We start from the raw sequence: 71,417 nt of genomic DNA, 5'->3' as shown, positions 1-71,417 counted from the left end.
CATGACATTTCAGGACACGGGGGATAAAATGAATCCTAAAACTTTCAGAGTGAGGGAAAAAAAACAGGTCATATAGAAAGGAACAATGTTTGGGGGAAGGATCTGAAACAGATAAAAAGATGGAGTGGATAATCAAAGTAGAAATGAATTGCTAACTAGCGTCACAGTTTGGAGGTTGAGTCCAGGGCTAGAAGGCCAGCTCAGGAATCCTTAACATCTAGTTTCCAATTCTGAGCTCAAGGGGGCCATTATGTCTACACCCCAGCACAGGGAAGAAGGAAAAGTGAAAGTAGGCTGATTCTTCCCAAGTCACAACCTGAAATGGAAAACACAGTTTCAACTCACACTGTACTGGCCAGAGCCTGGTCCCCTGTCCAGAACCTGGTCCCCTGTCTAGAAAGCACCATAAGGAAGGCTAGGAAGTGTAATCTCCAGTGAGGCTAAAAGTCAGACGTGTCTTTACTAAAGGAAAAAGGAGGAATGGGCAGTGGAGTACAGAAAACTCTTCACTAATCAGATTCAGAATTGAACCGTTATTTCTTCAGAACATCACTGGATACCAATCACTGATGGGGCAGTGTCTTCATAATTTGGAAAGAAAATGATCTTTATGCAAGAATGTCACACTAGTTCTATATCAAAGTTAAGGTCAGAAGAAAGGCATTAAAGAGAGAAAAAGAGGGGCGCCTGGGTGGCTCAGTCAGTTAAACGGCTACTCTTGATTTCAGCTCAGGTCATGATCTCAGTTCGTGAGATTGAGCCATACGTTGGGCTCTGTGCTGACAGCATTGGAGACTGCTTGGGATTCTCTCTCTGCTTCTCTTTCTTCCCTCCCCCCCGCCAATAAATAAATAAACATTTAAAAAAATAAAGAGAGAAAAACAATTTTCTGGGAGTTACTAACTGATATGCTCTACTTAAATAAAGAGTAATCCAAGAAATAGGAGGACTTGGAATCCAAGAACAGCCTTAAAGAGCAAATATGACCAAATGTGCCAGATGGCATAAAAGACACATGGCTTTGGAGGGGCACGTGGGTGACTCAGTCAGTTACACGTCTGACTTCGGCTCAGGTCATGATCTCGCTGCTCCTGAGTTCGAGTCCTGCATCAGGCTCTGTGCCGACAGCTCGGAGCCTGGAGCCTGCTTTGGATTCTGCCTCCTCCCCTGTCCATGCTCTGTCTCTCTCTCAAATATAAAATCAAACATTTAAAAAATTAAAAAAAAAAAAAAAGACATGGCTTTGGGAAAGAAATTGCCAGGGGAAAAAATGGAATCAATAAATTATTTATTACATTTGCTCTTTGGGAAAAACTACTGATGGGAACATACTCAATCTAATGAAGCAAATGAGAAAAACTTAAAGAATTGGTAGAAAAAAATATGTGTTAAAACAAAGAAGCAATTACTGGGGCGCCTGGGTGGCTCAGTCTAAGTGTCTGACTTCGGCTCAGGTCATGATCTCATGGTTTGTGAGTTCCAGCCCAGGGCTGGGCCCCGTGCAGAGCTCGGAGCCTGAAGCCTGCTTTAGATTCTGTGTGTGCCTCTCTCTGTCCCTCCTTCACTCAAGCTCTCTGTCTCTCTCACTCAAAAATAAATAAATATTAAAAAAAAATTTTTAAAAACAATTATTAAGTTCAGGGGTGGGGGGAAAAGAGTATATAAGAGGATATCTGATTATAATACACTTCTTGGAGGATGGCTAATTATGCTCACCTGTCATAATAACGCAACCTGATTACTGAATTGACCCCAAACCGTGATGTAACTATGGAACAGAGAGGGTGCGGGGGAGGAAGTATGTGCGTGCTCAAGAGGTGGGGGGATAGTATTGATGAAGTGAATCCTCGTTTATTATTAGAAGACGTCTGAATTCTGGGGCGCCTGAGTGGCTCAGTCGGCTGAGCGTCCAACTTCGGCTCAGGTCATGCTCTCGCGGTTTGTGAGTTCGAGCCCGGAGAAGGGGCTCTGTGCTGACGGCTCGGAGCCTGGAGCCTGCTTCGGATTCTGTGTCTCCTTCTCTCTCTGTCCCTCCCTGACTTGTGCTGTCTCTCTCTGTCTCTCAAAAATAAATAAATGCAATAAAAAATAAAAAAAAAAAAAGAAGACATCTGAATTCTAAAAAATCAAGAAGCAGCGGAAAACCTCAGTCACAGTTAGAGAAACGCAAGGCAAAAGTACAATGAGAATGTGTTCACCTGTCAGACTGGTGAATGCCCCCAAGTGTGGCTTTTGGCACACGTTGGCAAGGCTGTGGGGACGTACGTGTTGTCACACGTTGCTGGGAACAGCGTGAACTGGCCTGACCTCTCAAAACCACAAAGGTGTCCGTCCACTCTTTGAACCAGCACTGCCGCTTATAGGAAATTATCCTGGAGGTATCTTCATATGCACGCAAGACAACATGGGAATATTCACCGTAGCATTTTTGGTAAAGGAAATACTAGAAATAATGCAAATGTCCATCTGCTTTAAAAAAAAGAGCAAAGATGCTCTGGTTACGCAAGTGGCATAATTAATGAAAGATTTCTTTTTTATGTAATTTTAATGTTTATTTATTTTTGGGAGAGACAGACAGAGCACGAGCAGGGGAGGGGCAGAGAAAGAGGGAGAAGCAGGCTCCAGGTTCTGAGCTGTCAGCGCAGGGCCCAGCGCGGGGCTCGAACGCCTGATCTGTGAGATCATGACCTGAGGCCTAAGTCGGAAGATTAACCGAGTCACCCAGGAGCCCCTATTTATTTATTTTTAGTTGTATTATTGTTTTTTAGGTAGGCTCCGTGCCCAAGGTGGGGATCGAACTCACGACCTAGAGATCAAGAGCTTCACACTCTGCCAACTGAGCCAGCCAGGCACCCCTCGTTTTATAATGTAATTGCAAAACATCGGAGGTGATTTGGGCGTGAAATGAAAAGAGCAATTTGCAGAACGGTACGTAAAAAAGGTCTCCGTCAGGGCTGCTCGCCAGCGTGTCTGGAACTCTGATTCCTGGGCGGTGGTAAGTTTGCACGTTCCTGCCCCCCTTGAAACTGCCAGGTCTGTGACATGCTCTGGTCAATGAATGGGAGCGGAAATGAGAGCGGTCACCTCTGGGAGGAAGGCTGTAGGGGCCAGTGAGAAATTTGTCATCTTCCCTGCCCCTTAGCATTGCAAACATGCTGCTCCCGATGACAGAGGCTCTGTTGGGGGGCCAGTGCGGGTGGGGACACTGTGACACCACCTAGGATGGCCATGGAACATGAGAGAGAAAGAAGCCGCTTCGACGTTTGGGCTGTTTATTACTGCAACACGTCCTACTTTATCTATCACGACTGATACAAGACACTCTCCCACCTTTTGTGCGGAAAAAAAAGGCACAGCAAGTAAACATATCTTGTTATTTTCTTGTGTATAGACGTGCACAGAGAACTAATGACCGAGGTCGCCTGAGGAAAGCGAGTTAGGTAGGAGCTAGAAGGCTGGGAGGAGGGCGCAGGAGAGGTACTCGTTACTATGTATCTTTCGGTGTGTTTTATTCTAGAACCATGAGAAAGCACTACTTATTTAGACACAACACTTCCGTTAAAAAAGAAATAGTAATATAGGAACATTATTTAGAAATATGGAAATCAATGGATGAAAGTAGCAAAGTAATTGAAAGTGGTTATTTCCGGGGCATAAAATCTGGGAGAAGGGTTATCACTTTCCATTTAGGATCATTTAGTACAATATCATTTAAAAACTATGTGTATTACATTGCTTTTTTTTCTTTAATTTTTTTTAACGTTTATTTATTTTTTGAGACAGAGACAGAGCATGAACGGGGGAGGGTCAGAGAGAGAGGGAGACACAGAATCTGAAGCAGGCTCCAGGCTCTGAGCTGTCAGCCCAGAGCCCGACGCCGGGCTTGAACTCACGAACCGCAAGGCTATGACCTGAGCCGAAGTCCGACGCTTAACCGATTGAGCCACCCAGGCACCCCTACGTTGCTTTTTTAAAACATTCTCTTTGCTACAACCAGAGTGATCTTTTACAAGACAAATATGACTGGGATTCTGGGGTGGTTCAGTCGGCGAAGCATCTGATTCTTGATTTCGGCTCAGGTCATGATCTCACCGTTTGTGTGATCGAGCCCTGTATCGATCGATCGGGCTCTGTGCTGACAGCACAGAGTCTGCTTGGGATTCTCTCTCGGCCCCTCCTCCACTCGCACATGTGCTCGCTCGCTCTCTCTCTCAAAAATAAATAAATAAACATTAAAAAAATAAATAAAAAATAAAAGACATGTGACTACATCACTCAGCCGAAACACTTCAATATTCTCCCACTGCCTCCAAAATAAAACCCAAAGCCCTATAATAAAACCCTACATTACCTGGCCCCTGTCCACTGGTTGGCCTCATCTGTCTTTACCTGTTGGTCTGTCCTCTGTTTACTGAATTTTCAGGTCCTCAGAGGAACCAATGGCTATTTTTCTTTTGCCTTCAAGCTTCCGTGTATGCTATTCTCTCTACCTCAGAAACTCTTTCTCCTATTTAATTTGTACTCAACCTTCACTTCAGAAATCTTTCTTCCAGAAAATCTTACTGGTGCCCTGGGTCCAGCTTGGCATGGCTCCCATCTGTTCCCAGAGCCCCCTGTCTCTTATCAGAACAATATGGGGCTGGACTCCATAGAAGATACTTGTTTCTTTATCTAACCTTCCTTTTGGACTGTGAACTTTGTTTCGTTTAGTCAACATTGTATTGTCAGTTCTGGCACATGGCAGGAGTTCAGGAAATACCTGTAGAATCAGCCAATGAACAAGGCTCAACTCTAGAAACAAATGCTAGTTGGTATTTGATTTTCACCCAAACAGAAATGGAGTAGATATCCCTGCTTTTCTCTGGTAAGGTACAATACTAAGTCTAGAAAGTTCATCTTTAAAACTCCTACGTTCTCCAAGGGATCCAAGCTAGCCGGTTCCCCAGATATAATCAATGGTAACACCCAGCGCTTGGCCAAGAACTGGGTCCTAAGGTAAAGTAGGTTATAGCGGTGCAATGTTTAAAAGAAGGGACAGATCCTTACACTGTCCCAATCTAAGGGACTGATGAAAAGATGTAGTCGGTCAATAAAACCTGGTGCCCAGACCCCTTTGATAATTAAAAAAAAAACCTTGATGTGAGCACATTACAACTGATATGAACATGTTAATACTCAGCATTGGGGCTCTGTTTGGTTCTTGCAAGCAGCCAAGACTGCCTTTTATCCGTTATGTCTCTATTCCCCAAGTAAGTGAGATAAAAGCCCATATAAGTTTCCAGAATGAGGCATTGTTTCAGCCAAAAATCTGTAATTTCTCATTAGACTTTCAGTAGCAATCTGATAGATGGGCAATTTCATTTCAAGCCAGTTGTACCAAGAACCAATGTCACCATCGGGGATTGTACGTCGTATCATTAGAAAGCAAAGTGGTGGGGGATGTGTACTGGGAGGACGGAGTGGATGGAATGTTTCTCCAGGGCAGACCAAGTAGAAGTCCTCCCTGGAATTAGAAGAATGAATTTAACCAATACCTGTGAAAAAGTTTGCAGTGCTTTAAAGGAACGAGAAAAAACAGAGACTTCAGAGAATTTTCTAAACAGCTACATTTATGCTTTCCATTTTCAATTTCAAGTTTTCGTTACGTACAGCCAATTATTTGACATTGACTGACTTTTTAAAATGTTTATTTATTTATTTATCTTGAGAGAGAGAGAAAGCAGGAGCATATGAGTGGGAGGGGGGCAGAGACAGAGAGAGGGAGGCAGAGAGATCCCAAGATCTCAAGCAAGCTACAGGCTCAGAATAGAGCCCGATGTGGGGTTTGATGCTGTGATCATGAGATCATGACCTGAGCCAAAATCAAGAGTGAGACACTCAACCAACTGAGCCACCCAGGCACCCTGACTGATGTTTTTAATATGAAATAATGTTAAGTAGAAAGGCAAGTAACAGGACGAATGTGTAAAATATTAAGAGGAGGGAAAGAAAAATACATTTGTCTATTTGTGGAAGATTCCTGGAAGGATATGCAAGTCACTGGTAACAAGCGTTTCCTCAAGGGAAGGAACTGGGACACCTCTGGAAAAGGCAGGGAAACAATTTCACTACATACTGTTCCAATCCTTCTGGGTTTTGAACCATATGAATTCATTAATGCTTCAAAAGAGGTATTGATTAAATTAAAATAATAGGACTGAGGTTGTTAAAATAAATATGCTAAGAGGAAATGAAATGGAATAGTACAGGGCAACAGTTTATGTGCTTATTTGGAAAAATTTCAAAAATGGCAATTCTGTGTCAGACTTCAAAATAAGTAAAAATATCAATTTTTTTTTTGAGAGAGAGAGAGTGCATGAGAGAGCAGAGGAGAGGGGCAGAGGAAGAGAGAGAGAGAGACAGAGACAGAGAGAGAGAGAGAGAGAGAGACAGAGACAGAGAGAGAGAGAGACAGAGACAGAGACAGAGACAGAGACAGAGAGAGAGAATCCCAAGCAGGCTCCAAGCCCAGGGCTCAGCACAGAGCCTGGAGCCTGCTTTGATTTTGTGTCTCCCTCTCTTTGCCCCTCCCCGGCTCGTGCTCTGTCGCTCTCAAAACAAACAAACAAAAAAAACCCAAAGTGTTTAAGTTTATTACTGTTATTATTTATTTTGATGCTTGTGTTGGCCCAGATTTAGTTGGCAGAAAATACCCCCCCCCCCTTTTTTTTTATACCATGGTCCACGGAGCCCTACAGTTTAATATGGCCTGACTACCTTTTATGATTGAAATTTTCTCCTCTCACATTTGTTTACTGTATTATAGTTTTCTGTTCCTCAAAAACACAGGCTGTTTACTGCCTCAGGGCCTTTGCACTGGCTATTCTCTTTCTGCAATGCTTTTCTATCCATCTTCCCATGACTGGCTTCTTTAATTCACTCAGGTATGCCCTCCTCAAAGAGTCTCATCTAACTTAAGGCTAATCCCTCTCACTTTCTCACTTCTGTCCTGTATTTTCAATCTCTCCCTCTCTACTCACTTCTACCTAGAGTATTCAACATGTTCTAACCTCTTCCACATAAACTGTTCTAGCCTTTACACATAAAACCAAACCAAAACCACAACCAAAACCAACAACAAAACTCCCACATCCTAAGATTTCTTCCTATTTCTCTTTAGTTTTTCCTTTCTCTTCCCATACGTCCCTATCCCTTATCTTCTATTGTCAGCCAAATTTCTAGAAAACATTGTCTGCACAATTTCAAGCTCCACTTTTTTTTTTTTTTTTGAGAGAGAGAAGAGAGGGAGTACATGAGGGGCAGAGAGAGAGAGAGAGAGAATCCCACTCAGTCTCTGCACTGTCGTCACAGAGCCTGATGCAGGACTCAAACTCACAAACCATGAGATCATGAACTGAGTTTAAACCGAGAGTTGGACGCTTAACCGACTGAGCCACCCAGGCACCCCTCGAGCTCCACTTCTTTGCCTTCCATTTATACTTCCACTCACTGCAAGCTGGGTTGATACTCTGTGCACAAACTGAAGAGAAACTATTGTCACCAGGGTCGCCAGCAACCAGGGTGGTAGCTAACCCATAAAATACCTTTGTGTGGACTAGGAAAGGTGCCCCTCCTTCAAGGCACTTGCCTCCATCTGTCAGAAAATGGTCATCTTAAGCATACCAATCTGCCATATCCACAATGTCCATTGTGCTCACTGGCATGGTGCAGTGCACTACCTGCACAACCGTACCCAGGGGCTCTGCCAGCAGCCGTCTTTCTCCAGCTGTATCTTACCTTACCACTCTTAAACCTCCTTATGACCATCTCTCCTTCTTGAAATGCTGTCTTCCTTTGGCAACTGCAATACCACACTTTACGTTCTTGCAGCTCCTTATCTCCTCAGACTCCTCTGCTTTAGACTTTCTTTGCACTATTTAGTCCATTTCAGAATCCTGTCCTGGTTCGTCTTGCTTTGTTACTTGGCCCATTTGAGTGATATCAATCACTTTCGTTCAACAAACATTTACTGAGCATCCACTCTGTGCCTGGCATTGTTCTAGGCACCGACCACTGGACTTTTCCGACCATTTCCACTTATATGCTAATGAATTGCAAACGAGTCTATCTCAGACCAACGTATCCAAATGCCTCCCTGAAATCTGAACTTGAATACCAAATGGACTCCTCAAGCTTACCTTTTCTCTTTTTTGTAAAGATGTTATTTTTTAAGTAATCTCTACACCCAAGGTGGGGTTCGAACTCACAACCTCGTATCAAGAGGTGCACGTTCAAATGACTGAGCCAGCCAGGCAGCCCTCCTTAAGCTTAACTTGTCCAGAGCTCACCATCCTTCTCTCCAGATCCATTCCTCTTTCCCTGTTTTAGCAAGTGATATTCGTTCATTTGCCCAAGCCCAAAAAACTGGAGTCCTCCTAGATTCCTTCCTCTCTCCACTCAAGAAAGTAGTCAGTTTTATTTTTCTGCTTCCTAGGTACGTCTCAGTGTCACCGACTCCTCCCCATCACCATCCCACCACATGGGTCTCTCCACCCTAGTCTAAGCCACTGTCATTTCTCATAGAGAATACCACAGCCGGCTCTTCCCTGGCCTCTGCCTCCTGGCCCTCCTCCCACGAATTAATTCATCCAGAGGACTCTTCCCATGACACAAGCTGGTGATTTGTCCTTCCCTCCATCCACACTGACCTCCTCTCAGTTCCTGAATATGTCATTCTCTCTCTAGTCTCTGAATCTTTGCCTATGCTGTTCCCTCCGCCTGGAAGGGCTCACTTGTGCACTCCTGCCCCCTCACGTTGCTGATATCACCTTTCCCTTCAGGCTTCAGCAGAAATCTTACTTTATTTGAGAAGCCTTTCCAGAAACCCAAAGTCTGGGACCGGCGTGGTTTTTTTTTTTTTTTTTTTTTTTCCCTTCCTGGGCTGCCATAGTAAACCAGTAGCATTTAGCACACCATAGGGTAATTATTTGTTAATTGGCCTCTACCTCCCTCTAAATTTAAGTTTCTAAGAGGGAAGGGACCCCACCTCTCGTCTAATGTTTAATCCCCGGGATGCAGTACAGTGACTGGCACATAGTAGGTGCTCAGTGAACATGTATTGAATGAATGCATAGTTAGATGAGTATAGATAGGATATGGAATCCAAAAAGGCTGGCCCCGGGGCACCTGGGTGGCTCAGTCGGTTGAGCGTCTGATTTCAACTCAGGTCACAATCTCGCGGTCTGTGAGTTCGAGCCCTGCGTCGGGCTCTGGGCTGATGGCTCAGAGCCTGGAGCCTGCTTCGGATTCTGTGTCTCCCTCTCTCTCTGACCCTCCCCTGTTCATGCTCTGTCTCTCTCTGTCTCAAAAATAAATAAACGTTAAAAAAAAAAAAATTAAAAAAAAAAAAAAAAGGCTGGCCCTGACTCCCCATAGGAAGTTTAGAAAGTCTTTTTGGAGTCTGTGCCTCAATTTCCTCACTTGAGGTATGAAAATACACAGTTGACCCTTGAACAAGGCAAGGCGTTAGCGGTGCTGACGAACCCCCCCCACCCCCCCGCCAGTTGAAAATCCCTATATAACTTTTGACTCCCCCCAAACTCAACTACTAATGGCCTACTGTTGACTGGAAGGCTTACTGACAACATAAACAGTCAATTAACATGTATTTTGTATGTTATGTATATTATACACTATATTCTTACAACAAAATAAAAGAAAATGTTATTAAGAAAATCGTAAGGAACAGAAAATAGCATTTACAGTACTGTATGTACATTTATTGAAAAAAATCTGCCTATAAGTGGACCTGCTCAGTTCAAACCCATGACTTTATGTTTTAATAAACACAGCAGAGGGGCGCCTGGGTGGCTCAGTCGGTTGGGCGGCCGACTTCGGCTCAGGTCATGATCTCGCGGTCCGAGAGTTAGAGCCCCGCGTCGGGCTCTGTGCTGGCAGCTCGGAGCCTGGAGCCTGTTTCGGATTCTGTGTCTCCCTCTCTCTGACCCTCCCCTGTTCATGCTCTGTCTCTCTCTGTCTCAAAAATAAATAAACGTTAAAAAAAAAATTAAAAAAAAATAAACACAGCAGAGTACTATACATGCATTTTCTTTTCCTTATATTTTTAATAACTTTTTTTTTTAATCTGGCTTACTTTAATTGGAAGGATTCATTATATGTCCCTTTCCCTAGAATTTGGGCTCTGTGATTTCTTGACCAAAAGATCAGAAGTGAGGCTCTGACAATTTGGGGGTTCAGGTCTTAAGAAACTGGCAACTTCCATTTCAGTTCTCTCTGGATGCTTGCTGGTGGAGCCCAGGCACTTTGCCACGGGGACGCTTCTTCCGGAGAGGCCCACACAAAGACTCAGGCCCACAGGACTGCAGCCCGCAGCGGAGGCTGAGCCCCAAGCTAGCAGCCAACACTAACTAGCCAGCCGTGGGAACAAGCCCTCCCGGAGATGGACCCTCCAGTCCTATTTGCCCGTCCGTCCCCACGGTGGAATGACCCTTCCCCTCCGAGCCTGGCCTACACCGCAGATTCGGGGGCTAAATAATTGAATGTGGTTGTTTTAAGACCTAAGTCTGGGGGTGGTTTGTTACGCAGCAAGCGATAACCAGAACAGATCATACTACCCGCAAATGGGAGGCTGCTGTCATGTAATGTGCAGCATTGGCTCTGAGACCCAGCAGCCAGTGGAAGTCAGAAGGGCCTAGAGGAGGGTGTTAGCGCCTGTGTAGGAGGTTAGTGGGAAGGGCTTAACACAACTGCGAAAAATGTGCTCTGGAGCCAGAGGAATGGAGGGTCTAGTTACATTAAAAACAATACTGTGGTCACCGACTCCTGTAATGCAGAAAATAAAAAGTGTGCTTCATGAAATCAGTGACCTGGCTGTAGTGTTTCCTGGGCTGAGTTTCCAAAGTGCTGCCTGGCTTCTTCTAGCTGCCGAGCCGGTTTTTACCACGATACACGCGCACAGCAGCTGTCAGAGACACCTTCTCCACGCACTACATCGTATATGTGCTCCAGGCTTCTCCAGTTCCTGGAAGAGTCAGCCCTGGCACGATGAGACTGGCTAACTCATCTTCCAGGCTTCTGTAACCTCTTGGGGCAGGTGATACACAGAAGGCCAATCAATGTCCACATCACCACCTCCGATGACCACAAGCAGGTCAGAAAACCAGCTACGTCAAAATTGGCTTTCGTTACTCTTCTAAACTGTATCTTCTCCCCACCCCCATGATGTTTATTACCCATGTATTAAAAAGTGTTTATAGGGGCGCCTGGGTGGCTCAGTCGGTTAAGCGTCTGACTTCGGCTCAGGTCATGATCTCACGGTTCATGAGTTCGAGCCCCGCGTCAGGCTCTGTGCTGATGGCTCAGAGCCTGGAGCCTGTTTCAGATTCTGTGTCTCCCTCTCTCCCTGACCCTCCCCCGTTCATGCTGTCTCTCTCTGTCTCAAAAATAAATAAACGCTAAAAAAAAATTTAAAAAAAGTGTTTATAATATATGCAGAAGTTACAAAGAATAACCAACCCTCCCCTCCACCCTAACCGCAATCCTGCATTTCGTGTTTGTCTTTTCCTCGTCTTCCTTTACAGTTTTACGATGCATGTATGTATCCCTACTGATACGTGTAATTTTGCCTGTTTCTATAATAAAAGAAATGGAATCATACCGCTTACCTTCTCTTCTGACTTGCTTTATTCTCTCAACATTATGTTCACGGGTTTCACCTATTTAGTTTTTGTCTTAGTCTTTGTAACCGGTCTGTAGAAATAAATGAGGACTCACTATGTTCTGGCACAATGTGTGGTGCATATCGGGTCCTCAGTAAACAATGGGTGACAAGGCTTTGAAGGATATACCCACAGAATAGCCGGCAGCTCATTACCATGCAGGTGTCATTGCGACATTAGAGAACAGGAGTTTCGAGATGAGGTATAAAACGTTCAGGCAAAGGCGAAAAATGGATCACTTGGTATGAATTTTTGCAATGCACGGATACTCCCCAAGTCCATAAATTCATTATTTGACAACCTCATCTCCTAACAAAAATGCAAGAAAAAACTAATAAAGCTTGAAAAGTCTATTTTTCATATCCTCCCTGCCTAGATGTCTTTCCATTAGCTCAAATAATTGAGAGCAAACCATCAGTGAAGGAATGGAGAAAATCTGTCTCACCCACTCCTTTAAGTATTCCCTTAAATAAACAGCGTAAGTAATAAACATAAATCTTTCGGGGCGCCTGGGTGGCGCAGTCGGTTAAGCGTCCGACTTCAGCCAGGTCACGATCTCGCGGTCCGTGAGTTCGAGCCCCGCGTCAGGCTCTGGGCTGATGGCTCGGAGCCTGGAGCCTGTTTCCGATTCTGTGTCTCCCTCTCTCTCTGCCCCTCCCCCGTTCATGCTCTGTCTCTCTCTGTCCCAAAAAAAAAAAAAAAAAAAAAAAAATCTTTCATAACGATGCAAAAATGAAAACAAAAATAATTGTTAATCCTCTGAGCATCAAACATAATGGGCCTAGTACTTTTCTAGGGATTAGAGCATTCGTTTCTTCAACCAGTCTCACTGATTTTTAAGCTCTTTGGTTCTCATCTTTACTGCCTTTTGCAATCATCTTGAACTGGAAAGAATTCTGATGCTTGTGTCCCATCCCGGGAGATTCTGATGATCTGGGGTGGTGCCCGGGCACGGCGATTTTTCAAAGCTCCAGAGAGCCACTTGTGTAACCCAGCGTCTAGCACGGTGCCTGGGGGAAAGTGACACTCAGAACGAATAAAGAATGTTCTATTTGTTAGGAAGAAGTAGCCTCAGACCCACAAGCTCTCCAGGAATCCTGGCAAAGATAACGAGGAGGCACGTCCTGCCAAGCAAGTGGGGGAGTGCGATGCCGCAGGTGCCCAGGCCTCTCTCTCTCTTGACTACCCAAAAAGTGTCCATTCTGAAGCTCACGTACAGTCCAGCTACGTCCAGAAGGCCCCAGAAAACACAAATTCACTACGCAGTTCAAGGGGTGCCAGGCTGTTTCCTGTCTCCACAAACGAGGCAGAGCCTCAAGAGGCAGGTGTGGGTACTTTGCGCTCCAGGTCGGTCGACTCTAGAGTCACCCTGGGATCCTCTCGGTTCCAAGCTGCAGCCTAGCCGCTCTTCCCGCGTGGGGAGAAGAACGCGAGCCGGGGTGGGCACCACGCCGGGTCCGGAAGGGTTTGCTCCGCGGGGACGGGGCTGCAGCCCCTGGCGCTGCGAGACAGCAGCGGCGCAACCACCCACGTCTGCACGTGGCGCGGCGGCGGCCGCTGTCCGGGGGCAGGAGGCTGCGGAGGGCGGCGGGGCGAGGACTACAAGTCCCGGCATGCCTCGGGCAGGGGCGGGTCGGCGCCGGAGCCGAGCCCGGAGGCCGGCCAGGCTCAGGCGTGCGCAGTGGTTCTCGGGAGTGGCTGGGCGGGCCCTCCCAGGCTGTCAGCTGTGGCCCGGGGCGCCCGGGCGGCGGTGGTCGCGGCCATTGGCGGAGAGGCGGGAGGGGCGGGGCCCTCGCGAGCCGCTGTGGGCAAAGCCGTGGGCGCGGAGGCAGGCGGGCGGCCGGCTGGGGAGGCACGGGCCGGGCTGCTGCGTTCCAGCCTGGCGATGGCAGCGGCTCCCCTGAAAGTGTGCATCGTGGGCTCGGGGAACTGGTGAGCGGCGGCGGGACGGCGGCGCGGGCTCCGCCTCCAGGAAGCCCCTCTCCCGGGCGGGCTAGGGCCGCGCGTCCCCGCCGCAGCGTGGGCACCGGGCACCGCGCGCAGGGAGGCGGGGCGGGCGGCCTCGCGGCCGGGCTGGGCACGGCGCGCCCGGGAGGCCGCGCCGAGGCACTGGTCCGGGAGGCCCTGGGCCCGCGTGCCCGCGGGGGGCAGCGCGGCGAGAGGGCACTGCGCGTCGGCGGGCACCTGTCTGCGCTCTCGTCACCGCGCGGCGGGCGCACGGAGGCCACCTGCTCGCCACGCCCGGGTGTCTTGCGCACCATTCTGAGAGCGTTCTCCATTCTCGGCGGATCGCCGGGGTGGAGGAATTGGTGGAGACTCGAGCATTTTTACCGTAGTTTCGTTGTTGAGGAAACCAAGGCAGAGGGGGGGGTTGCTGAAGGGCGCTTGCCACCCAGGTCGTGGGCGGGACCAGCGTTGCCCTTCCAAGTGCGGGTCTCGCCCACCGCTTCTGATGCGTCCTGTATCTCAGTAAGGTTGTACAGATAAGAAAATCCAAGTTCCAACAGGCCTGGCTCCCGGAGTAGTCCAGCGGCGTTGGGAATTCTCGGGAGGCATATTTGCGAAGCTTCACATCTCCGTTAGGCTGTATTTGACTTTTCACATTTATACCAGCACTTTGTGACAGGCGCTCTTCTAAGCACTTTGTAAATGTCAGCCCTTTTAGTTCCCTTTATCAAACTTTGCTTCTCTTGTGCGTTGGGTGAGTGTAGAGGAAAGTGGGGCCAGGTGGGAGGGAGGAAGCGGAATGTAATACAGCCTCTGATATTTTCAGTTACTTTCCCATTGTTGCACTTTTTTTTCCCCCATACATCCGAGGGACTGGTATAGAATAAATAGTACAGAGTTGTGCCCTTTCAGTCCTTGAAGTAAACCTTATCTGGTTCTCCACTTTTCCATCCCGGCAAGGCCAGTGGCCTCTCTCGGTGCCACCACCCCCCCCCCCGCCCCCCATCACCCATAGTAATGATTTATTTCATTATCTGTTTCCACCCCTCCCTATCCAGCTCTTGAGGACAGCATCTACCCTGGTGCCCGGCATATGCTAAATAAAAATTAAACGAATGTTTGAAAACTAACTTTTAAAAATGTAATTATATTGATTATGTAATATATTCACATTCAAAAACCAGAAGTTACCAAACACCCTGCAGAAAAACCCAGTGAAATATCTTACACTCAGACTTGTTTCCCAGGTTATCTCCCGGAGGAAAATCAGTATTATCAGTTGCTTCTGGCCTTTGTGAAGAGACCCCATCAGATGCAAGTGAATGCTTACATATAGCCCTTTCCTTCTCTGCCCTGCAAATACTAGGGTATTATGACTTTTTCTGTAAACTCCCTTTTTCGACCAACCACAGGGTTCTACGCAACATTTATTGGAGTTGGTACCTATCCACTGCAAAGCTTCATTTGGACTTGCAGGTTGGCTTTGCCAGTTTAGATCCCAAGGTCACTTGAATGAGATTACAGCGGCCCTGTTGGCCATGGGACTGGAAAAGCACTGTTAGCACGTGTTCTTTTGACACTGGTTTCCTCTTCTGTAAGAGGACACAGAACCACGGATGACAGAGCCTTTTCCTAATTTGCAAGGTGCCGAAGTAGCACAGCTTTGCCATGCTGTGTTTGGGCCTGGAGCTGGAGGAGTGAAGCAAGCCTCCTGCCCCCTCCAGCGGGATTTGGCTACCTTCCCACGACTTCACACTGATGTACTTGACTGTTTTCTTGGCCCACTTCAGCCCAAGGAAATGGAGTAGAACTTGGCTGGTGACCTTAGAGCACAGCAATTGAGAAATGTGCCATCCTGATGGTTTAGGCCAGCTGCCCAGCTCCCTTAATTATGGGATCAGACAGGAACATTGTTGCTTCCCTTCCACTGCCCTGGGTGCGGAGCCACTCCAGTCCTAGAGAGAGGATCGCGACCTCCCCGGAGAGATTCAGAAATTCAGGAACTGAAAACAGCTTACGGAGGCTCCATAGGGCCTGTGGGGCATTCAGCTCTCTCTGGTCAGTAGGCATGTGTTTGCCCCATGTAGGTCCTGTGGCCTTTCCACAATTGCACATAATCCCTGCCTGAAAGGAATTTACCTTCAGGGCTGAGATAAGTTGGAAGATAAATTCAAAAGAAAGGTAAAGTGGAATGAAATATCTGTCACAAGGTTCGATGTTACGTTTTAAATAGTGTTTCTTAAAATGTGGTCCAAAGGCCACTTGCATCAGAATTATCACCGAGGCTACTACCTACCCTTGAGGACTCACATTCCCTGCGGTGGGGACGGATTTTTTTTCCTTACCGGACTTTAGCCTTTTGCGAATTTTAAAATATTATCTAGAAGATGGACCTGCCCTTCCAGATTTGATCCTTACTTGCAGAATGGGAAGTGGCCTAAGCAGTGTTTAAACTTGGGACTGGGCAGTAGCTGAGGGAGCTTATGTAAGTAAAGGTGTTGTCACATCTAAACCCAGAGCTGTCATCCTCACATTCGAGTGCCTCCCCCACGTAAACGATCATTAATTGCAATATGGACAACGGAAGACTGAATCTAGCTGACTTGACCGGGAGCTTCAGCCAGGAATGACATGGGAGTCACATAAAGGGGTTGTGTAACATGCCCCTGTCCTGTCCTTTGGCACCTCCTTTCCTGTAGACGGGTCAGAGACGGGAGGCCAGAGGTGGATGCAGGGCGGCGCTTCCTGACCTGCACGACTTTGCAAGGCCCTGGTAACTCAGAAAAACAACAACAAAACAAAACAAACCCCAAAGCTTCGTAAGTTCCTCCAAAGATGAAACGAAGTTTCTTTACCAGAAGGTTGGGAAAATGACCCAGACACAGGGCAAGATTCGGTGCTAGAACTAAAACCTCAGGGCTGTATTTACACCCAAACCTCTGGGTGGTAGGGAGCATGTGTCTAAGTCCCAAACCTCCTTTGGAGGCAGTGTGGTACAATGAGTGGTCTAAGGAGGGGCTTGGGATTCCCACTCCTTGGGTTTCAGTCCTGGTCCCCTACTTGGCAGCTGTAAGGTCTTGAGCAAACTGTGTCTTCGAGAATCCTTGGTTATGATATTGGTACCTGCTATCTAGGATTTTGGTCAGGATTAAATGGCGTGACTCAGGAAGAGTACAGAGAGACTGGCACTCAGTAGACGTCAGCTACCGTTATCACTGTGTTTATTGGATCAACCTTGACCGGTACCATCATTAAGTCACCAAATGATCCGGTTGGACTCTGACCAAGAAGCAGAGGCAGAGAAGGGAGAGAAGGTAAAAGACAACGAGCGTAACTGATACGCAGCTGGAGGAATTTGATGAGTTATCTCTTGCCCTTGTTTTCACCATCACCCCACAGCTTGACTGAAGGTCAGGGAGAGCTTTGGCCTACTTTGGACTGAAGACTGAAGCTGAATGTGTGTGGACTCTTTTTTTGTTCTGCTGGAACCATCTGGAATGTAGCTCTGTGGCCCTTAGCCCACTTCTGTCACTCTTTGGTCTGTGTTACTCAGTTTCTGTGCTGAGTTTTGCTACATGCCCACTCAGAGGCCATCTGAGTGGCTGTAAATTAGCTCCTCTGGGGTCAGAAATAAGCCCTTCCCTGTCCACAGGTGGCACTGATGTACCTCTCTGCTTTGGAAGCTGGAGGAACAGTTTAGTGACAGGCTGGGTGGGAGTTGAACTGAGAAAAGATCCAGAGTTCCTCTGTGAACCAGAGTAAGAAGTTTGTACAGCTAAAAAAGAGAAAGCCCTGATACTTAATCTCCTATTTCCATCACCTCTTAACTGAACCCTTTTCAGTACAGAAGGTCCCCAACGTATGATGGTTTGACTTGCACTTTTTCAACTTTATGCTTTGTAAGTATTCAGTAGAGGGGCGCCTGGGTGGCTCTGTCGGTTAGGTATCAGACTTCGGCTCCGGTCATGATCTCACGGCTCGTGGGTTCTAGCCCCGCGTCAGGCCCTGTGCTGACAGCTCGGAGCCTGGAGCCTGTGCTTCGACATCTGTGTCTCCCGTCTGTCTCTGCCCCTTCCCTGCTCATGCTCTGTCTCTCTCTCCCTCCCTCTCAGAAATAAACAAACATTAAAAAAAATATATTTATGAGTATTCAGTAGATACCATCCTTTGAATTGTGACTTTGGCTCTTCTCCAGGGCTGGCGCCATGCAGTGGATCCCCTGGCATGGTGCCAGGCAGCGGCTACAGCCCCTGGCCAGCCACCGGTCACAAGGGTGACCAAGCAGTACGTGGACAGCCATTCTGTATCCACATGGCCATTCCGTTTGTCACGTTCAGTGCGGGGTTCAGTCATTTACTTGAGCTAGCCAACGCTTCTTTGTGAAACAGGCTTTGTGTTCGATATTTTTGCCCAACCACATGCTAATGGAAGTGTTGGGGGCTTGTTGAAGCTATGGTGTTTGAGAGGTTAGGGATACCAGGTATTTTAGGATATTTTAAACTTACAATGGATCTATTGGGACATAACCCCATCATAAGCTGAAGAAGATCGGTATAAAAAATCATGGCTACTTGTTAGGGGTGTGTCAGAAGCCCTCAGTTCTCTCTGACCTTTCACCTCTGCCAGCCTTATTCTATTCCGCTTCCTTCCCTCCCTGGGAGGTCATTTTCTGTACGTCAGGTGTGTGCATTTCTTCATTTAAGCCTCCTAACAAGTCTGTGCAGTACTATATTACCCCTATTTTAGGTGACAAAATGGAGATCAAGAGAAGACCATTTGAGGTCAGTGGTTCATAAGGTGGAGTTGAAGCTTCGATGCTTAATGGCTGTGTTTCCATAAATTCTTGTCCTTTTCAGCGAGAAGCATTCGTGTACCTGAGGACAAACCTCACTGTCGTGGAAATATTGACTATCTCCTATCTGACCCTCCCCACAAAAGTTAATATAACAGTATTCCAATCAAGAGAAATCAAATTGGGGGTGCCTGGGTGGTTCAGTCGGTTGAGCGTCTGACTCTTGAATTCAGCTCGGGTCATGATCTCATGGTTGTGAGCTCAAGCTCCACACTGGGTGTGAGGCCTATTTAAAAAACAGGGAAAAAAAAGAAAAATCAAATTGAGGGGCACCTGGCTGGCTTAGTTGGTAGAACACGGAACTCTTGATCTCGGCGTTGTGGGTTTGAGCTCCACGCTGGGTGGAGAGATTACTTAAAAATAAAATCTTCAAAAAAGGAAGAAAGAAAGAAAGAATGAACAGATTGAAACGACGCCTTGAAAATCATTGTTTCCCCCCAGAGCAGGCACTCCCCCTCTTGTACACATGGCAGATGATCATAGTTTACTATTTTTAAGGCAACTCGTCTTCCTAAAATTAATCTAGCAAATTGTTAGAAAAACCTTACATCTGAGTGAAAAATCTGTCACTTCCAACTTTCACTCCTTAATCTCTGAGCATTGCCTTGGTGAACCCACTCTCTTTTCTTAAATTTCGGTTGCCATCATTCTCTTTTGGGGCTCAGTCCCTTCCACATTTGGGATCTGGGAACTGAATCCATTTTTTTTTTAATTTTTTTAAACATTTATTTATTTTTTGAGAGACATTCATGATTCTTGGGATCAACAATCCGAACTAAGCTGGGAACTTCTTCTGCTGGTCTAGCCTGGTCTCACTCATAAGGCTGCAGTCCAGTGTTGGGTTGCCTGGGATTCTTGGTTCTAGGTGACGTCCTTTGTGTGTCTGGCAGGGAGCAGGCTCCTGCCAGCTGACAGGAGTGACTGGGCTGTGTGTCTCTCATTCGTCAGCAGGCTAGTTCGGACTTCTCTATTTGGTGGTTAGATTCCACCAGCGGCAAGAGGGGGTTCCTATAATTATGGTACCTCGTGTAAGTGGGACCATACAGTATTTGTCTTTCTTGTAGCTGGCTTGCTTCACTTAGCATAATGTCCTCAAGGCTCATTCCTGGTGTAGCGTGTGTCAAAATGTGTTTCCCTTTTAAGGCTGAAAAATATTTCACTGTGTTTATGTAGGACATTTTGTTTATTCATTCATCCATTAGTGGACACTTGGGTTTCTTCCACCCTCTGCAGATAGTACAGAACCCTGTAAATACTGTGTTCTTTCCTCTACGTATGTACCAATGGCAAAGTTTAATATATAAATTAGGCACAGTAAGAGATTAACAATAATAACGAATAAAATAGAACAATTATAACGAGACTGTAATAAAAGTTACGTGAATGTGGTTCATCACTCTCAAAATACCTAAGTGTCCTGTCGTCGCCTTTCTTGTGGTGATGAGAGATGGCCGGCTATCTGCCCACACCAGGGACCTGGCACCCGGGGGGGGTGGGGGTAGGGGGTAAGTGAAACCACAGAATGGAAAGGGCAGATGAGGGGGACCACTGTAATGCTGCTCTGAATATGGGTGTGCAGACATCTGAGTGCCTGCTTTCAGTTCTCTTGGGTACACACCGTGAGGTGGAATTGTTGGATAATACAGTAATTCTATTTTTGGTTTTTTGGCCAACCACTGTGTTGCTTTCCATAACAATTGCCCTGTTTTACATTCCCGCCAGCAGTGCACAAGGGTTCCAATTTCCGCACGCGTTCACTAACATTCGTTATTTTCTGGGTTTGTTTGGGTTTTTTTTCCCCTGTAGTAACCATCTTAATGGGTGCGAGGTGGTATGTATTTTGTTAATTGCCCGTCATGTGGAGTGTACAATTTTGCATTCTTTTTTTTTTTTTTTTTTGGTTAAATGTAACATTCTACCTTAAGCTTTTTCCTCGGCCCTTTTGAATTTTGATAGATGGAAAGGCTTTTTTTCATGTTTCCCCCTCCTTTTCTTTGTGAAGTTGTTCACATTGATCTTTTTCCCTCTGTGGTTTCTTCCTTTGATTTTAAGCTTAGAAAGCTTCCCTATCCAGAGATCAAATGAACATTCACCAAGTTGAATCAGTTTTTAAAATACTTCATTTTTCACATTTGCATCTAATACTCTGGCATTTGATTGTACTTTAAAAAGCCCTTGAACGCAAAGAATTACACAAAATGTTAACAGTAGTTCTCCCTGGGTGGTGAGATTATTCATAATTGTCTTTTCATCTTTCATGTATTGCTTTTATGAGTATAAAAGCAGATGTTATTTAAAACAAAATTGACCACCCTTTTCTGTTGGTTCCATAGTTAAGATCAGCTCTAGAAGAGACTGGGGCATGGAATGTGGAAAATCTGGCTGAACCCTTGTTAATTCTTCTCGCTGGGCCTCAGTTTCCTTAGTAAAAAGAAGGAGGGACTGGAGGGTCCTTTCTGGCCAAGAAGGATTTTGCACTCTGTGAAGAATTCTGTCAAGTTTGCTCCTAACTTGATAGGTGGCCATTCCTTGGCTGATGGAGCACATCCCCAGCCTGCTGAAAATACTCAGCTCTTTAGAGAAGAAGGGGCCAGAAGGCAAGAGAGTGAATGCCAAGGGGTCAGGTGGGCATGCCAAGCTGGAGGTTAGGACCTCCAGCAGGTGGGTGTCTATCCAGCTGGGACCCAGGGAGGGAGAGCAGAGTGTTGAAGACATGGCCTGGAGCGTGACTCTTGGTCTACCTGGGTGGTCTCTGGGCTTCGGTTTCTTCGTGTAAAAAATGGGGATAATAATAGATGGATATTGTAATATATGTAATACATATACTATGTAATAATCATTATATATGATGATAATATCAACTTCCTCAAAGGGTTGCTGAGGAATGAAACATAATATGGGTAAGGTGTTTAAAGTAGTGCTTTGGTGGTAATATTGCAGTATATAAATGTATCAAATCAACAAGTTGTACATCTTAAACTTACACAATGTTATATGTCAATGATATTTCAATAAAAACGGCAACAGAAACCAGTGCCTGACATCTGGTAGGCCTACCCCTTTCTGGGCTGGCCCCCACCCCTGCCCTCTGCACCTTCTCCTCCCTCCCCCGCAATGCCACCCTCTCCCTCCCTTTCTCCCCCACTGTCTCCTCCCCTGTCTCTCCCTCTCCTTCCTTGACCTCTCCCCTTCCCCCTCTCCCGCTCTTTCCTCCTCCCCCCTCCTCCTCCTGTCCCTACTAGTGTTGGTTCCAGGGAAAAGCAGAAGATAATCTCTGGGCCCCACCTGTTCCTGCACCTTTGCTCCAGGGCCTGGAAGGCTCCGCACCTCCCCACGGTGAAGCCCTCTCCCCGCCGCAGAGTTCAGCCCTAGTTGTGCTTCCTCCCAGCTCTCCCTGACCTCTCTGATGTGTCACCGTGTCATCTGCTTAGCCACTTTGGTCACCGTGGCACAGTTACTCTTCTTTGTGCGCGTGCCGCAGCGACGCCAGTTTCCATTCACCACTCTCCAAACTCCCTGAGGGTGCGGACTCGCCTAGCAGTGTCTACACTTGTTAGGTGTGCACCATGCATTTCAACAAAGGATGGCTCTGCACCAAGGCAGATATAAAATGGCGGAAGGCGTGGGCTTTGGAGACAGATCTGGATCAGAACTGCTGGCTCTAGATGGGCAGCGTAACCTTTGGGTAACTTACTGTCTGATCCTCAGCTTATTCACCTGTGAAGTTAAAGGGGATAATGAGGACCTCTCTTGGGGCTGCAGTAAAGATTAAAGGGAGATCTTAAGTCCCAGTAGGTAGCGGGCACAGGAACATCCCTCCTCATGGGTGTCCCTTCTAAACTCATTTGAATAGCATTGTAGAAGTTGCAAATCAGTCTCCATGATCTATCTTTCTTTTCTTTTCTTTTCTTTTCTTTTCTTTTCTTTTCTTTTCTTTTCTTTTCTTTTCTTTTCTTTTCTTTTCCTTTCTTTCTTCCCTTTCTTCCTTTCTTTCCTTCTTTCTGTTTATTTATTTTTGAGAGCGGGGGAGGGACAGAGAGAGGAGACACAGAATCCGAAGCAGGCTCCAGGCTCCGAGCTGTCAGCATAGAGCCCGACGTGGGGCTCAAATTCCGTGAACCACGAGATCATGAGTTGAGCTGAAGTCGGTGGCTTAACTGACTGAGCCACCCAGGCGCCCCTAGTCCGCACAGTTTCGCGGGAAATGTGATTTTATACATCTAGGTAAAGACTCAGGACTGGCCGCAAGCAGACCTGAGTCCCTCTTCCAGTTCTGCCAGTACCTGGTTGCGTGATAGAAGGTCAGAGTGACTCCGATCCTCCCTGTCTTAATCTTCAAGGTGAAAAGTTTGGACAGGATTAAACTTCTGTCTGGCAGGCTCTACCCTTATGGCTTTGGCTCTGCTTCACCCCTGCGTTATTTGCTTATTACACTTTGTTTAAAAGTTGACTTTAACGGAAAACCTTCTATCACTACTGTAAATATCACATGTAGGAGGTGACAACAACCAGTAGAACGAGAACAGAACAGCGTTACAGATTTCTTGCCAAATACTACTTTTCCCCTGCCAAGGCTCAGAGTCTGAGGCACTTGGCGACTTTGTGAAGAAGGGAAACTAGCACATGCTAGAGAGATGGGGACAACACAGCAGCACTTAAATGAGACATTCTGCACTCTCTCAGAGGGCCATAGGAGTTGAAAGGGCACAAGTGAGTCAGTGTCCTTTGGTGGTGTGTGTGGGAGTAGCACTCAGCCCGCCGGGGGTACACCTGTTCCTCACCTTGGAAGACACTGGACGCAGTCATAGACCCCGGAAAGGACCTGGAAGGTCGCTGTCCCACCTGTCGTTTAGGAGCTGAATGAGCCGGGCCAGGTGTGGAAATGGCTGCCTGCGCCCTTGACCCCTGCAGTGGGAGATCCGTGCCTGGCTATGCTTGTGCAGTGGCACAACACTGAAACAGGGAGAGCTCCGCCAGTGTGGTCAGGGAAGCCCCGCTCCAACCACAAGCAAGCCACGTACGAACTAACTGCCTTCGTGGACTATAGCCAGTACTTTAGTTTAAGCTCAGTTCTAGTACCTGTGAGTGTTTTGGGACCGGCTCTCTGCAGGCCAGCCCCCTTTTTGTTTGTTGTTTCTTGTGTTTTCGTGTGGTTTGTTGTGTGTTTTTTTTAGAACAGGGTACGTCACTTGCAATAGCCTCCAGTCCCTTCCAAACGCTCAGGTTCCTCCAGACCACTTCGTTTGCTCTATTTGATCCTGTTCCTTCATGTTGGTGGGAAGTAGGGGGCGCCTGGGTGGCTCAGTCGGTTAAGCCCGTGACTCGACTTCTGCTCAGGTCGTGATCTCACGATCCATGGGTTCAAGCCCTGCGTCAGGCTCTGTGCTGACGGTGCAGAGCCTGCTTGGGCTTCTGTCTCTGCCCCTCCCCTGCTCATTCTCTCTCTCTCACCGTCTCTCTCTCTCTCTCTCTTCTGAAACAAATAAACATTAAAAAAAAAAAAAGTAGTAATAATACCTATGGAATGAACACAGCTAGTATCCTTTCAGAGTCACAAAGGAGTTTGGGGTGTAGATTATACATACTTCCTTTTTAAAAAAAAACAGCTTTTTTGAAGTGTAATTGATACATAAAAATCACTGGACATATTGTGTGCAGTTTGATGGGTTTGGAGATATGGATATACCTGTGAAACCACCACAAATCAAGGTGATAAGTATCTTGGATAAAAATGAAAATTACAAAATAGAAAATAAAAACAAATGATAAACATTTATTTCCTAAAATAAAAAGCTTCTGACTGCCCCCTTTCCACATTTTTGGTGGTGAGAACACTCAGTATGATGTCAGCTGAGGGTTCGTCATATATGGCTTTTGTTATGTCAAGGCGGATTATACTTTTGGTGGTTTTGTAAACAATACTGAAGAAAGGTGGACAGCAGGGGCACCTGGGTGGCTCAGTCAGTTAAGCTTCTGACTTAAGCGCAGGTCACGATCTCATGGTTCATGAGTTTGAGCCCCATGTCGGGTTCTGTGCTGACAGCTCAGCCTGGAGCCTGCTTCGGATTCTGTCTGTCTGTCTCTCTCTCTGCCCCTCCCCTGCTTGCACTCTGTCTCTCAAAAATGAATAAATGTTAAGAAGAAAAGAAAGCTGGATAGCAAACAAAATATTTGGTTCAATGTGGAGATTTTACCAGATTGTAAAAGAGCTTAAAACAATAAAATACCGTGTTTTAAGTACTGATCTTAAAAACAAAAGCAGATTATTGTGTAAGTTAATCAGAAAGAACAAGACGAGGCCTTACAGACACCCCAGAATGTTTCTGTTCTTCTCCTTGCTACATTTGTCCTGGAATTAAACTCCATGCTTCTTCCCACGATCCCGATCACCTTCCCTTTCCTAAGATAAATGGATAAACCAAGCTAGTTGTTCTCAACTTTGGCTGTAAATTAGATTACCTGGGAGCTTTAGAAATCCGGAGTCCCGGGCCACACCCCAGACCAATGAAACCTGTACTTCCAGAGTCAGATGGGGCCTCAGTAGTTTTTAAAGCTCCACGGGGACTGACGGGGCCGCCAGCCTGGAGAACTACTGCTCTGCACCACAGGCCCCGGACTTTGGTGCTGCCCTCCCTCACAAAAGAAAGCAAAGCTCTGTAGCTTTACCTGTGAAATTCTTACTCGAAGCCAGCAGGACAGTTTGTTAGCTAAATACCTATTAATCCGATTCTCCTGACGCTTTGTAGAAGAGAGGCCAAGATTCTCCCCACGATCACTATCACCCTTATGCTAATCTGGGAAACAGCTGCTCATGAACTCCCGTGGCGGTCACAGCTCAGGCTCACAGAGGCGTTCCTGGGCATTGAGTAACTCCCACAAGGTCACAGAGAGCAAGTGTGATTCTGGGCAAGTGAGCAAACTGACACGGGGCATTGGGCACTAGGAATCCAAATGTAGTAAATCCGGCGGGAAAATAAGCCAGAACCACTAGATCCCTCCGTGTGATCTTACTGGAATACATTTGCTCCTGTCTTTACAAACTCCTCTTGGGGAAACCAAGCATCTGCAGCCAAAGGCAAACCTGTAGCATCTGCTGAAATGAGTTAGTTCCGAAAATTCAAATGACTGTTGCAACTGTTAAGCACTAAGCCCGTCAGACCATGTCTGTACATCCTTTGGGGTTCACTGGTGCTGAAAATGACATGACAAAAATAAGTAGGGAAACTCCAGTTACATCACACGCGAGGTCATCCAGGGATCTTGTTCTGCCTCCTCCCTGGTCTCACCAATAACTTCATCCAATCACCCATGCACTCATTCATCCCCGTTATCACATATTTACTGGGTGCCTACTGTGTATAACACATTGGGCTAGATGCCAGTGATTCAGTAGAGAAAAGGTGATGTGTTCTCTGCTCTCAAAAGCTTACCACCCACTCAGAGAAGTGACCGAGGTAGAAGGACTTGCTTCCCGCACCAGGAAAGTGACTTTCTCCGTTCACAGTCATCCCGGCCGAATCAGCCGCCCGTGGCCCACTGTGCACTCAGCGTCGTGAGATGGGCATAGAGATGCCTGGGCTGACCAGGAACAGAGCTGCTGCGGTGGCCACCAGCCCCAGACCCGTGTCCATTGTCCAGACGACCGGTGTCAGCTAGTTGAAGTGCCTTCTCTTCCCCTGTGGCAAAGCCTGTGGGATGCCAGTTAGTTACCAGAATGTGCTTGGAGAACAGAGATGCAGGATAAACCGGGAGTTTGTCGGGCGAGAGGCCGGCTGGGTGGACGTCTGCTGGGGGGACCAAATACCCAGGCATCTGAGCCTCGCGCCCTTGCCCTGCTCCTTTTCTGGAAGTCACTCAGGTCCTTGTCTTTCCATTAGACTGTAACTTAGGCCTTTGCACTTCACCAGAACAGAATTTGTTCTACGGTAGCTACATTTTAATCTCATGACGGATGTGAAACAGAGCCTGGTTGCCTCGGAGGCTTGGGGTACACTCCAGGTTTTATTTTTATGTCGTCTTCTAGGTGGGTTTCTCTTCTGCCTGTGATACTGTCTTCCAAGATAGGTTGATGCTTACTAGTTTCAAGGGGTGCTGTTTTTGAGCTTGTACCAAGTGCTGGGGGCTTTTCTGATCACGGGGGGTGGGGAGGGTGTTCCTTCCAAGTGAAAACAACTACGCTTCCAATGGCTTGTGGCTGATAGGACATCACCTGTTAAGTTATAAACCCAGTGCTTGAATCAGAGTCAGAACAGGATTCTTCTCAATTATAATTGAATGCTTTTTCTCTTCTGCCCAAGTGAGTTTAATTTCTTTCTTCTTCACTGTTTCTTTTGTAGGGGTTCAGCTGTTGCAAAAATAATTGGTAATAATGTCAAGAAACTTAAGAAGTTTGCCTCCACAGTCAAGATGTGGGTCTTTGAAGAAACCGTTAATGGGAGAAAACTGACAGACATTATAAATAATGACCATGAAAATGTGAAATATCTCCCAGGACACAAGCTGCCAGAAAATGTGGTAAGACTTTGGGGTAGATAGTAGTACTTTGGGTCAATTCTGAAAGTTACGCTTGGCTGAGTTCGCACTTGGGGCTTGGGGGAGTGGGAAAACTATTTCCTCCCTTCCTCCTTTGTTCCTTTCTACCACCAGCTTCTTGGCTTGGTCAGTTTTGGTTTGCCTGACTCTGAAGATGGGCTTTCTATTCGTTTGCTAAGGCTGCCGTAAGAAAGTACAATAGGAAAGGTGGCTTAAACAACAGAAATTTATTTCCTCACAGTTCTGGAGGGTTCAAGTCCAAGATGAGGGTGTCGCCAGGCTGGTTTCTTTTGAGGCTCTCTGACTTGGAGATGGCCGCCTTCTTCCTGCACCTTCACATGGCCTTCCTTCTGTGTGTCTGTGTCCTAACCTCCCCTTCTTACGAGGACACGAGTCATGTTGTATTAGGGCCCACTCTAGTGAACTCATCTTGATGTAATCACCTCTGCAATGACTCTGTCTTTAAATATAGTCATATTCCGAGCTACTAAGGTTAGTAATTCAACATACGACTTTTGCGGGGAGGGGACACAGTTCAGCCCATCGCAGGCTACTCTCTTGGCATGCAAAGTGTCGGTCCCATCAAAGATGGAGCTAACAACCTTTGCCTTCTGCCACTTGTGATGCCCCTGTCCTGATATTCCCTTTCTAAGTACATAGACTTGAGTCTACTTGTGAGGACAGCTAGTGCAACGGTCTGTAATTAAAATTAGGGTCAAGGCCTAAATTACAGAAGGAGATTGGAGAAAATAGAAAATTGTAAGACTGACAGTTTAAAATTCAGGCTTATTAGGCTGAGAGGGAAAAATACAGGTTAATTGCCTGGCCTCATTCCAGGGACTTGGAGGAAATGGGGGGAGGAAGAAATGAGCAAGAGAAACAAAAAGCGTGCACTGTGCTGCTAGCCTGAGATGCGTGGAATCTGTGAACTTCTGTTGCCAGATTCGCCCCTTGGTGGTTTTCTGCAGTCGTCTGAAAAGCAGACCATTGTGTGTGCCTGATTCCTATCTGCCTGATTCTCTGGTTAACCGGAAAAACTCTACTTTGTTAATGAAATACTCCTCCCTACATATACTTATCAATATTTATGCGCATGTACAGCTCTTGCAAAGCACAGTGACAGTTGTCAGAGACAGGAAGGGGGAGAAGATGACCGACCAGACCAGACCAGACCAACAGCAGCTTTCCTCAAGGAGCCCAGCAGGGGGACAGATTTGTAAACTGATACATGCCAGGAAGTTTGGAGATGCAAAGACCTTGCTCACTAAAGATTGTTGTTTGGCTTGTTTTTTTTTTTTTTTTCCCCCAAATGTTTAATTATTTTGAGAGAGAGAGAGAGAGTGCAGGAGCTCAAGCATGAGTGGGGGAGGGGCAGAGAAAGAGGGGGGGGAGAGAGAGAGAGAGAGAGAGAGAGAGAGAGACCCAACCAGGCTCTGGGCTATTAGCACAAGGCCCGACGTGGGGCTCCATCTCACGAACCGTGAGATCATGACCTGAGCCGAAATCAAGACTCAGATGCTTAACCGACCGAGCCACCCAGGCGCCCTTGATGTTTGGCTTTTGGTTATAGGGTACACTGCTATTAAGCACTGTGCTAAGTAGTTTATATATCTTGTCTCATTTAATGCTCTCAGTAACCCTCTTAGGTTGATACTATCAGTTTTCCTATTAGAACGATGATGTTGACTTTATGGCGGAAGAGACTGAGGCTCAGAGAAGTTAATGAACCTGCCCAGGGTCACATGGCTAGAGGCTAGGGTTTGATTCCTGGTGGACGCATCCTGTTGGATCCATTGTCTTTTGGACAATGAGAACTTTCTGCTCCGTATCACTACGCTGGGGCCGGGCAGTTATTGGTGTTGTTGGCAGGGAGAGAAAGGATCCCTACGGTTCTGAGCTCAGAAGTTAAGTTGTCCAAATATCCGAGGGGAAGAACAAAGGGAGCCTCTGTTCCCACTGCCGTGAAAGGCCTCTGAGGTCATCTCTGACCCATGCTTGGAGGAGGAAATTCCCGAGTTTCATTTCTCATTCTTGTCAGATCGATGGTTCCTTCCCTTCTATAAACCACACGCTTTATCAGTACGTTCCGTCCACTGTGCTTTGTGCCAGGCCCTTATGTACCTGTTCACTCCTGAGTGCATGAACCTGACTTTCTAGTTTTCTGTTTTTCCGCAGTTCCTGGTGCAGTGCTCAAGGAGTGCTGGGGAGGGGAACCTGCCAAGTAGGTCTGTGAAGCTGAAGCCCTTACCTGGGAGCATGGGAGCCAGGAGGGAGGAGGAGGGGAAAGAAGTAACCTAGAGGAGTCAACAGCCATTGCCACTCAGAGCCCGACCCCCACACTGACTGACTCCACCACCCACCCATGTGCCTGTGTGTGGACAGAGGGAGGAAAGGAAGTACCAGCTGCTCCCAGGACTCTGTTGATATCTGAAGCCCTGTAAGTTCGTGAAAGTGAATGTATCCATTCTCTGGTATGGACATTGGCATGGTTTCCAGCGCTTTGCTGTCATGGCCTGCGTTCGTAGGGGTGGCGTCGCAGGGTCACTGGGAACACACAACTATAATTTCACCACATCACACCACTGGTTTCCAAAGTAGTTGCACCAGTCTGGACTCCCCCCAGCATGTTTGAGGATTCACATTTTAAAAGAATGTTTGTTTATTTATTTTGAGAGAGAGAGCGTGTGAGTGCAAGCGGAGGAGGGGCCGAGAGAGGGAGACACAGAATCCGAAGCAGCCTCCAGGCTCTGAGCTGTCAGCACAGAGCCCGACGAAGGGCTCCAACCCATAAACTGTGAGATCATGACCTGAGCCGAAGTCAGACGCTTAACCTCCTGAGCCACCCGGGTGCCCCTCATACATCTGCAGTTTTGACAAGTTCCCAGGTGGTGGTGATCTGTTGCTTCAGGAACCACCCTTTGGGTACCACCAGTCTACATAATAAGTTCATATTTACTGGTGTAGTATTGGGGAATCCAGGCGGTTAACAGCTGTGTTTCTCTAGAAGCAACCTTACTTACCAGCAGTGCGTATTTATGTAACACTCTTCAGATAAGGTTGTCTGTATCTGAGGATCATTTTTCTGAATGTAGAGCCAAGGACGTAAATTTCACTTACGATCTTGGCCAAAATGCAGATTAGAAGAACAGGAGGGAACCATAATATTTTTGAACCTCTGCTATGTGCCAGCTACGACTTCGCTATGTGTGTTACTCACGTGCTGTTGTGTTTAACCTAAATACTCGCTCCCTCAAGAATGTAGGTGGGTTCCCTGTGGGTGTCCGGTTAGCTGACCAGAGATCAAGCTAGGCCAGGGTGTCCATATACGTACAGTGATAACTAATCCGGGGGGATACAAGAGAACCTTTAGGCTTCTCCACATACATTTTACCAGCTCGGTCTTAAATGATTATACATATATATATATGAGATATGAGATATATATGTGTGTGTGTGTGTGTGTGTGTGTGTGTGTGTATAAAAGCTTGGACCAAGAGCCCTGGATCCCTGAAAGTCTGAACATTAAGTGGACCAACCATGATGCCTTGGTTCTGATTTGATTATTTTTCCTCCTTACCTAGGTAAGGCAAGCCCTTTTGTTCTGAGTTGTCTTTCTGAATGTATTTCAGGATCTTTAATGGTGGACACCCTCAGAAGATTTTGACAGAAAGCCTGTGAACTAGGTCAGCATTTCTACAAGTGTCTTGATTTTGTTGAGTGGAAAAGATAGGCAAAGTCTTAGCTAAAGGTTTTATTCTGCAAGAAGGTATTCCAGTTACCAGGCTAGTTGAGGAGAGCTCTTTTTTTTTTTTTTTTTTTTTCTAATATATGAAATTTATTGTCAAATTGGTTTCCATACAACACCCAGTGCTCTTCTCAAAGAGGAGAGCTCTTTTGATACTGTGCAAGAGGAATAGTGTTCTGTGAATGGACCATGTGAACCATACAAATAGAACTCGCACTACACATTGCTTCTGTGGGCTAAACCCTCAGCACTCCACCGAGGAGAGTGAAGGAATGTCTGTACGTGCTAAGTGAGCCCCCAGTCCCATTGCTCTAGAGACCCATCGCATTCCCAGCCAACTACAAGTTGTTTGATTTATTCAAGAAGGAAATGTAAGAGACAGAAAGAAATCCAGACCAGCTGGCAGCTTCCTTGCATGTCTTTTAACAAGAGACACAGGGATGGGTGGAGTCCTTAAAAGGTAAGAATTTGGAGCATCTGGGTGGCTCAGTCGGTTGAGCATCCGACTCTTGATTTTGGGTCAGGTCATGATCCCAGGATTGTGGGATCAAGCCCTGCATCGGGCTCTGCGCTGAGTGTGGAGCCTGCTTAAGATTCTCTCTTTCTTGAGCCTAAATGTCCATCACCTGATGAATGATAAAGAAATTGTGGTTTATATACACAATGGAGTACTACGTGGCAATGAGAAAGAATGAAATATGGCCCTTTGTAGCAACGTGGATGGAACTGGAGAGTGTGATGCTAAGTGAAATAAGCCACACAGAGAAAGACAGATACCATATGGTTTCACTCTTATGTGGATCCTGAGAAACTTAACAGAAACCCATGGGGGAGGGGAAGGAAAAAAAAAAGAGGTTAGAGTGGGAGAGAGCCAAAGCATAAGAGACTCTTAAAAACTGAGAACAAACTGAGGGTTGATGGGGGGTGGGAGGGAGGGGAGGGTGGGGGATGGGTATTGAGGAGGGCACCTTTTGGGATGAGCACTGGGTGTTGTATGGAAACCAATTTGACAATAAACTTCATATATTGAAAAAATTAATTAATAAAAAAAAAAAAGATTCTCCCTTTCTTGGGGCACCTGGGTGGCTCAGTCAGTTGAGCGTCCGATGTCAGCTCAGGTCATGATCTCACAGCTTGTGAGTTCGAGCCCTGTGTGGGGCTGTGCTGACAGCTGGGAGCCTGGAGCCTGCTTTGGATTCTGTCTCCCTCTCTCTCTGCCCCTACCCTTCTCATGCTCCATCTCTCTCTCTCTCTAAGATAAATAAATGTTAAAAAAAAAAAAAAAAGATTCTCTCTCTCTCTCTCTCTCTCTCTTTCTCCCTCTGCCCTTCTCTCGTACTCTCTCTCTCTCTCTCTCTCAAATTAAAAAAGAAATAAGGTAAGAATTTGTGGGGAGCAGGTAGATTTTTCTTTTTTTTTTTTTCAAGCAGGTAGATTTTTTGATAAATAATCTCTTTCATATCATTTTGAAGTGCTGTCATTTATATTACTTAATTTGAAAGGTTTCTGTGAAGTATCTGGGTAGGAAAAGTGATTTTTATACCCCTTCGTATATGGGGTGATTAAGGTCAGTGAAGATACGTCACTTGTCCAAGGTCAAACAGCTGATCATTTGCAGATAATGGGACTCAAATGTACATCTTTTCCATATTTTCTCTTTGGTTCTGGTGTCTTTTCCATTTCACCATGTTGGAAAATGCCCTGAAAAGGCAGACATGGAGGTGTGTGCACATGTATGCATGTGCATGTGTGTGTGTGTGTGTGTGTGTATGTTGAGGATGGATGGGGAAGAGGAGGATCAATGGGTCTAGAGAAGAAAAAAGATTTTAACTAAAATTCAGGCTGCCAGGCGCTGTATGAAGGCGTACAGATTGAAAACCCCCTCCTAAGAAAGGCTGGTAACCCTAGGCGGAGTGAAGGACCAGAGTTTTTACAAAGGCTGGGAGGGCACTGGGTGGGACCACAGGCAAATAAATGTAAGAGCATAAAGTGCTTTGTCAGTCAAGGACAAAGCAGCTGGGAATTGGCATTCGGAGGCTAATGGGATTGATCAAGAAATTGCTCTTTTGGAGGAGGTAGAATCTCCAAATGCAAGGGAGCTTGGTCTTTGGCCTGTGTAACTGCAGGGGCTGCTGGGAAATGTAGTCTCTAGCGAGGTGACTAGTGACCAGCTTCCAGCTCTGTGATTATGGAGGAAGGCAAGAAGGAATTTTGGTGAGGAGCTGGTGGTCTCCATCACAACGCCCAAACTAGATTTCCCAGGAGGCTTAGCCATCCCGAATGACGCTCCTGTGGCCCGCAGCACATCCTCAGAGAAGAATCTTCCTCCAGTCGCTTCGTTTGGGGAACCAGCAATGCTTAATGGGAGTATCAGTTACAGTCCGGTTCAGGTACATGTGACAGAAGACCTATCATAGCAGTGACCTAAGGAAAGTAAGTACTTGCTTTTTCCCATCTCGTGTAAGAGATGTTTATCATATTAGTGATGTGTTAATGGTGTCAGGGACTCTTGTGATCCTCCTGTTCTGCCATCGCAGCATTTGGTTTCTTCCTCATTGTCCAGCCATCTCTTCACGTTCCCCCCTGACAAAAGGGATTTCCCAGAAGTCACAGCGCTTCCACTGACACCCCGTTGGTCAGAACCTAATCACACGGGGCACCTAGCTGCAAGGGAAGCTGAGGAATGTAACCTTTCTGGGCATTTATGAGCCTGGCTCCAAACTCAGGCTTCTTGTGCTGAGGAAGAAGGGGAGATCAGACATCGGGGAGCAGTAAGCAGTCTTCTGCTAGGGATCACGTGGCCCCATGTCCCCGCCGGTCGCCTTTACTTCCGCTCGAGTGTGTGTGTGCGTGTGCGGGCGCGTGCATGTGTGTTTCTCTGGCTGTGTCCAATTCTAAAATCCATCTTCATATTCATCTGAAGGGAAGCAATTGCCATAATAGCTGACGGGGATGGAGTGGGTACCAAGCGCCCAACACTTACTATTCACCACAGCACTCTCAAAGTGCCTCACCTAGGAGACTTTGGTGCGGGACTATTTATAGAGCTATGGTCAGGGTCGAGGAAACCAAAAGGTCTTGCTGGAGCGCTCAGAGTTTAGCAACAGCAGGAAGTCATAACCACTTCTGAAAGGGCGAGGGGGCAGAGCAGTCTCACCAAACCAGCCTGGCCAGAGCTTAGGGACATGGAAGAGGGACTGCCTGCCAGGAGGTTTAACTAGAATGAAGCCAGGGCAGGAGTAGCCCCAGGAGGCTGATAAATACCCTGACCTGTCTCTCCTCCCAACCTTAGATCTCCTGACGGTGCCCCACTTTGGCTGAGGCCAAGTAGAAGGCAGAGAGCAAGGGCCTCCAGGGAAAACAGTCCACAGAAAGCAGCCTTCTGGGGTGGGGGTGGGGTGCCTGGGTGGCTCAGTCGGTTTAGCATCTGACTCTCGATTTCGGCTCAGGTCGTGATCCCAGGGCTGTGGGATTGAGCCCCGGGTTGAGCTCTGCACTGAGCGTGGAGCCTGCTTGGGATTCTCTCCCTCTCTCCCTCTCTCCCTCTCTCCCTCTCTCTCTCTCTCTCTCCCTATCCCCCTCCCCCGCTCATGCCCTCTCTCTTTGAAATTAAAAAAAAAAAAAAAAAAGCAGCCCCCTGGGGAACAGAGCAGGGCAAAGAAAGGCAGAAAATGGAACTGGGGGGGGGCGCCTGGGTGGCGCAGTCGGTTAAGCGTCCGACTTCAGCCAGGTCACGATCTCGCGGTCCGTGAGTTCGAGCCCCGCGTCAGGCTCTGGGCTGATGGCTCGGAGCCTGGAGCCTGTTTCCGATTCTGTGTCTCCCTCTCTCTCTGCCCCTCCCCCGTTCATGCTCTGTCTCTCTCTGTCCCAAAAATAAAAAATGTTGAAAAAATAAAAAAAAAATAAAAATAAATAAAAAAAAAAAAAAAAAAAGAAAATGGAACTGGGGGAAGCAACCCATACAGCATTATTATGACTCCCTTTTACAGGTAAGGAAATTGAGGCATGGAGAAGGTAAGTCACTTGCCCACCTGCTAAGCAACAGAAGGAGCACCCCCCTAGCTTCAGATGGGTGTCCTGAAGGAGAAGGCAGAGCGCAGGCCCGCATGCCTTTCCCGTCTGTCTGCGCGGCACTCTGCGCACAGTAGGCATCTGATAAACGGTCAGTGGATGAAATCATTGGGCGAGGCATATTTTGGTGTGGGAGTAACTGTTTCCTCCTCACCGCTGCAGATTGCTGTCCCAAACCTCAGCGAGGCCGTGCAGGATGCAGACCTGCTGGTGTTTGTCATTCCCCACCAGTTCATTCACAGAATCTGTGATGAGATCACCGGGAGAGTGCCCAAGAAAGCCCTGGGAATCACCCTCATCAAGGTAACGTGCCTCTGACCCCAGGCAGGGAAGTGGGGCCGAATGTCGGACTTCTTCGGTTACAGGGGAATTTCACATCCTCTCACGTCCATCTGTTGGAAATAGGATCTGAAAGGGAGGTTATGGCAGTTTTTTGTTTTCTTGTGTTTTTGTTTTAAAGATGCCTGGAAGGAAATCAATAACACATCCCAGGAGGCTAGCTGAGCTCAGCGTTGGGGGGGGCGGGGGGGGGGTCGCTCTCAATCACAGCAGGTTTTAGCGGTGGCAGTGATGTGAGGGTGAGCTCCTCCTGATGAACCTTCCTGTCCAGGACGTGGGTCTCTGCTGTGTTCTAGAAATCACTGGTGGTTTGTGCTGCTGGGAAATTAATCCTCATTTGTTTCCACTCCTGGATATATTCCCCAAAGAGGGAGTTTTTAACTAGAAGTCCACAAACCACTCCCAGAGGTCCACAGACAGAATTCATGTGGGGAGAAAAATTATGTTTTTATTCATTTTAACCTGTGACTAAAATGGGCATTTCTTTTGGTTTTGAATGCCAGCCACAAAGCCAGGTTTTTGGTCACAGTGGCATTAGGCAGTGCCTGTGGCCCCGCTCTCAGTAGAGGTCACGGGTATTTTCCTACCACTGTACAATGGCTTCAGCTATCTCCAGGTGTCATTTATGCTGATCACTACCTTGAAATTACGGTAATTGTTAAACCTGCCGCATCATCTTTCTAATTGCGTTAATAAAATAGCATGTATATTACTTTGTCACAAATTTGGTTTTGTTTTTTTAACACTTTGGTAACTAAATTTCAACGTAATTGGCTTCCTGGGTAATCTCCTGCATTTTGCTTTATGCATATCAGATTCTGAGAATGAGTCCATAAAACGATGCAGGGCCACATGGTAAAAAGGTTAGGAACCTCTAGAGAGACTGTGTTTTAGAGTGGTTCGTGGATGAATGTTCATGAAAGCAAACTGGAATAACTCACACGTCCGTCATCAATAGAATGGATAAATGAATAGTGGTAATACTCCATGGTGGTAAATAGGAACAAACCAGAGCATTCATGTAACCACATGGATGAATCTCTAAACTAATAATGTAGCACCAAACAGCACATCACAGACCAAAGGTACAGTTGCACTTACAGCCTTTCAAAAGCAGGCATAATGGCCTCACATATTTAGGGATAGCTTTATGTGGCAGAATGGTCAAGAACAGAAGGGAGCAGAGTATACAGCCTTCAGGATAGTAGGGGTGAGGACCAGTAGTGAGAAGGAGGATGAACTTGGGAAGGGACACACAAGGCTTCAGTGGTGTAGGTCATGTTCTGGGTGGTTACGTGTGTTTATTTTCTTTGCGTTTTATTGTTACTCTTTTAACACTGTATACATGGTGTGTATGTTACTCTTGTAAGCGCTGTTTTTTTTTCACATTGCATACGCCATTGGTTGCCTGAATCTGTTACTTACAAAAGTGACTGTGTCATGCTTCGTTCGTTCGGTCGTTTGTTTTCCCCTAACTTGTTGACATCCTTACAGGGCATAGACGAAGGTCCTGAGGGGCTGAAGCTCATCTCCGACATCATCCGGGAGAAGATGGGCATTGACGTCAGTGTGCTCATGGGAGCCAACATTGCCAGCGAGGTGGCTGCAGAGAAGTTCTGTGAGACCACCATCGGTGAGGTTGGCTGCAGGGCGGGGAGGGGCTGGGAGCCCAGACATTCGGTGTTTTAAAACATACATTTTCAATTTCTGTTATTTTTTGTAGCGGACTCTTCCTTGCCCCCATAACATTCCTGAAGTGAATATTCAGTGGGGTGGGGATTTTATACAGGGAGGCCATTCTGGGCTACAAAAATGTTTCACCAGCCTCCAGAATGAAGGAAAGCCAGGAGGCTGTTCTGACCTGCCATGATCCAAAAATGCAAAGTTGCTTACACAGACAAACAGGTGATTACATCCATGGTGGGGCTGTCCTGGCATTAGAAAACCCAGATTTTTTAAATTCACAAATGCCAGTATCTGGATCCTCATTGGATTCCACTGCTCAGTTCGACAACCCATATACCAAAAATTGGAATGATAAAAATTCGTGGGGAGAATCCCTGTTTTCAGGTGAATAGTCCAAAGCTCAGTGAATAAGTTACCTGCCCCGTGGTCACATAACCAGTAGAGAACCCAGGCACGAATTTGGCCGTCCTGTTTCCTGAAATAGAAAGCTCTTTCTACTCTTCTACAACATTGGGGTTGTGAAGATTTTCACTTCTTTTTAAAAGGGCTTTGGAATTCTCAGGTGCCCACGTACCACATTAAAGGACTCGTACAAAAGTAACAGTGCCAGATTCGCAGATGCCTTGTGCAAATTTAAGCTTATCTACCACTCCAGAACTTAATTCAGCCCTTGTCAAACATACCAGCAATGTGAATGATTTCTCCGTGCAGCTTTGTAAAAGGAAGCTCTGAGAGAGATCAGGCATGGGAAAAGATAGCTCCAGATTCTTTCTTTTTTTTAATATGAAATTTATTGTCAAATTGGTTTCCACACGACACCTAGTGCTCATCCCAACAGGTGCCCTCCTCAATGCCCATCCCCCCCCCCCACCTCCCACCCCCCATCAACCCTCAGTTTATTCTCAGTTTTTAAGAGTCTCTTATCGTTTGGCTCTCTCCCTCTCTAACTTCTTTTTTTTTTCCTTTTCCTTCCCCTCCCCCATGGTCTTCTGTTAAGTTTCTCAGGATCCACATAAGAGTGAAACCATATGGTATCTGTCTTTCTCTGTATGACTTATTTCACTTAGCACAACACTCTCCAGTTCCATCCACGTTGCTACAAAAGGCCAGATTTCATTCTTTCTCATCGCCACATAGTATTCCATTGTGTATATAAACCACAATTTCTTTATCTACTCATCAGTCGATGAGACATTTAGGCTCTTTCCATCATTTGGCTATTGTTGAAAGTGCTGCTATAAACACTGGGGTACAAGTGCCCCTATGCATCAGCACTCCTGTATCCCTTGGGTAAATTCCTAGCAGTGCTATTGCTGGGTCATAGGGTAGATCTATTTTTAATTTTTGGAGGAACCTCCACACTGCTTTCCAGAGCGGCTGCACCAGTTTGCATTCCCACCAACAGTGCAAGAGGGTTCCCGTTTCTCCACATCCACACCAGCATCTGTTGTTTCCGGAGTTGTTCATTTTAGCCAATCAGACCGGCATGAGGTGTGGTTTTGATTTGTAATTCCCTGATGAGGAGCGATGTTGAGCATCGTTTCATGTGTCAGTTGGCCATCTGGATGTCTTCTTTAGAAAAGTGTCTATTCATGTCTTCTGCCCATTTCTTCACTGGATTATTTGTTTTTCAGGTGTGGAGTTTGGTGAGCTCTTTATAGATTTTTGGATACTAGCCGTTTGTCTGATATGTCATTTGCAAATATCTTTTCCCATTCCGTCGGTTGCCTTTTAGTTTTGTTGATTTGTTTCCTTTGCAGTGCAGAAGTTTTTTCTCTTCATGAGGTCCCAATACTTCATTTTTGCTTTTGATTCCCTTGCCTTTGGAACCAGATTTTTATAGATGTCTGCAACTTAGGACATTGTTACTTCTTTTTCTTTTTCTTTTTAAGTGCATAAACATTGTGGAAAATAGGGACAATCAGACAAAGAACTCACAAAAAAAGGATATGAAATATAATAACATATACCTAAAACAGGGAGGAGAGGAGAGAAGAATGGGTTCAAACTTAAATGACCATAAACTTAATATAGACTGCCGTATGCAGATGTTATATACAAACCTAATGGTAACCATATATCAAAACCACGAATACATATGCAAAGAATAAAGAGAAAGAAATCCAAATATATTACTAAACAAAATTAGCAAAACATGAAAGGGAGAAAAACAAGAAAGGATCAGAGAAAATCTTCAGGAACAACCACAAAACAAGTAATAAAATGGCAATAAATACATATCTATCAATAATTACTTTGAATGTAAATGGACTAAATGCTGCAGTCAAAAGACATAGGGTGTCAGAACGGATAAAAAAACAAGACCCATATATGTTGCCTACATCGATATGCAGACCTAAAGACACCTGCAGACCAAAAGCACGGGGATGCAGAACCATCTATCATGCAAATGGATGTCAAAAGAAAGCTGAAATAGCAATCTTATACTGGACAAAATAGACTTTAGAACAAACACCCGTAGGAGCACCTGGGTGCCTCAGTTGGCTGAACTTCAGACTTCGGCTCAGGTCATGGTCTTGCAGTTTGTGAGTTTGAGCCCCGCATCAGACTCTGTGCTGACAGCTCAGAGCCTGGAGCCTGCTTCGGATTCTGTGTTTCCCTCTCTCTCTCTCTGCCCTGCCCCTCCTTGCATGTGTGCATGCGCTCGCTCTCTCTCTCTCTCTCTCTCTCTCTCTCTCTCAAAAATAAATAAACATTTAAAAAAACATTTAAACCAAACACTGTAAGGGGTACCTGGGTGGCTCAGTTAGTTGAGCATCTGACTTCAGCTCAGGTCATGATCTCACTACTTGTGAGTTCAAACCCTGCATCAGACTCACTGCTGTCAGTGCAGAGTCAGCTTTGGATCCTGTGTCCCCCTGTCTCTCTGCCCCTCCCCCACTTGCATTGTCTCTCTCAAAAAATAAACATTAAAAAAAAAAATCACTGTAGGGGCGCCTGGGTGGCGCAGTTGGTTAAGCGTCCGACTTTGGCTCAGGTCATGATCTCGCCATTCAGAGTTTGAGCCCCGCGTCAGGCTCTCTGCTGACAGCTCAGAGCCTGGAGCCTGCTTCAAATTTTGTGTCTCCCTCTCTCTCTGCCCCTCCACCGCTCATGCTTTGTCTGTCTCTGTCTCTCAAAACTAAATAAACATTAAAAAACAAACAAAAAAACCCCACACACACTGTAATAGGACACAAAGAAGGACACTATGTGTCATAAAGGGGACAGTCTAACAAGAAGATACAACAATTGTAAATATTTTTGTGCCCAACATGGGAGTATCCATATATAAAAAACAGCTAATAACAAACAACTAATTGATAATGATACAGTAATACTAGGGGGCTCTATCAGTCCACTTACATCAATGGACAGATCATCTAAACAGAAAATCAACAAGGAAACAAGGCTTTGAATGACACACTGAAACAGATTGATTTAACAGATGTATTCAGAACATTCCATCCTAAAAGAGCAAAATACACATTCTTTTCAAGTGCACATAGGACATTCTCCAGAATAGATCACATATTAGCCCACAAAACGGGCCTCAGCAAATACAAGAAGGTTGATATCGTACCATGTACCTTTTCTGCCCACAACACTATGAAACTAGAAGTCAACCAGAAGAAAAAAATCTGGAAAGACCACAGATACATGGAGGTTAAATAACATACTACTAAACAAGGAATGGGTTAACCAGGAAATCAGGAAATGAAAAAGTATGTGAAAACAAATGAAAATGAAAACACAAAGGTCCAAAACCTCTGCAATGCAACAAAAGCAGTTCTAAGAAGGAAGTTTATAGCAATACAGGTCTACCTCAGGAAGCAAGAAAAATCTCAAACAACCTAAACTTAGACCTAAAGGAGCTAGAAGAACAATAAATAAAACCTAAAACCAGCAGAAGGAAGGAGATAATAAAGATTAGAGCAGAAATAAATTATATAGAAACTAAAAAAAAATCAGAACAGATCAATGAAACCAGGAGCTGGTTCTTTGAAAAAATCAATAAAATTTATAAACCTCTAGCCAGATTTATCAAGACAAAAAGAGGAGGAGCACAAACAAAATCACAAATGAGAGGGGAGAAATAATAGTCAACACCACAGAAATATAAGCAATTAGAAGAGAATAGTAAGAAAAACTATATGCCGACAAATTGGACAAACTGGAAGAAATGGGTCAATTCCTAGATGCTTATAAACTATCAAAACTGAAACAGAAATAAGTAGAAAACTTGAACAGACCAATAACCAGACAAGAAATTGAATCAGTAATCAAAAAATTCCCGTGGGGCACCTTGGGTGCCTTAGTCAATTAAGCCTCCGACTCTTGATTTCTGCCCAGATCATGATCTCACAATCACAAGATAAGGCCCTGCATTGGGCTCCACACTGACAGCATGGACCTTACTTGGGATTCCTTCCCTCTCTCTCTGTCCTTACCCCCGTGCGTGCCCTCTCTCTCTCTCTCTCTCTCTCTCTCTCTCTCTCTCTAAATTAGTAAATAAACATTTAAAAACAAAACCCACCTCCCAACAAACAAAAGTCCAGAGCCAGTTGGCTTCAGGCGAATTCTACCAAATATTTAAAGAAGAGTTGATATCTGTTCTTCTTAAACTACTAAAAAAAAAAAAAAAAAAAAAAAGAAATGGAAGGAAAACTTCCAGATTTATTCTATGAGGCAAACATTACCATGATACCAAAACCAGATAAAGACACCACTAAAAAAGAATTACAGGGGTCCCTGGATGGCTCAGTCGGTTAAGCATCTGACTTTAGCTCAGGTCATGATCTCGCAGTTCATGAGTTCGAGCCCTGTGTCAGGCTTTGTGCCGACCACTCGGAGTCTGGAGCCTGCTTTTGATTCTGTGTGTGTGTGTGTGTGTGTGTGTGTGTGTGTGTGTGTGTGTGTGTGTCTCTCTCTCTCTCTCTCTGTTACTCCCCTGCTTGCACTCACTCTCTCAAAAATAAATAACGATTTTAAAAAATTGAAAAAAGAGAGAACTACAGACCAGTATCCCTGATGAACATAGATGTAAAAATTCTTAAGAAAATACTAGCAAACCAAATTCAACAATACATTAAACAGATTGTTCACCACGATCATGTGGGATTTATTCCTGGGTTGCAAGGGTGGTTCAATATTTGCAAATCAGCCAATGTGATACTTCACGTAAGTAAGAGAAAGGATAAGACCACATGGTCATTTCAACAGGTACAGAAAAGCACTTGACAAAGTACAACATCCATTCATGATAGAAACCTCAAGAAAGTAAATTTAGAGGGAACATACCTCAACATAATAAAGGCCATATGTGAAAAACTCGCAGCTAACATCATCCTTCATAGGGAAAAACAGAGCTTCTCCCCTAAGGTCAGGAAGAAGACGAGGATAAGGATGTCTACTCTCACAACTTTTATTCAACATAGTACTGCCAGTCCTGGCCACAGCAGTCAGACAACAAAAAGAAAAGGAATCCAGATCTGTAAGGAAGAAGTAAAACTTGGACTATTTGCAGATGACATGATGCTCCACCAAAAACCTCCACCATGAGCTCACATGAACTCACTAAAGTCACAGGGTACAAAATCAATGTACAGAAATCTGTTGCGTTTCTGTACACCAATAATAAAGTAGTAGAAAGAGAAATTAAGAGAGCAATCCCATTGAATCCCATTGCATCAGAAATAAGATACCTAGGAGTAAACCTAACCAAAGAGGTAAAAGATCTGTACTCTGGAAACTATAAACCATTGATGAAAGAGACTGAAGAAGACACGAATAGAAAGAGATTCCATGCTCATGAATTAGAAGAACAGTATTGTTAAAATGTCTATCCTACCTAGAGCAATCTACACATTTAATGACATCCCTGTCAAAATACCAACAACATTTTTCACAGAACTAGAACAAAGTACCCTAAAATTTGTATAGTGCCACAAAAGACCCTGAATAACCAAAGCAGTCTTGGAAAAGGAAAGCAAAGTTGGAGGCATCACATTTCCAGACTTCAAGTTTTATTACAAAGCAGTAGTAACCAAAACTCTATGGTACTGGCACAAAAATAGACACATAGATCAGTGGAACAGAATAGAAATCCCAGAGATAAGTTCACAATTGTATGGTCAATCTTTGACAAAGGAGGAAAGAATATACAAGGGGAAAACGACAGTCTCTTTAACAACTGGTGCTGGGAAAACCGGACAGTTATCTGCAAAAGAATGAAACTAGACCACTTTCTTACACCAGGTGCAAAAATAAATTCAAAATGGATTACAGCCCTAAATGTGAGACCTAAAACCATAGAATTCCTAGAAGAGAGCACAGGCAGTAATTTCTTTGACATCAGCCATAGCAACTTCTTTCTAAATATGTTGTCTGAGGCAAGGGAAACAAAAGGGAAAATAAACTACTGGGACTACATCGAAATTAAAAGCTTCTGCACAATGAAGGAAATAATCAACAAAACTAAAAGGCACCCGACTGAATGGGAGAAGATATTTGCAAATGACATACCTGGTAAAGGGTTAGTATCCAAAATATGTAAAGAACTTCTACATCTCAACCCCTCCAACACAAATAATCCAATTAAAAAATGGGCAGAAGACCTGAACAGACATTTCTCCAAAGAAGACATCCAGATGGCCAACAGACATGAAAAGACACTCAACGTGACTAATCATCGGGGAAATGCAACTCAAAACTATAGTGAGCCACACCTCACACCTTAGCCACATTTAGAATGGCTAAAATCAACAACACAAGAAACAACAGGTGTTGGTGAGGATGTGGAGGAGGGAACCCTCTTGCACCATTGGTGGGAATGCAAACTGGTGCAGCCACTGTGGAAAACAGTATAAAGTTCCCTCAAAAAGTCAAAAATAGAACTACCCTATGACCCAGCAATCTCACTACTAAGTATTTACCCAAAAAAATACAAGAACATATGTTTATTGCAGTATTATTTACAGTAGGCAAGATATGGAAGCAGCCCAAGTGTCCATTGGTTGATGAGTGGGCAAAGATGTGAGATATCTATATATCTATATCTATAATGGAATGCAGTATTACTCAGCCACGAAAAAGAATGAAATCTTGCCATTTGCAACAATATATAGAGAGTATAATGCTAAGCAAAATATGTCAGAGAAAGATAAATGCCATATGATTTCACTCATATGTGGAATTTAAGAGAAAACAAGCAAAGGGAAAAAATGAGAAAGAGAGACAGATCAAGAAACAGACTCTTAATTATAGAGAACTGATGATGGTTACCAGAGGGGTGGGGGGATGGGTTATATATGTGATGGGGATTAAGGAGTGCATTTGTGATGAGCACTGGGTGATGTATGGAAGTGCTGAATCACTATATCGTACACCTGAAACTAATATAACACGGTGTGTTAACTATCTGGACTTAAAACTTTAAGAGAGTTAAAAACAATAAGAACGGGGCGCCTGGGTGGCGCCGTCGGTTAAGCGTCCGACTTCAGCCAGGTCACGATCTCGCGGTCCGTGAGTTCGAGCCCCGCGTCAGGCTCTGGGCTGATGGCTCGGAGCCTGGAGCCTGTTTCCGATTCTGTGTCTCCCTCTCTCTCTGCCCCTCCCCCGTTCATGCTCTGTCTCTCTCTGTCCCAAAAATAAATAAAAAACGTTGAAAAAAAAATTTAAAAACAATAAGAACATTCAGCAAATGTTAAGGAGTTATAGCGACTTACCCAAGATTATACAGTTAGTCATCGGTTGAGCCAAGATTTGGATCGGGACTGTCTGACTCCAAGCTTGTTCTCTTTAGATACATGTAACAGTGTCCTTTATAGTGGGTTCCTAACTCACCAGTAACTCAGGATCATTCCTGGGAAGGGTTAGAACAAGGGTTCATCTAATCTCTGGGCCCACCTCTGGAGCTCCTCTGCACGGAAGGGGGCTAGTTCTCTTCACAGACAGATCCACAGGGACTCCGGCAGTTACAGGCTAGCAGCACAGGAAGGAGCTTCTGGAGTCCTTCAGTCCATTCCCTGCTTGGTAGATGAAGAGTGAGTTACTTACACAAGATCACCTGGGCAGAAGGGAATAGTCTCGAATCTGCTGTCCACCTAACACTGCCCTACTGGAAGATACTGTGAACTTTGCTGGTTGATCTAATTTATTTAGCAAATAGTTTAACAGATTGGAGCCATTTATATAAAATCGCGAGATTGATCGCTTTTAATCAAATACAGTCTGACACAGTATGAGGTAGCCAAGGATAGTTCTGTCGTGCCAACATCCTGCAGCCTTAATCACCAAATGGCCAACCCCTCACATTTATCACAAGAAGCATTAAACTTATATAACCTATTTTCTGTGCCAACACTGAACAGTAAGAAATTAGGGAATAAGGTAATCTGTCTTGTCACAGGAATTGCTCATATGAAAACGGAAAAACGTGAAATTTCCACATGCATTTGCCAGACTGAAAATGTGGTAGCAATAGCATCAATTAAAAAAACAAAAAAAGATTGTGATTTTCCTCCTTCTTCCCAAAGGGAATCCCTGTTAGTTTCTAAGGATCCTTCCAGGAAAAAAAAAAAAAAAAAAAAAAAAAAATTAGTCAATATGTAGGTTTTATTCTTTCAGTATTAATTCTTTTATCCATCTGTGATTTTGGTGTAGCCTGTGAAATTATGTCATTCCTTTTATTTAAAAACAGTTGTTTGTTCCAACTCAGTCCTGTTTGCCAATAATAAATCGGCAATCAGTTTTGGCGATCAGTTTGACGTGGAAATGTTGGGGTTCAGGAGCAAACAGTCAAGTAAGAATTCTTGAGACATCTTTGGTGCAAATAGGTGGTTTTCTTAAAGTAAATAAACATTTAAAACATTTTTTAAAATGGAAAAGATCATTTAGTACTGCTGTCTAATAAAATGTTAGTCATGAGACCCTTTAGATGTGTACCACTGGGCCATATGCTTGAAGGATGATTAGTAACATATATCTTGGGGGGATAGAGATAAAGGAAGTTTCCAAAGGAATTTTCTTTTTGTGTTTATTTATTTTGAGAGAGAGAGAGAGCTTGAGCAGGGGAGCAGCAGAGAGAGGGAGACAGAGAATCCCAAGCAGGCTCTGCACTGCCCACACGGAGCCCGATGTGGGGCTGGAACCCACAAACCGCGAGATCATGACGTGAGCCAAAACCAAGAGTCAGACACTCAACCAATTGAGCCACCCAGGGGCCTCCCAAAGGAATTTTTATGTGTTAAAGTAGACTTACAGGATCCTGGAAGTCAGGATACTGTTAAGCTAAGATGGCCTTTTGCCCTTAGCGAAGTATCAACATCAAGGCAGCTGAGTCCCTAGAGGAAGGTCACTCTGCCCCTCTCAAGGACTTGTCAATGGGCTGCAAGTTGTAAGGAAAGTTCATTTTTTCTTTTGCCTTTGTCCCCCACATTAAGTTGGTTGCAAATGGCTAGTCACCATAATTCTTCTGTAAGGCTGAGATGTCCTCTCCAGTCCTTGATTGAAACCTGTGTCTACCTATAGATTTTAGCTAGAATTTTTACATACCCCTAAGCCCTAGTCATTGTAGCAAAGCTTCTAGTTGGGTACATTAGGCTCTTTTTGGTTTGTAAAAACAGACAAATGCATACAAGGTTGTGTCTCTTTCCCTCTGGCTTCTATTTATCCAGTGTGCCCTCTGCCTTCTCTCTGGATTGGATAATGGTTGGCAAGAGTGACTTGAATTAAATTAAGTAAAACACTGAAAGGAACAGAGAACATAAAGGTGATAATGCCTAAATTATCTTATATAACCTGAATTAACCACGAGGAAATAACCAGACAAGCCCAAAGTAAAGGATGTGTTACAAAACGGTTCGTTTGCATTCTTCAAAAATGCCAGTGTCATGAAAGAATGAAAGGCTAAGGAGTGGTCCTGGATTAACGGTGACTCAAGAGATGTGACTACCAAATGCAGTGGGATCCTGGGTTGGGGGAGGGGAAAGATGTCATGGCTGCCAACCTTGGAGTAATTGGCGAGATTGGAATAGAGGAGTTGCATGTTAGATAATTGTATCAACATTAACTTCCTTCATTGGATGGTTGCCACGGTGGTTAATCCAGATCTCCTTTCTTGATAATATTAGCAACCAACTCATTCTTAGTTATGGTAGATTCAGGAGTTTTAGCCCCCTTGAATCTTCTGTGGAGGAAGATGGAAAAAACAGCCTTGTTTTCAGGATCTTGTAAAAATACTAACCAGCACGCTGAACTGTGGTGCCCCCTTGCGGTGAGAGTTCCCTTCATTCTTGGGACTGGCTTCACAAAACTAGAGACTTACCGTCATCTCACGAATATTTTTCGAAACCTATTATGTATCCAGCATCTGCTAAGTGTCAAGGATTCACAAGCTCCTTCTGGAGCTTCCAAATACACAAACAAATATGGAATCACAAACCGAAAGAGGGTTTTGAAGGAGACTTTATAAACAGGCTGATTATCTCTAAAGCTTGGCATGAAAGAGAAGGGAGATATCCCTGTCTTTTGGTTCATACTGAGTTTGGGGCAGCCCTTCTCCATGGCTGTTGGGATTACCCGTTCTGGTCTGGGTCCCTGCTTGCCTTATCACTACTTAGGACTGGTAATAACACAGTTAGTGCTTTCCTGTCTGAGACTTAAAATAATAATTTTCTTGAAGTTACATCTGAGAAAAGGTGGGATTGCTGTAAACCAAGCCCACTTCTCTAAGGGACATTGTATGTAATTTGCAGCCACAGAGGAACCGACAGACCCCACCTGTATCAGTGGCACGTGGAGAGCACCTTCCTCCCTGCCTGTCTTGTCTGTCACATTGCTCACAACAGCACCTCGCTTCCAGCCGCAGACAGCTGGATTGTAGTGAGCGAAGGGCTCGTCTGTGATGCTTAACGATCGTCCTTCATGCTGGAGGCTCTGAGCCGTGGCCCACGGTGAGGGACACAGGAGAAAGACTGTGATGATGTCATGATGTGGAGGCGGGGGGGGGGGGGGGTCGAGTTTACCCAACCCAGGTGATGAAACAGGATTGCACAGAATCACCCGCGTGGTCTGCTAGACTGTTTGAAAAAGGAAGACGACCGTTTGCTCAAACTGACACAGTTCTAATATTTGGAGAACTCAGCTAAATCATAGATAATAGCAATGCTTGTGGAATAGAAAATGTGTTTCTGAGTATTGGGTGTAGACATTTTAAACATTTCATTGTGGGAAATTTATTTAAACAAAACAAACAGAAGGAGGCAGAACGTGGTCATGAACCCCATGTAGGCGCCCCTCACCTTCCACTCCCCCCTGGATTCTTTTCACATATTAATTATGGATGTACTCGTAATTGCTGACAATCACTTCTTTTCTGCATTGGAAAAATACAGCTCTGTGATTTTTTTTTGTTTTTATCTGGTCTTCCTCCCCCGCCCCCCCCCCCCCCCCCCCCAGCCGCTGGCCACACTCAGGAAGCATAGCAAAGAGACTCAGAGCACCTGGGGTAGAATTGGGCTCTGTCTCCTCTGAGCTGTGTGATCCTGGGCAAGTTGGTAAACCTCTCTGGGCCCCCTGTCTGTAAACGGGGAGAATCAGCCATAAGCATGTGTCAGCTATCCCCATCGTCATTATATAGAACCTCTGTGTGCTCTAATAGGCTGTTTTCACACCCGCTTCTTATTTAACCCCACAGCAGTCCTGAGAGTGCCCTCCGGTTCACTCACGAGGGAGTTGAGCCTGCAGGAGGTTAAATCAGGAGTTTGCAAACTTGTCTGCAGGAGTCACCTGGGGCCCATCACAAGTTACTGATGCCTGCTGCCCTGGAGACTGATTTAATTGGCCTGGGATGTGGCCTGGGCTTCGGTGCAGTTAAAGGTCCCCAGGTGATGGTGATGTGCAGAGACCCGCGTGGGACCGAGCTTGTGGACCTAGAGGCGGGCGGAACCCAAATCGGATAGTGCTCAGTGAGCTTTCCGCCATCTCTGTGTGACTTGAGAGCCAGGACTTGGCTGGGAAGTTTTATGATCTGATTTCCAGAGCCTTCCCAGAGCTGAGCCCCACGCCACACCCTCACCCATCAGAGCAGATTTCACACCAGGCTTTACGTGTAAAGTTTTGTTTGAGTCTTAATCCTGAATTCCTAAACAAAACATGAGAAAGCGTCCCTCCCGTTCCAGGCACGGACGTGGCGGTTGCAAAAGCAAGTACTCTTCTGAATGCGTTTGCATCTTCCACTATTTAGTCCATGAACACAGTTGTTGGCGTCTGTATGGGTTCTCTCTCGCCATCCTGATGCTAAGTAAGAAAGCAGAATCTCGGTGGCCTAGAGCACAGCTGACACCCGTGGGTCCCCTTGGGGTCGGCTGCTCTCAGCTGGGTGTTTCTCCGCTCCGTGTGTCTGTCATCTTCCTGCTCGGCCCAAGGGGCTAGCCGGGGAATGTTCTCACAGTGAAGGCAGCGGTACAAGGAAACCAGCCCCACTTCTGCACAAGCCGACTGCAAGACCTCCTGCGTCACGTCGGCTAGTGTCCCGCTGACCACAGCAAATCACGTGACCGAGCCCAAAGTTAAGAGGTGCGGAAATATGTCCCATTTGCTTTGAGTGCAGGCACTTCGTGTGGTCAAGCCTAACATTAGTGGAAAGGAATGCACTCTTCCCCGTGGAAAGGACGGGGTGGGTGGTTTGAACACAAATCTGTTACAGATGTAAACGTAGACGTTGGTCCATAGGTGTTTGTGGTAGCAGAAAGTCGCTAGGTATTAAACATTGAAAGATACTTAGATAAAATAGAATACACTTCCCCAGGAAAAGAGAAAGCTGCTATTTAAGATGATGTAGAAACTATGTCAGTGAAAGTTATTCATGCCATGAAATGGAGAGAGCAGATTATGAAACCACATATATATTATGTTGCCAATTCGGAGAAGAACCATGTCTATTCATATTTCAGGAACTTAAAGATGTGTGCCAAATTGTTAATGATCATCTGGGGTAGAATTATGGAATATTTTTATCTTCAAGTTCTATTCCTCTGAATTTGCTACATTTTCTGTGATACATATACATATCGTAGTAAGGAAAACATTTTAAACCGGGTTAGATGGGGAAGCTAAGATTCCGCATTCCTCTCAATTGCCTTTTTTTGGTAACCTTCCCATAGGCAGCAAGATAATGGAGAATGGCCTTCTCTTCAAAGAACTTCTGCAGACTCCGAATTTTCGAATTACTGTGGTTGATGATGCAGACACCGTCGAACTTTGCGGTGCTCTGAAGGTAAAGTCAGCCTTGTTATTTCTGCTCGAGGAGCTAATTGCGGCCGGCCACTGTTAGCGGTGTTGAATCTGAGCCTGAAGAGTGGGCCCTGTGTTCATGCCTGCACTTCAGCGAAGAATAGTGAATTGAGAGCCTTGTGTATCACTTCCGGCCTTGCCCCAGCCTTTCCTGGGTGGTGGGAAGTTCCTCTCCCACTGGGGTTTGCTTTTACTTGGAAATGTGGGGAAAGTGTGGTGTTTTATTCTTTGGGAAACTGGCAGCATGAATATTTAAAAAGCGTGGAAAGTCTCTTGATTGTAGAATTTTACCAGAGACCAAAGCATTCCATTAATTCATATATTTCTCTCCTATGTTGTCTTGAGCCGGAAAGGGACTTCTTGCCTCTGAATTACGCTACTCGGTTGCTTTGATAGTTTGGTTGGTTGTTGTTTTTAATGGAAAAATAGTCTGCTGCTGACAAAGGTTTTTCCAAGAATGGTTTAAAAAGATTTTTTTTTAAATGTTTATTTATTTTTAAGAGAGAAAGAGACACAGAGCATGAGCGGGGGAAGGAGTAGAGAGAGAGGGAGACACAGAATCCCAAGCAGGCTCCAGGCTCTGAGCTGTCAGCACAGAGCCCGACGCGGGGCTCGAACCCACGAACCCACGAACCGTGAGATCATGCCCTGAGCCAGAGTCGGATGCGTAACCGACTGGGCCACCCAGGCGCCACACGCATGGTTCTATCTTTGTCCGGAAAGGGAAATGGTCCAATTACATAAGCAGCTTCTACTGGCCAGTGGCCTGGGAGGGTAAAGGGAAGGGTTTCCATAGGGGCTCCTGATTTGTTCTGCTCTGCCTATAAAAGTCTCGGTCGTGGGTCCCTCTCTCGCCTGACTCTGGGAAACAGCCAGTGAGGAGCTGGCTGGCCTTTCTGATCCTTCTCCCCCTGGAATCAGCTGCTAGAGCTGCTTTCTCAAAAAAAAAAAAAAAAAAAAAGACCTCAATGTGAATGAATACCACCACCAACCCCCCCCCCCCCAGTCCCTTTTGAGCCATTTCTTTTGTAACAAAAGCCGCTTTTCAGGAATTTGAGCACCTCGGGAAGGAAGTCACGCAGTCTGGCATTCATCCGCCTCCCTTTGCAGGTAAAAATGGCAAAGACTGAAAGAACACTGAAGAGACAAGAAACCAAAGACTGCCTTCCCGCCCTCTCTCTAGATCGAACGTACCTCCTTTTTGTCTCATCAGAATTTAACACCACTTTTCTAGAATTAATATCCTGTGTGTGTGTGTGTGTGTGTGTGTGTGTGTGTGGGGGGTCACAGGTCCTTACACCGTGAGGATTTTAGGAACGAAAGCCAGCTAAAGACTGGGGCTCCCAGGCAGCACAGGCCCTTACTTCTGGATGTCCGCGTGGGGCGTCCTTCCTGCGACTGGCGGGTCCTGTTACACAGTGAACACACTGGCCTTGGCTGCTTGGTTTATTTTTGTTGGTTGAGATTTTTATGTGTTTTTAATGGTCCTTCATTAAACTAATGACCAGTTGACAACAGGGGCCTCGTGAACGCCTAATTGCTCAGCCTCAGCCTGTGTTGCTCCAAAATTGTTTTTAAGCGACTGGATGTTTCTGGTGGTAGATGGAGAAGCTGTGAGATCCTGCCCGGGACAAAGGGTGTTTGGGGGGGTGGAAACAGAAAGATTCTAGATTGAGGGCTCTGGAAAAGCTTCTGCTAATGGGACCTCATGCTGGTCTTGTGTCTGAGCTTAGACTGGCTTTTCATTTTTGTTGGCAGGAAGCCGGTAAGCGGATCTGTGCCTGCTACCAGGACAGAGAGTGGTTCGTGGGGGGCAGAGACAGATGGGGTTGAGGACCATTCATCATGCTTCCTCTGGCTATCCTTTGAAACAGGATCAGTTACCATCATTCCCGTCGGCTTGCATCAGAGCTGGGATTTTTGGAAACCGAGAAACAGGCACTTTGGGGGTAATTGAGGCTAACCATTTGGTCACACAGATAAGGAGATGGCGATCCAGAGAGAGTAAATCACTCAAACGTAGCGAATATTGGCACAGTCGGAGTGTGGAAGCGGGTTCCAAGCATCTTAGTCTGGTGTTCTTTGGTTACGATGTACAGCCTGACGCTTCTGGTTTGTGTCCAGTTGAATAGAATGAATCCCTCCCTTGTCAGAGGCTGCCAAAGCAAGGACAGATGGACAGACGTTTCTTTTATTACATAATTGATGATGTGGAAATGTTGGGGTTCAGAGCAAATGGTCAAGAGAGAATTCTTGAGACATCTTCGGTGCAAAAAGGTGGTTTCATTAAAGCACAGGATCAGAACCCCTGGGTAGAAAGAGCTGCACTGGAGCTGTGAGGGGTGACTGACTGTCTAGTTTCAAGTGGGGAGGGGGTTAGGGATAGGAAAAGTCTCTAAGGAATTTTGGAAGCAAGGTTTCCAGGACCTTGAGGGGGCCAGCTGTTGTTAGGAAAATGTCATTTACTCCTGCCTACTAAAACTTTAGTCGTGAGACCCTTTAGACGTGTATCAGGGGCCATATGCTTGGAGGACGATTGCTAACATATATTTGGGGGTAGAGATAAAGGAAGTTTCCAAAGGCATTTTTATATGTTAAAGGAGACGTAGGATCCTGGAGGTCGGGATGTTGTGAAGCTAAGATTTGCCTTTTGCCCTTAGCAAAGTATCAACATCCAGGCAGCTGAGTCCCTAGAGGAAGGTCGCTCTTCCTGTCTCAAAGGCCTGTCAGTGCCCTGTAGGTTGTCAGGAAATTTAATTTTTTCCCTTGCCTTTTTTTCCCCCACATCAATTAATAGTCTGTTGTTTTTTCCTGATTATAAAAGTAGGCACGTTCACTGTTTCACACAACAGATGGATGTAAAGAAAGTAAAAATCACCGATAGCCCCTGCATCCTGAGATACGCACTGTTGATGCTTTGTATACCCTTCCAGTCTTTTTAGTGAGCATACGTAGGTGTAGGGCTGCTTTTAAAAACAAAAACTGGGTCTTACTGTTCAAATAGTATCACATGTTTGCCTCTTTCACATTAAATTAACAATCTTCAGTAATCTCTATACTAGCAATCAAAGAAATGTACACTGTCCCTTTTTTGTGCTCAAAAACATGACGTTTGAGCTACAAAAATAAAAATTGAAAACAACTCACTACAAGGATAAAACCAAAAAGAAAATGTAACGGTTTTCTGCAAAATCATATTAGAGCAGTGCATTTTACTGCCTTCAGAATGTCCTTTACCTCTGACCTATATTAATCTCCAGTAAGGCGATATTCTTTTTTAAATATCAGCTTTATTTAAGCATAATTCATGTACATTAAACTGCATCCATTTAAGTTCCTAAGACAGTGGGTTTTAACAGGTGTGTGCATAACCCTGAAAATCACGATAGGGAACAGTTCCATCATCCCCAAGGGATTCTCTGTGTCCCTTTTCAGTCCCCACCCCAGCCAGGCTGTTCTGCTTTTGTTCACTACTGTTTACGTTTTCTAGAACTTTTATAATGGAGTTGTACAGTTATCTACTCTTCTGTGTGTGGCGTCAGAGATGCTTTATCAGGATTGGGTTTCATTAGCAGAGAACCAAAATAATAGCGGCTGAAGGCCATAGAAGTGAATTTCTTTCTTATGTAAACATCCTCAATCCGAACGAAAGCTCCTTTCCACACGATCCTCAGGGAGCCAGGCTCCTAACAGCTCACAAGGATTGGCCCTTGTCTTCGTGTTTTGTTTTGTTTAAATTTTTTTTTAATGTTTATTCATTTTTGAAAGACAGAGAGCACAAGCAGGGGTGGGATGGACAGGAAGGGGGAGACAGAATCCGAAGCAGGCTCCAGGCTCCGAGCTGTCAGCACAGAGCCCTACGTGGGGCTCGAACCCACAAACCGCAAGATCATGACCTGAGCCGAAGTCGGACGCTCAACCCACTGAGCCACCCAGGCGCCCCAGCTTGTCTTCATGTTTTAAAATGGTAACCAGAGGGGTGCCTGGGTGGCTCTGTCGGTTAAGCGTCCAACTCTTGGTTTCGGCCCAGGTCATCATCTAGTGGTTTGTGGGATCCAGCCCCGTGTCAGGCCCTGTGCTCTCTGTGCTGACAGTGTGGAGCCTGCTTGGGGTTCTCTCCCTCTCTCTCTCTGCCCCTCCTCGGCTTGCGTTCTCTCTCTGTCTCTCAAAATAAATAAGCATTAAAAAAAAACAACAAACAAGGTGACCAGAGCTCTAGCCATCACATCTGCAGGAGGCAGATGGTTTCATGTGAATGAGCAGTACCTCATCGTGTGACTACACCTAGCTGCAAGGGACGTCGGGTCCCCTGGTTAGCCACGTATTTGCATCAAAGTCAGGGACGCTGTGACTCTGGAGGAGGAGAGTAGGTGGGGAGATAAACCCATAACCTGTGCCACAGCCACCTGACACACCCCTACTGCTGGGTGTGCAGGTTTCTTCCAGGGCTTTGGCTGTGATAAGCCATGCTGTGCTGCACGACCTCGTGCCTAGTGCCGGGGCCACTGCTGGGCCACTGCTGGATCCCGCTAGCCATGTGTGGCCATTTGCATTTACATTCGAATTCGTTAAAACTTAAAAAAAAAATTAACGGTTCAGTTTCAAAGACTGCGGCCCCACACGAGTCTTTGGTGAGTCCCAGTGGCTCGTGGCTACCCGGTGGGGCGAGCAGATGTAAGGCATTTACATCACTGCAGAAATTTCTAAGGCCGCGTCTCATCGGGGTGCCCAGCCTGGCGGGCTACGTGCGTGCGGGGTTGACACCTCAGCCAGGCCGCCCTACGCAGAGCCTAACCTGCCAGCCTTGCTAGGGGTAGGCCCACACTGTGCAGTCAGAGCTCTCCCTTAGGCCCAAAGCTCTGGTACCTGGCCTCAGGTAGAATCGGGTGGAGTGTTGGGGGTACGGGAAACAGTGACCGCTGCCTGCTGCCTGCGTTTCACCGGAGCCCTGCGTCCTAGGTGGGGAGCCTGTTTGCATAGCCTGCGGGCGGCCTCGGCCGGCTTCTCCACTTTTATGTTCTTTGTGTGGGAGGCTCGGAGTGGAAGGAATCGAGTCCCATCCAACCCGCCCTGGCTCCGAATTGCAACGATGGCACTTCAGGGCGAATGATTGCCTCCGAGCGTTGCCACAACCCAGGAAATGGGGAAGGGCTTACGCACGCCTGTCTTCTGAAAATCATGGTATTTTTAGCTCCAGAATAGTTTAAAGCAGATTTAAATGCACAGTGGATAATGATAACTTTCACAGCTGAGTGATCTCAGAGGACATCTGCTCGGATGCTATTCAAACACGATCTGACTGGCTCAGTGTGTTTATTTTTCTTTTGACAGTGATAAGTGGTGGAGGGGAGAGAGTGAGGGTTTCAAGATCCATCATAAGGCGATTAAACTGGATCGGCGCCCAGGGTCCCCTTAGAAGGGAGGAGTTTACCCTGCCGTGGTCTCCTGCTCTTCCCCCCCCCACCTTCTAAAGTGGGGAGGTCAGCCATCTGGGGGAAACTGAGGTGATCCTGACCTGTGTGCCCTGCGGGGAAGGGGGTCACAGAAGGGCCAAGAGGCCAGCTGCAGTCCCAGGCCTTGGACACCCTCATTTGCTTTTTCTCTGGGAGCAGTGACACGAAAGGTCAGAAGCATTGCTCTGGAGCTCAGGGCTCATCCAGTACAGCTCCTGCTTGGATGCTTCCAGTGACCGAGGGCTCACTCCTTTACCTCCAAGTCTTTCAGATTTAGTGAGGTCAGCTCTTCCTGTTAGAAAGTTCTTATCTTGAATCTGAGGTGGCCCCTCTGTGCCTTTCATTCACTAACCCCCCAGCGGCCCAGTGTGATCTACCCCCTGGAGGGAACTCTGGGGCCAGGCTGCCTGGTCGGGCAGGTACCCACTGTGTGACCTTGGGGGAACTACTTCCCCTGTGTGTGGGTTTCCTCACCTCTCTCTTTGCATGATAATGGGACCCGCCTAGTAGGAATGTTGTGACGATTAAACCAGTTAATACTACAGGAAGCACTTAGAGGGTCGATAAGATTAAGTGTTGTTTTTGTTATTTCCTTCCATAAATCTTTTCTCCTCCTAAGCCTACCCTGTTTACTTCCTAAGCCTTCCTGAAGGCCAGAGAGGCACTCCCCTTTGACACCTGACTGGCTGCGGAGGGTTCAGGAAGGTCTCTGACCCTAGGTGGGGTGGGTTAGCCATACCCTGGAAGCAGTAATAAGGCCCAGGGAAGAGAGTGGGCCTGAGGGGCCGGACGTAGGGCCTGTCTTCCTGGGAAGCCGCTGAACCTCCCTGAGCCCGCCAGGGGGCTGGGTACACACACCCAGGGGGCTGGGTACACACGTGTGAGGGCTCTCCGGAGAGTGCCGGTGAGACTGTGTGCACAGGGGCCTCACCGGGGGGGGGGGGGGGGGGGGCACTTTGTAAATAATCCCTCTCTCCTCTGTGTCTAGGAGCCCCCTGGTGGAAGGAAGCTGTTTTATCTCCTTCGATATATAGCCTCGTATTGTGGTTGGTCTGTCAAGTAACCCCCAGAATGGGTCCCATCGTGGCGAAGGGGGCACAGGAGACAGTCGAGGGAGCGTCGGAGAGCCATTTTAACAGTCTAACCATTTGGATCCTCGACATGTTGCCATGGTAACTTCAATAAAACCATTTGGCAGGCTCACCCGGCAGTTGGCCTCACGGCCTGGTGGTCAGTCCTCCCACAGGTCCCCAGGTGTCTCTTTGTTGCCTCAGCACTGTCCCACTTATCTGCAGCCCCAGGGCAGGCCACAGCTGTACCAGCTTTCCTGGAGGGATGTCACCACCTTAGAAAGGCCTTGAAAGATCTTGTCTAAGCCCCGAATTTTGATACTGTGGCCAAGAAGGCTCAGAGAGGTGGAGTCATTTTCCCAAGGTCACGCAGCAGAGTCAGAACCAGAGACCATCTGGATATCTGTGCGTGTGCTTTTGGTGCCTCCCCATGGCTTGCTTAGTCCGGCTCCTCTGCCAGGAGGGGTGTCTGGGTCTGTCTGGACCCAGCCCTGGGTGTTCTTGCCATCCCCGGCTCGTCTTTGCACAGCGCCCCGCGTAAAAGGTTAGGGTGTTGTTTTGCCCCTCCGCACCTCAGGGCTCCTCTCACGCTGCCTGTCCCCTCCTCTCTTCCGGATGCTGCCAGACCCTAGAGTGTGCCACGCCAGGAACCGCCCACGTCCTGCGTCAGTGAGCGCACACAGTGGTACTTGGGGAGAGATGGCTGCCGTCGGGGCCTCACGAAGCCTGCAGTTCACATTGCCTGTGTGGCCGGAAGGGGTTGGGAGGCTTTTGCAGGGTCCGGACAGAAGTCGGTAGCTTTTGAAAACCTAAGCGCTCTGCAGAAGACCCGATTCCTCGTCAGCTCCACCTGCAGCTGTAGGAAGCGGGGTCTAAATGGAGTCGGGCCAATTCAGGGCGAGACCGACCCCCCTGGAAGCTGCTTGGTTGCTCTGTCCGAACAGCTCATAACCTCCCGGGGAGGCTCTCGAGAACACAGAAAGTGCGAATTCATCTAAAACCTGCACATGTTCCTGTCGGGTCTCTGATCTTTTTATAACATTTTTTTTATTGTTTATTTTTGAGCGAGCGAGAGAGAAAGAGAGAGTGCGAGCAGGGGAGGGGCGGAGAGAGGGAGACACAGAATCTGAAGCAGGTTCCAGGCTCTGAGCTGTCAGCACAGAGTCTGACATGGGGCTCGAACTCATGGGCTGTGAGATCATGACCCAAGCTGAAGTCAGTCGCTTAACGGACTGAGCCACCCAAGCGCCCTGTGTCAACTTTTTAAAAAAAATGCTTATTTATTTTCGAGAGAGAGACGGGGACAGAGGATCCGAAGCAGGCTCTGTGCTGCCAGCACAGACCCCATTGAGGGGCTCGATCTGATGAACCTCGAGATCATGACCTGAGCCAAAGTCGGACGCTTAACTGACTGAGCCAGCCAGGGCCCCTATCGTCAACTCTTTGAGGACAGGCTTTGGGCCACATTCTGTCTTTGCAGCTCCTCCCTGGGGGCGCCCTCAGCCCCCACGTCCTCCGCCACCAGGGCCCGCCCCCACACGGCATGCTTAATCCACATGGGTTGAAAGGAAAATCAGATTTTCGGTACCTCTTGCAGAACATCACTTTCTGCCCAGGTTATAATTATTGTCGCGCATTTTGTTGTCCCATTAGGCCAGAGGTAGGCAAACTTTTTCTGTAGGGGCCACACAGGAAATGTTGTGGGCTTTGGGGCCCCTATGGTCTGTGTCGCAACTACTCAAATCTGTTGTTAACAGCGCCAGGGCAACCACAGGTGGTACACGAATAAGCAGGGGTGCCTGGCTTCCAGTACGACATTATTTACACAAACATGCAGATGGCCCTTCGTTTGCTGACCCCTGAACCAGATTATCCGCTTCTGGAGAGGCAGGTCTGTGTCTCATCTGCCTTGTGTGGGGCGAGTTCATGCAAGAGTGGGGGCCCCACGAGTGCTTGTGTAGCGATAATTGCATGAGGCAAAAGGCTGAAACTTGACCGGCACATACGTAGACCTACGGACCCAGCAACTCCGCTGCTGGGTACACACCCAACCGAAACGCCCGCTTGTGGTCACCAAGGGATATGGGCCAGCGTGGCCACAGCAGCACCATTTGCCGTGGCCCCAACCTGGGAACTACCCCAGTGCCAAGGGTGGCTCAGTCGGTTAAGCATCTGACTTCGGCTCAGGTCGTGATCTCACGGTCCGTGAGTTCGAGCCCCACATCGGGCTCTGGGCTGACGGCTCGGAGCCTGGAGCCTGCTTCGGGTTCTGTGTCTCCCTCTCTCCCTGCCCCTCCCCTGCTCATGCTCTGTCTCTCTCTCTGTCTCTCAACAATGAATAAACATTTTAAAAAATTTAAAACAAACTGCACTGTATTCACACGGTGGAGTGCAGTACAGCAATGAAAATCAGTGTACTGTAGGTAAAAATACAGCTAAATCTCACAAACATGATGTCCAACTGAGACAAAGACACAAATGGTTACATACTGTGCGGCTCTTTTCACATAAAATTTCAAGACAGGTAAAGCAAATCTATGCCGGTAGAAGCCATGAGACTGGCTACCTTTTGGGGGTGCCGACTGGAAGAGGGTGTGAGGGTGGCATTCTGGGGCACTGGTTCCGTTCTGTTTCTGGATCAGGGTTCCGGTTACAAGGCGGTGTTTGGTTTGGGAGCGTATCATCGAGCCGTGTGCTTGTGACCCGCATACCTTCCCGTATGACCGTTCAAGCTGAATAAGGCATTTGGAAACAAAAAAGACAAAAAGTCAGTTTGTGCAAACAGTGTTTAGCCAGAGACTACGAGCAACCGTTCTAGCTCTCTGGGCGATGTTCCTCAGCTGCTGTCTCCTACTAACCCCAGACCTGGGCTCTTGGTCCTACGAACGGGACCACAGAAGGCTGGTCCCTCCTTTTGTCTTTGACAGTCAGGGCACAGGAGCCGACGCTGGGGACGCTGGGGCGGAGCCTTCCGACCGCGGGCCGGGGGTCCCTGCCTCCGCCTCTGCCCCCACCTTCCCAGCCCCCTTGTCTGCGGCGGGTGTGTGACGGGCATGCCCCGGCTTCCCTGATTCCTTCCAGAACATCGTAGCCGTGGGCGCCGGGTTCTGCGATGGCCTCCACAGCGGAGACAACACCAAAGCGGCCGTCATCCGCCTCGGGCTCATGGAGATGATCGCTTTCGCCAAGATCTTCTGCAAGGGCCAGGTGTCCACGGCCACCTTCCTGGAGAGCTGCGGCGTGGCCGACCTGATCACCACCTGCTACGGAGGCCGGAACCGCAGGGTGGCCGAGGCATTTGCCAGAACTGGGAAGGTAGCCCCTGGCCTGCCCTCGCCCACCCCTCCTCCCTCACTTGAGACTCTTGGGCCGGGGCGAGCCACAGTGCAGCGGAGATAGAGCCCACCATTTGTCATTTGCTGGGCGTGTCCTGCCCGTGCCTGTCTCCTTTCCCTTAAGAGTACTGAGGCCTTAGCCCTGTAGCTTGTAGGTCTCTCTTTCCTTGGCTCGTAGGGGGGGATCGTAGCTCCCTTCCCCAGCTCACCTCTTGAAAGAAGGGATTCTCTAGTCTTTACCATAGCGTTTGCATCCTTGTTTTTAAGACCATTGAAGAGTTGGAGAAAGACATGCTGAACGGACAGAAGCTCCAGGGACCTCAGACTTCTGCTGAAGTGTACCGGATCCTGAAACAGAAGGGGCTGATCGACAAGTAAGTACCCCGCAATGTCCCTGTGACCAGAGGGGGACCACCCCCTGCTTCCCTCCTGACCGCCAGCCCGGCCGGCGCGCATGGGCACAGCTGCTTGACAGGTGCGTGCAGAACTCCCCTGGATTAGTTCCGTCCTTAGCGTGACGCGAACTTCTTCCTGCCCTGGAAAGGAGCGCTGACATGGACCCGGGCCCCACCTCAGGGAGCAGAACTCAATTCTGTGAAGCTCGTTACAAAACATGAAGTTTGAGGTTCTGCTTTTTCCTGCAGGATGTTTGCCAAGAGCCCCGTGTCCTAGGTTTTAAATTAAAAAGAAAATGTTATAAACAGATGTAGTCTTGAGGGGCGCCTGGGGGGGGCTCAGTCCATTGAGCATCCGGCTCTTGATGTTGGCTCAGGTCATGATCTTACGGGTCTGTGAGTCTGAGCCCCGCGTTGGGCTCTGTGCTCACGGTGTAGAGCCTGCTTGGGATTCTCCTCTCTCTCTGCTCTTCCTCCCTCTCTCTCTCAGAATGAATAAATAAGATTTTTTAAAAAAAGATACAGTGTTGTTAATAAAATGCCAAACAATTGAGAAGAGAAGAAAGTGGAGGTTACTCCGGAATTCTACCCCTAGAAGTGCCCTGTGTTAAGGTCTGGTGAGCAGCTTTGCAGTCGCTGGGTCCTCTGTGACCCTTCCGAGCTGCGAAACTTTTCAAGGTGGGCTTGGGCCGGCTCCATTTGCCACTCGATCGAGGCAGTAAATCCTATAGCACCACAAAAGCTGCCACCCTCTCCGTGGCCGCCCTGTGGCCTACCTGCCACACAGCCCTTTATCTTGCTGGTTGGCTGAACCTTCATCCGTAACCAGGATGCCAGCTGATATTAGACACCATCTAATAACTGCGCACATGGACGTATGTATGTGCATATTCTGTGTATCCTGAACTCTTCGGGAGGGAGGGGGGAGGCCTGGTCGCCCGGAAGAGGAGGGGGCCGGGCAACGGTGTGGCTGCCAATAGTGGCCAATCTGGAGCACACGCTTCTCGCTGAGCCGGTGGTGGTTACGGACATGCGTGCTGGTGTGTTTCCTTCATCCTCTTCATCCAGTCCGGATATCTGCTGTTCCCGACCACACACCGTTCCCTCCCCTACGCCCAGCTGTCCTCTCTGGACCAGTACAAACTGAGCAGCCTTCGCGCTCCCCACGAACAAGTGGAAATGAAGGAGGGCAGGGCATTGGTCTTCCTTCTTTAATTTGCATTTTAGTTCTCTGATATGGCTTTTCAGAGCGGCCCGGCAGAGTTGGAAGTCACAAACAGGCCTCCAGAGGTGGAGAATTACCTTTAAATCGTGACTAAAAGGAAGATCCCTCCTCCGATGTGCCCGGGTTTTCCTTACGTACTTAACTGCACACAGTAGTGTGTTTGTGGTGGGTCCACTTTGATGACCGTTAAGTATTTATCAGGAATTTTTTTAAGTCTTAGGAAAATACTTGGCTGTGGTGGATGATGATTATCTCCCAGTCACGGTTTTAAAGTGGCATCTGTGTGCCACCATGGGGTGTATTTGATAGGATCCTATCATTGGACGAGTTGGCCGGGGTTACGTAGTCATCGTGGAACTCGGGGAGGCCGCGGAATGGAACTGGCATTCTGGGATCAGTACCTGCCTGTTTGAAAAAGCAGGTGTAATCAAGCAGGAGACACTCACCTCTGAGCGGATGCCCCTCCTCTGTCCTGTCCCATTTTCGTTCTTCTGATTAGAAACTGAACAGGCCTGAGCCTGGGCTTAATGAGGTCGCTGCCGGGTTCTAGGGCACAGCACGCTCCCCCCAGGCCGCAGTGCAGATCCTGTGGGGCCCTCCCTTCCCCTATACCGCCTCCCAGAGCTGCTCAGGCTGAGCCTCCCTTCTGCTCTCTGCCCTCGACATCACCTCTTACCTTGATTTTTTTCCCTTTTTCATCCCAGCCATCACCACCTGGGTCTTCCTCCCTTTCCTTCTCCTCTCCCTTCTCTTCTCCGTGGCTACAGAAACAGCAGTGAGCCGGAGGGCAGCATTTAAGGCCCCCTTGTGGCTTACGAGCCAGGTGGTCTTGGGTAGGTCATATTTTTATCTGTCCTGTGCCCCAGTTTTCATTATCCACCGAATGGAACTGGTGGGCCTGTGATTGCCACGGTGCCTTCTCCCTGGAGTGTTCACATTCACAAGCTTCCTGCACATCCAGAGCGAGTCCTTTAGGTTGGCATTTGGGGCAGCCTCTCAGTCGTGTTCCAGCTGTACTTTCTAACCGTCCTGTTAACCCCTACGACCCCTTCTTCACTTGAAGCAGACCTCCCTTTGCCCCAGACACCTCCTTCTCGGACTTCTGTGTGCGTCTGTCCTCCTGCTGTCTAGTCTGCCTGGACGGCCCTCCTCGACGTCCACGTCAGCCCTGACCATCCTCGGGATGGCCCGGGTCTGTCCTCGGAGAAGCCTTCATCCATATCCTCCAGACACAGATAACTTTCCCCGCTTTGAACATATTGTTTACACCGGCGGCCAGGAAACTTGTTGTGGAAAGAACCACATAACAAATATTTAGTCTTTGCAGCTTGCATATAGCTGTCTGTCATATATCCTTTTTTTTTCCTTTTACGCCCTTTGAAACATGTAAGAATCGTACTTAGCTTGCGGGCAGTACAAAACAGGCCACAGAGCAGACTGGCTTCTCAGGCTGTGACTTGCGGGCCCCAGGTGTAGACCGTACCTCTGCTCGTGCTGTGGGCTTATTACATAAATGTACAGTTTCACTTTCTTTCTTCAGATTTGGAGGGGGGGCAGGGAGCACATGCTCTTGTTAAAAAAAAGAAATTTGATGCTTTTTAAAAAAAATTTATTTAGAGAGGGAGAGAGAAAATGTGCACACACAAGTCGGGGAGGGCCGGAGAGAGCAGGAGAGACAGAATCCCAAACAGGCTCCCTGCTCTCAGCACGGAACCCGATGCAGGGCGTGACCCTGTGAGGTCATGACCTGAGTGGAAACCAAGAGTCGGACACTTAGCGACTGAGTCACCCAGGCTCCCCAAGCATCTCTTTTTTTTTCTCGTTTTCTTTTTTTTTATTTCATTGGATTTAATTCTTTTTTTTTTTTTTTTAATATAATTCACAGTCAAATTGGCCAACATACAGTGTGTAAAGTGTGCTCTTGGTTTGTGGGGGTAGATTCCCGTGGTTCCTCGTTTCCATACAACACCCAGTGCTCATCCCAACAAGTGCCCTCCTCAATGCCCATCACCCACTTTCCCCTCTCCCCCACCCCCTATCCACCCTGCGTTTGTTCTCTGTATTCAAGAGTCTCCTATGACTTGCCTCCCTCCCTCTCTGTTGGTAACTATTTTTTTCCCTTCCCCCACGGTCTTCTGTTCAGTTTCTCAAGATCCACATATAAGTGAAAACATATGGTATCTGTCCTTCTCTGACTAGCTTATTTCACTGTGCATAATACAGCATCTAACTCTTAATTTCAGCTCAGGTCACGATCCCAGGGTTGTGGGATTGAACTCTGTGCTGAGCCTGGAGCCTGCTTAGAATTCTCTCTCCCTCTCCCTCTGCACCTCCCCCGCAGGCTCTCTCTCTCTCTCTCTCTCCTCTCTCTCTCTCTCTCTCTTTCAAATAAAACTTAAAGAAAGCCAAATTCTGGAACAAGGCACACAGTGAAAAGTGGCTCTTGATCCCCACCTTAGCCGCAGGCACTCTCTGAGTTTTTAGTATCTGCTTCCGTTTCTGTAATGGGTGTGCTGTGCTCCTCGTTCAGCTCTGTCCCTTGCTTTTCTTCACGTTAGGATATGATTTGAAGATCGTGCCCCATCCACACCTATACATCTCATTTAATGGCTGCAGAACAACCCACTGTGTGGGAGAACCACGGTTTATTTAACCTGTCTCCCCTGGATACATAGTAAAGTTGTCTGGGTTTTTCTTCTGCTGTCAGGTTGGCTTTATTAAATTTCCTGTGCGTGCATCTTTGTGAGCATGTGTGAGTGTAACGTGTTTGTATTCGTTTGTGAGGGCTGCCGTTACACAATCCCACAGACCGTGAGGCTTACGCAGCAGAAATTCGTTTTCTCACAGTTCTGGAGGTTTAAGATCAAGGTGTCTGCAGGTGCCTTCCTCGGAGGCCTCTCTTCTTGGCTTGTAAATGGCCATCTTCCCCCTGTGTCTTCACATGGTCTTCCCTCTGTCCATGTGTGAGTCCTAATCTCCTTTTTTCATAAGGACACCAGCCATACTGGTTTAGGGCCCACACTTATGAACCCCGTTAAACTTAATTACCTTCTCATGGGCCCTCTCTCCAAATATAGGTACTGGGGATTGGGGTTTCGTTGGATGAACTTGGGGACTGTAAGCACAATTCAGGCCAGAACACTGTTGTAAGCTCCTTGATGGCTGGGGCCTTATTTATTTTTTATTGTTTTTAAATGTTTTATTTATTTTTGAGAGAGAGAGAGAGAGAATACAAGTGGGGCAGGGGCAGAGAGAGAAAGGAACAGAGGATCTGATGCAGGCTCCATGCTGACAGCAGAGAGCCCGATGAGGGGCTCAACATGGCGAACCGTGAGATCATGACCTGAGCCGAAGTTAGACACATAACCGACCCAGCCACCTAGGCATCTTTTTTTTTTTTTTCTTTTTTTAAGTTTTTTTTATTTAAGTGATCTCTATACCCAGTGTGGGGTTTGAACTCAATGACCCTGAGATCAGGAGCCAGCCAGGCGCCCCAGGGCCTGATTTATAACACCTTACAGCCTGCACCTGGCTGAAGCCTGACACTTTGTAAGCCCTCAGTATCCATTAGTGGGATGGCTGATTGATTGGCTTATGTCGATATTTTTCTGTGAAATATTGTCTTTTGCCCTCCTTTCACCTCTAACCGCATTTAGAGAGTTCCCCAAATGGATCTAATTGGCCTTGTAGCGTTTTATGTTATAGAAAATAGCATTTAGACGGTCAGTATGGCCGAGGGGTTGAATGTTGGCTCCAGAGTCAGAAACTGTGCCTCAGTTTCCTTGTCTATGAAATGGGGATAATGTTATTATCCACCTCACAAGGTGGTTGTGAGAATTAAAGAAGTTACTTGTCCATAGAAATTCTTTCCCCCATACTCCATATATCTTGTTAACATCCCATCTACATAATCCATTTTGGAAGGTGCTGGTTGTGAAACTCAGGGGTACTTTTGGCTGCAAGAGCAATGCCCAGTTAAAAATGCCTCGAACATGGGGCACCTGGGTGGCACAGTCGATTAGGTGTCTTTGGTTCAGGTCATGATCTCATGGTCCATGAGTTTGAGCCTCGCATGGGGCTCTGTGCTGAGAACTCAGAGCCTGGAGCCTGCTTGGGATTCTGGTCTCCCTCTCTCCCTGCCCCTCCCCTGCTCACACACACACACACACACACACACACACACTATCTCTCTCTCTCTCTCTCAAACATAAAAAAATATTTTTTTTTAATGCCTCAAACAATAGGTCTATTTTCCTCATAGAACAAGGATTTTGGAGGCGGATGTTATTGGTGTTGGCACAGTGCCTTAAGATTAGAATCTCAGTAAACAGATGAACACAGGGAAAAGGAGGGAAAAAATAAGATAAAAACAGGGAGACAAACCATAAGAAACTCTTAAATACAGAGAACACACTGAGGGTGGATGGGGGTGGGGGGATGGGCTAGATGGGTGATGAGCATCAGGAGGGCACTTGTTGGGATGAGCACTGGGTGTTATATGTAGGGGATGAGTCACTGGGTTCTATTCCTGAAACCATTATTACTCTATATGTTAACTAACTTGGATTTAAATGAAAAAAGATTAGAATCTCAGTGATTCCATTGGCTTTCTCTCAAAAGCTCAAGATGGCGGCAGCAGTTCCATGCCTCACACACTCACACAGCTGCACTCAGAGACCCAGGGCAGATGCAGTCCTGGGGAGCAGAGTTTCCCTCCAGTGCCTCTTGAGGAGAGGAGTGCCTTCCCCAGAAGCCCTTCGCAGACGTGTTGTCTTGCTCGCTAGAACTTGCTTCATTGACTTAATTCTAGGAGAAGGAAAGGCTGGGAAAGTGAGCACTAGGCTATTGGCAACGTTGGTAAAGAGAGAAGGGGGTTGGGAATGGCTTTGGGTGGCCACTCGTCACCTGCCCCCGTGCTTTGGGGACACACAGTTTCTCATCATAGGGACGGGAAGACTAAGCCATGGAAAGAAAAAAGGGGCAAAAATCTGCAGGCTCTAACTCCCATTTGCAGTAGTTCATTCAATAAACACTCGCTGAGCACCTGAGTAGCCCCTCCCCACCAACCATCCACTGAGGATGCAGAGGTGAACAAAAGAGACTGGGGCTCTGTCCTCTGGGAGCTTGCTAGGACGCGGTGGCCATCTTGTGACTGTGTGTAGAAACTGTCACTTACTGCATACCCACCGTGCACACTGCACACATTAAATAGAAGTCACGTAAGACAACAGGTCCGGCCCCATATTACATTGCAAACAGGGCGAGAGGGGTTGTGAAACTTGCCTTGAGCTCATAGGCTATGGAGTCAGATTTGACTCCAAAAAAAATAACAAAACATTCTGTGCCAGTGATAGACGTGTGACCTATCAGAGCTGTTTGCTCTTCTTAAATTAAGTTGTCATTAAAGGATTCCAGCTAGATCATTTTCAGAATGGCCTTTAAGACTCTATTGATTCTGTCAAACTCACTTTGGGCTGTGAGTGTGTGTGTGTGTGTGTGTGTGAGAGAGAGAGAGAGATTGAAATTAACTGCTTCAAGCCTGATTGAAATTAACTGTTACTTCCTTAGTGATATCTGCCATTAAAAAAAATCCTTGCTGCGGGGCTCCTGGCTGGCTCAGTTGGAAGAGCATGTGACTCTTGATCTTGGGGTTGATCTCTTCAAGCCCCATGTTGGGTGTAAAGATTACTTAAATAAATAAAGTTAAAAAAAAAATACTGGTATGCCTGGGTGGCTCAGTCAGTTAAGCATCCAGCTCTTGATTTCGGCTCAGGTCATGATCTCCTGGTTTGTGGGATTGAGTCCTGCGTTGGGCTCTGCTCTGACAGTGTGGAGCCTGCTTGGGATTCCTCTCTCTCTCTCTCTCTTTCAAAAATAAAAAAATAAACATTAAAAAAATAAAATAAATTAAAAAATACTTGCTGAGCCAGCTGTACCCTGGGGATAATGCGGTCTTTTCTCACAGTGGTTTATTAGCACAAACCTTTATACCCTCGGCCATTTCAAACCTTCCTTTATATTTGTGTTCACAGCGCCGGCTTCCAACTTGAGATCAGTGCTTTAAGGCTAATTGTGGGTGCCCACGTTGATTTTTGCAGGAGTGTTCCAAGCCTGAACTATTTCTGGTAACGTGTGGGCTGCCTCATCTCTGTCCTTGGGTGATCCCCTTTGGAGAAGGGAGAGCAGTACCTCCTTGCAAGTTAAAATTTATTCTCCCGCCTTTTAACACAGTGACAGAAACTTGGACTCGCTCCAGACTTGACCAAGAGCCTGAGCTGCACGTAAATGACCACAGATGGCCCTTGCGAGGATGACCATGACTCCTCTGTGGACCGTGCATTCCAAACAAGTCGGCAGAGGGTGGTCTGGGTCGTACCGACGAGAGCCGCAGTGCAGAGGCTCTCTGCCGACCAAGTAACGAACGTGGAAGGCGTTCACTGTGTTGTCCAGAGAAGCACGCCTGCCTGCGATCTGTTAGGCAGGAGAGGAGGACGACTTTGTTCAGGGGGGTAAACCAGATGGCCTAATTTGTCTTTTCACATCTTTTCTCCCAACCAGGTTCCCGTTGTTTACAGCCGTGTATCAGATCTGCTACGAAGGCAAACCCGTGCAAGAGATGTTGTCTTGTCTCCAGAGCCATCCAGAGCACGTATAAAGTGGCTCGTGCGGTGTGCTGGGGACCGTGCTGCCTTTCTTGATCAGTCTTTTTCGTTCAAATGGAAACTGGGACTTGGCAATACGACGTGCGCTTGACCCTAATCCCATCATGAGTGTGTGTATGAATTTTTACCGGTTGGTGTTTGAATTGCCAGAAGCAGTTCGGCGGCTAAGATGTGTTGGGCCACAACTAGACACATGGGTGAACGTGCGTGTCTGTGTTCATTTCTCATGCCGTGGATGTTTCTATGAACCAAAATTAAAGGTCTTTTTTAAAAATTACTTTTGAAAATTTCCCACCGTGGTAGCTTTGCAGATGGGAACTATCTCAGCTAAATTTGTTTACATTGTATCCATATGCATTTGAGTGAAGGGATTTTGTTTTTTTTCCTCATCATCTTCATGTTAAGACCCGAACCAGCATTACCATGGTAGAATGGAGGAGTGAGCGTGTTCAAAGATCAACATACTGTAACTCAAACTCTAGCTCAAAGCCAGCATAGTTAACTACTTCGGTTGTGGGTTGATTTTCTTTTGACAATTAGATACTTCTGATGAGGTGATCCACGTAATGTATCTCCCCCTTGCTGCAGTTCTCTGCATTTTTAGCCCCTTTTCTCTTCACTGGCTGCCAGAATGTGCTTCCTTTCGTAAAGGCTTAGCAGTGGCGGAAGGCAGAAAATGCATCCGGGATTTTCCTGCTGTGACTGACACGTTCTTCTGATTAATGACCCTCGTTTGATGCTTTTTGTTTGGCGGACCTTTGTGCAAACATTTCCTCTGAGCCTCACAGATCCACTGAGAGGGGGCTTCTGTTATTTGTCTTTTGAGTTGCAGTCCTGTGCCCTGGTCACCTGGCGAGTGGGGGCCGAGCTGGGAGTCAAGTCCAGCGTCCCCCCCCCCACCCCCCCACCCCAGCAAGGTGCCCAGACCTCAGGCATCACCAGGCTGGAAGACCTCCAGCTAATTGGTTGTGGCAGATGCCACGTGCAGCCTTTGCTGAGATTCTAGCAGGGCTTTCTGCCGCTGACATTCGCGTGGGGCATTGTCTAGATGCATGCCACTCAAAGCGCGGTCCTCATTCCATCAGCTTCACTTGGAGCCCCTTAGAAATGCAGGTTCCCAGGCCCCGCCCCAGGCACTGAAGCGGGGTAAGGTATCTATGCTTCAGTCTGCCTTCCATGTGTTTCTGATGCTCACTACAATTTGAGAACCACTACTTGAGAAATCCTACCCAGATCGGCACTTCTCAAACCATGCTCCACGGGAAATGAGCGTCCTGGGATCGCGGGTTGTTCGGGTGTTCCCTGGCAAGGTCAAGCGTGTTTGGGGAAAGCTGCCCGTGCACATCCCTCTTGAAGGTGGAGAATGCATGTCAGTGTGTCAGCGGAACTTCTCTAACCCGGCAGGTCTCGAACACATTCTAGACTATGGAGCTGTTTTTGGCAAAGAAACTTGCCGAGTTTTCAAGGGAACGCTGTTCGAGGCTGAGGTGACCTGAGGACAACTCCAGTATACCCTTCACTCCCTGCAGAAGTTAGGATGAATAGCCACCTACCTGTGGTGGTGTTAGCCCCGAGCTTTTACAGTTCAGGCCTGCCGTGACTCTTGGATGAAGCTTTATTTAAGGTGACACTGTCAGTACAACAGGTAGATGTCAACCTCGCTGAAACGCACATTATGTCAAATAAGTGCTTTTAATTCTAGAATTAGAATGGGAATCACCGTATCTTCTCAAATGAGACTGATTTCAGGATAGCATTATAGTTACCTTACATAGCACTTGGTAAGTGTTAAGGGAACATATGAATGTCACTTACATATTCATGGATTTTCAGTCACTTTGTAGGATTTTGACTTTTTTTTTTTTTTTTTTTCTTTCAGTTTGGGACTTTTTCCCTTCTATACCTGAAATGACCGTAGGATAGATTTTTGTGGGAATTTTAAAAACTCAATCCAAAACATTTTGGGGGGCATTTTAAATCCCTATACACAGAAGTATATGAAAGCACACAAAATCTACAAATGTTATTGATTTTAGTGCCACTGTTAAGTCAATCAATTATTGCTTGTCTCATGATTACTCTTTTTTAAAATTTGTACATAGGTAACAAAGAGTTACTTTTTAAGATACGTAAAGGGCTGTAAGCTAATTGTGGTGTCTATTAAGTAGGATAATTAGATGTGAGGAGTTAGGATTTTGTCTTACGTATATTCTCATCTGCATTTGGCTTCCTAATCTGGGTTTTGTAGTTGATAGTTTTTTTCTTTACGAATGTTCTCTCACTGATCTGAAGTCTGCTGACTGTACCTCTTGAACATACTTACAATATTCTGCACATTATGGAAAAAGACAAATTTTATAAGTTTGTGCTCTGCTAACTGTAGATATTTATTACTCTACGAGTTATCTATTTTTGTAACCACCTGTGGTCCATCATTTATTTTAATTCTCATTTCTTACTAATTATGGTAATAGGGAGGGAGACATCTAGAAGAAAAGCTTAATTTGTTCAGCCAATCTGTGAATGTAAAAACTACACTGTTGCCTTGCTATAATCCAGCCTACTATAATGTGGAACAAATATCTGTCTTGAAATCCATCCTAGCAGGTGGAGTTCAGCTAAACTGGTTTATCATTCAGCTCGTAACTAAAACCTGGCCCCATGGCATCGGCCCGCGGAGGGATGAGGCGCCCGTGTACAAAGGGATCTTTCGTTTTTCCACCACTTCTAATCCAAGAGCCTTTTACTTACGTGCGTACTGTATCTGTTTACAGACTGTAGGTGGATATAATTTAAAAGCTTGATTTAATAAACATTTAATGACCCAACCTGTGCTGCTGGCCCTTTTTTAAAAAATTGGCTTAGTTAAGAGTTTTATTTATTTAGGTCAGCTCTTTTTTTTTCCTGAATTGTGTTGCATTAACAATAATAAAAGGGTAATTTCTAAAACGAAGTTCTCATCTCTAACCCCACTCCTCAAACACATCGATTTCCATTTGCCTTTGTTCCTTCCCATTGCTTGGTGATATTTTTATATAATCATCATTGTAGGGTGGAGGCCTTCTAGTTCTAGCCGTGCAGTGGACTAATAA

At 46.6% G+C, this 71,417-nt stretch overlaps 1 protein-coding gene across 1 annotated transcript; it reads left to right on the top strand.

The window, feature by feature from the left end:
- Positions 1–13,204: 13,204 nt before the first annotated feature.
- On the top strand, positions 13,205–71,153 carry GPD1L (glycerol-3-phosphate dehydrogenase 1 like). Its single transcript, XM_058729639.1, has 8 exons — positions 13,205–13,649; positions 26,853–27,030; positions 35,027–35,167; positions 36,698–36,836; positions 50,056–50,168; positions 59,790–60,023; positions 60,311–60,417; positions 68,222–71,153. The coding sequence occupies exons 1-8, from the start codon at positions 13,603–13,605 to the stop codon at positions 68,316–68,318; spliced, it is 1,056 nt and encodes a 351-aa protein (XP_058585622.1). The 5' UTR covers positions 13,205–13,602; the 3' UTR covers positions 68,319–71,153.
- Positions 71,154–71,417: the final 264 nt, after the last annotated feature.

Source organism: Neofelis nebulosa, chromosome 5 (genome assembly GCF_028018385.1).
Source record: "Neofelis nebulosa isolate mNeoNeb1 chromosome 5, mNeoNeb1.pri, whole genome shotgun sequence".
Taxonomy (NCBI): domain Eukaryota; kingdom Metazoa; phylum Chordata; class Mammalia; order Carnivora; family Felidae; genus Neofelis; species Neofelis nebulosa.
This window is presented reverse-complemented; position numbering and strand designations above follow the sequence as displayed.

Excerpts from the sequence above, each read along its gene's own strand:
- GPD1L (XM_058729639.1), top strand. The coding sequence starts at position 13,603 with ATGGCAGCGGCTCCCCTGAAAGTGTGCATCGTGGGCTCGGGGAACTG. Across the intron at positions 13,650-26,852 it reads ATCGTGGGCTCGGGGAACTG|GGGTTCAGCTGTTGCAAAAA; the intron begins GTGAGCGGCGGC and ends TTTCTTTTGTAG. Across the intron at positions 27,031-35,026 it reads ACAAGCTGCCAGAAAATGTG|ATTGCTGTCCCAAACCTCAG; the intron begins GTAAGACTTTGG and ends TCACCGCTGCAG.